Below are 72089 nucleotides of genomic sequence, written 5' to 3'. Positions count from 1 at the left end.
TTGACGCGAGCCTGCATCCTGGCAACAGGAACCACAGCGAACATTTACACCGACAGCCAGTATGCCTTCGGGGTGGTTCACCATTTTGGGCTCCTTTGGAGGGAGAGAGGATTCTTGACCTCACACGGCACACCCATTTTGCACGGGGATCTAGTCTCCGCCTTAATCGAAGCTGTCCTCCTCCCCAACAAACTTGCCGTTATCAAATGCCAGGCACACAAGAAAGTGACAGACATTATTGGACAGGGAAATGCACTAGCCGACATCACCGCCCGAACGACAGCTGAAAATAGAACGACAACACGTATGTACGTGACCAGGTCACAAGCAGAAAACTGGACTAACGCTAAGGACACAATTAGAGACATACAAACGGCTAGCACACAACACGAATTGACTGAATGGACACGGGTGGGATTGAAAGACGATGAAGGCTGCTGGCGGACAAAAGACACGAACAAATGGTTGCTACCTGATTCATACTTGATTCCCATATTGACCATGGCACACTCCCCTGCCCACATAGGATCAGCCCCCATGATCGAACTTGTCTCCAGGGTTTGGCACAATGACAAGATCCCAGATTCCGCCAAACGCCTGGTCCAACAATGCTTAATATGCCTGCAACACAACCCCGGGAAAGGGACTGTAGTACCCCGGGGGGGATTTGGGGTCCCAAACCACCCATTCGAAGTCCTGCAGATGGACTACATACAGCTAGACAGATGCCAAGGCCTGAAATATGTACTTGTTGTGGTGTGCGCATTTAGCAAGTGGGTGGAAGCATATCCAACCCGTGACAACACCGCTATGGCCACTGCAAAAGTTCTGTTAAAGGATTTTTTTCCCCGTTATGGCCTCTGTCGTGTTTTATGGAGTGATAATGGCCCCCACTTCATAGCCCAAGTTATCCAGCTCATCCTAAATGGGTTGGGTATTAAACAGAAATTCCACGCAGTCTTCCACCCCCAATCTGCTGGGCTTGTCGAACGACACAATGCCACACTAAAACTTAAACTAGCCAAAATAGTGGCTACCACGAGCCTGAAATGGCCAGACGCCCTCCCACTGGCATTGCTATCGATGCGGGATGAGTGGAGGGGAAGAAGCACTGGCTGCACGCCCATCACTGCAAAAAGGTCTCCCCAGCCCTGGCCACGACAGACACAGTCAACACCCAAGAAGAGCTCCTGAACCAGGACCGACCATCGTTGAATTGCTATCCTGACACAAAGACACTTGAACTTTCAAAACATCCTGACCCCACTGTACCATCTCGAGAAGGGTATTTCCTGCGTCGAAAGGAGGGAGCTTCGGCTAAGTAGGCCACGGACTAGGTTAAAGGATCTCAGAACGGTGACCCAAACTATCAAAGGTTACCTGAAGAGAAGCTAAACTAAGTCTGTGGTCCTGCCCACTACCGAGCACCTTGAAAACGAAGATGATGGAAGCGCCAGATAAGAAGATGATGGAAGCGCCAAACAAGAAGCCGACGGAGACAGCAGGAAATACCCACTACAGAAATCCAAGAACAGACAGACTTCATCGCTCAAAGACAATTGCACTCTTCATCACAATCCTCTTCTGTTTTCTCCTCATGACCACGCTCTGGATTTTGGAAGAACATGCACCTGCTCACGAAACATTCCTAACCACTGCTCAGCCTACCACCATGAAGGAACATTATCTAATTTCGCTCTCTCCTCAACTAAGAGAGAGGCGAAAGGAGTTTTGGAACAACTCCTTCGTGCAGCTACTTCACCAGCACAATCTTGCCACCAATACCACCAACTGCTGGATCTGTGGGTTGCTGCCCCATGCCACTGGACATTCAATACCATTCATCCCTTCACCCTTCTCTGTCCACGGATCCTGCCTTGCTTGGCTGATCCTCCTGCAAGAGAGCTATACGGGCAATGCCACCTCCAGCAGAACTGCAGCACATTCTTCTCACGGGGCCGGGCGAAACAAGACAAAGACACACTTCTGCCCGCTGACCCCCAGCGACTCGGGCCAAATGGACATCCCGGCTAAAGAACGAATCGAAATGCAGGTGTTCAACAATCCAACCAGACCCACCTTCTCCTATCTGCGGAAACGAACGGCTGCCACTCTGACTGTGGCCCTGTCGGTCATCAACGTCACAGGCCACATGTGTGTAGAAGGACTTGGAACGCAGCTGGTGGGCCGTAGCGCTTGCCGTTTTACCAGAACTTTGGATTCCACGGACCCACCTTCCTTTGTGTCGTCCCCAAACATGTATTTTGTCTGTGGCACAAAAGCCTACACCTGGCTCCCCAAAGGCTGGGGGGGCACTTGTTTCATCTCCTTCGTCCTTCCCCCGACTTATGTGGCACCAGCGAATCACCATAGACAAAAACGAGCCAAAGACATTGAGCAAGCCGACTCAACGGGAGCGCAGTTCCTCGATGCTATGAAAGGACTCGTCCCCCTCTGGGGCCCGATGGCAAACAGCCGTGCCATCCGACATCTGACTCAGGCAGTTGAGACAACCATGAACATCACAGCTGGTATCTTTGCTAACAACACTGCCGAGCTCCAAGCGGTCCGTCTGGTGGCTCTTCAGAACCGCCTTGTTCTCGATGTGGTTCTGGCGGACCGTGGAGGAGCATGCCGCATTATTGGGTCCAGCTGTTGTACATACATACCGGACAACTCACCCTCAGTGTACAAAGCCATCGAGCATCTTCACAGACTCTCTTCAGAAGTTCACCAAGAACAAGAAGAATGGTCGCTTGGTGGTTGGTTCTGGGACACCATCAAAAGCTGGGGCTGGAGACTGCTCACCATTATCCTGATTCCCGTAGTTGTAATATGTGGCCTATGCTTAGGAATTCAATGTCTGCCACCTCTGTGTTCTTTATGTGCGAGTTGTATTTTTTCCAAAACTGTGGACTTTGGAGGCGAACACATGAGAGCATTGTATGATACCGAAGTTAGGAATTTGATGAAAATTGACATTGAGTAAGCAAGCTGGCTAGATATGTTGAAAAGGGAGGACTGTTGAAAGTTAGGCTGAAACCGTCAACATTATCGGCGCCCTCTTGCTCTCCTTGAACCTTTTGTGCGCGTAAAACAGCCGCCATTTTTGAACACCATGGTTTCCCTGCTCTCGCCGAGAGCCAGCGCGCCCCTCCCCCCCTCCTAGCTTCGCTGGCATCCCCCGTATGCTGACAACCTCCCTGCCTGCACCTGCCTTGAATCATAAACCCCCCTTCAGCGCTGCTCTGTCCCAGGCCCTCGTCCTGTTCCCAGCGCAACACCTCCCTTCTTCCCATTCATGATCCCCGACCCTTTGATGCAAACCCCTTTCTTCCGAGTGCCCGTTTGTCTTCCTCGTTCCCAGGCCGACACCCGGCTCTGCCAATACTGTTCCTTGCCCCTCCCCGTACAATAAAAAGCTTCCTCCATCAAGGGATCCCCGGGTTGATCAAAGCCCCCGCCCCATGAGATCCGATCGAGTCCCACACGTTCCGTGAATCGGCGGAATATCCAGCTGCGCGATGATCATCACCTGCTGTGACCGGGGTGGGGACTACATGTGTGGGAACGGGCCTGAAAGGGAGGTTGCGGGGATGTCTTTCCGTACATCAAAGTATTGACGAGAATGTGTAACATGCAATAAAGAGATAAACTCGTGTATAAGAGGCCAGGCCTCAGAGATGCGGGTAGAGCACCTCAGAACGATACCTTCTGTCCGTTTCGTTGTGTTCTCCTCCGGAGAGAATAAAAACCTTGTTTCCTGCCTTCCAGTCTCCAGCGCCTGCCTCTTCAATAGTTTAACTTCTTTGTGGGTTCAAGAGGCGACACCGCCGGGCAATACTAAAGGGATCTTATATTCTGGTTGGTAGTGTCACCCTTTTTAACAATAGGAGACTTCTTTAAGGGTTTCCTACCGTTTTGGGGCCCTATGGTCAATAGCAGGAACCTGAGGCAGTTAACTCGTGTAGTAGAATCAACTGCCAACATAACTGCAAGTGCCCTTGGTAATTTGACAGCCGAGCTTCAGGCGGATAGACTGATGACGTTACAGAACCGTATGGTTCTAGACGTTGTTCTAGCAGATAGAGGTGGTGTGTGTAAGGTCATCCATTCGAGCTGCTGCATATTCATACCTGATAACGCTCCAACGGTTTATCAAGCCATCTCTAAGTTGCACAAAATTTCGGAGTCCATACACGTGGACGAAGGAAATTGGACGCTTCTGGGATGGTTTTGGGGCCTGATATCGACTTGGGGTTGGAAGATTCTGATGATCATAGGGGTTGTTGTGACGTTTCTATTCACATGTTGTCTTTGTGTGCAATGTGGTCCTGCCTTATGTGGCCTTTGTGCTACAACGTGTATAAGACAGCCAGTTGTCACCAAAGAGGCATTGATGGATAGAATAATGTATCAGCAGCATCTAAATGATCTGATGAATATCGAAATCGATTATGATTCCGACTAGTGCTTGCCTACATGAGGGCAAAAGGAGCGTCTGAGGTTCCGTAAAAATTATTACGACGTTTTGGGCATTACCGAATATGGACGAGTTTGGTATCTACGAACCGTAAATGGTGAGTTCGATAAGTGTACGCATTTTCGCTACACTACCTGATAGGGTTCGCCTAATATTACGTGTTCTTCATCTGAACCCTCGGGTTCCATTTTAGATACGGCACCCATTTTGTTTCTTGCCCTCACGTAGTCAGCGAGCAGGTAACTATTCGCCTCCTGACCTTCTGTTTCCCAAGCCTTGCGAAAGACGCATATTCCTTTCATGCGTCTTTATGGCCGGAGGAATGACACAGCGAAGGCAGATGGCTCAGCTTGAGGGTAATCTGGTCGTGCCGGTCTATTGTGACAGCCGTACAGGCGATAGGATTCAACTCTTTGATCCTACGATCATGCTTCCGATATTACCCTCACACTCTTTTCTCTACACGTGTCTGACTTCCTTGCAGCTGCTCTTGTCTCTTCTTCTTGGTCATTTACAACTCTAATGGGTGTGCCTAATGGTGGGAAGATGTGCTTTTACAGTTGGGAACCGGCATTGCTACTGTAATTATGTTCCGGGATTCTGAGAACATGAAAGCGACCCTTTTGAAGTTTACTGTGGGAACTGGATTGTAATCTTTTGTTCGCATGTTGTGCAAAGGCAACATTTTGTATAAAAGAGAGCGACCTACATATGCAATTTGAAGCAGACTCGCAGAACCTACATGCCGATGTACTTCTAATGACTCTTGTTTCCCTGCAGTGAATAAACGCTGATCTTTGACGCCAAAGGAAGTGTCCCGTGTCTCTGTCACTTGTGCGCCGAAACAGGTATCCCATGAAGGTTATAGGTGTTGTTCCCTGGCACCGCTGGTTCTTTTAAAAGTCCAGTCCTTCACAACATGGCTGCCTCTGACCCCTACTACTGCAGCGTGGTCTTGTTAGATGCACTCTAGTAGCCAGGAGCTGGCTGGAACCCCTAAACATTGTTGCGACACCAGCCTACCTTCCCTGCCCATAGCTAGAGTGAGGAAGCTCCTGGAACCTTCCGGAATAGGGGAGTGGTCACCAACTGCCATCTCAGAGAGTGGTCACCTGACCGGGGACTATAAAAGAAAAGGGAGGGAAACTTTCCAGTCAGTTGGGGCATCACTGACCTGGGTGACCCTACGCAGGAGACTTAGGCGGTAGGGCCTAGTCAGAAACCTATACCACTGGGGGTGACAGGGTTTAGGCGCTGCCCACCAAGCTGTGTGAGGAACACTGAACTAGCCCACTGATCTGGCCCGGCGGGAGGGGAACCCAGGGACCACCTGAAGTGACCTGCTGAGGAAACTTGCCAAGCCTTCATCTCAACCCCCCCCTCTCTTCAAGTAACTACCTACCAAGGGCGCAGGAACCATCTAGCGCCGAAAGAACCTACCTACCCATACTAACCAGGACCACTGGGGATCAACCAGGTACTGGGCTGTGTCATCCCTGTCCCCTCGGTCTGCTCCACCTGGGCCCCTGCTCGGTCCTGCCTGAATGGTGAACCTGTCTGTTAAGCGCTCTCATTGCCTGGCGCTGGCCACCTGAACTGCCTGTTCACTGAGAGAGAGATTGCCTGCAGTACCCCCCCAGCGCTCTACTCCTGTGCCCTTGAGCAGCGCTGCATCTGCCGACCTGCTGACTGCCTGAGGCGCTACCTCTGCCCCGAGCGCCGGACTGTGGGAGCCTGTCCCCGCTCTCAGCGCTGTGCCTTCGGTGCACTGTGGTTCCCCCCTGTGAGCGCTACTGTCCAATTTCACCGCTGCGGCCTGTGGGAGCGCTGGCGCTGCATCACGCCACCTAGGAGCCTCCTGACCCTACCTTCGTGGCCGCGGCCCCAGCGCCGCCTGTGGAGACCTTCTCGGGCCGCTGCATCACCCCGGCGGCCCCCGGAGCCAGGAGAGGGCTGCCGCTGCTCCCGCCAAGGCCGCGAGGCTGGGAATATCCGCCGCCACATCCTTTCTGCAGCACGACACCGCGGCGGGCCCGAGGCCTGAGGAGAGCGCCTGTGAGTTCCCAAAGGCCGCGCTAGGCCTTAGAAGTAAGATCACTCGCCTCACGTGCACAAGCTTCCTGATTGGTTCCCGGTCCTTAGACATCATCGCAGGTCCGGAAACAGGAAGAGACACTGCCAGAGGGCTCCGAGGAGAGTAGGTGCCCTCCCCTCTGACCGGAAACCTTCGCAAGGGCTCCCCAGGGAGGTGGGCGGAAGGCCGGAGAAGGCCTCGGGGTTCGCCCCTCCCCTGGGGAAACTGTTGCTGGGCCCCGTTGGCCCTAATTAACGGCGAAGAGTCAGCAAACCCCCAGGGAGGAGGGCGGAAGGCCCCGGGAGGCCCTGAGTTCGCCCCTCCCTGGGGAAAACTGGTGACTGGGCCCCGTTGGCCCCCATTAGCCCCATACAAGGCTTAGAACTGGGCAGAACCCCCGGTAGCCCCTGTAGTGGGGATAGTAGAATGCACCCCTGGCTAGGGGTCTGTTACTGTGTTTTTAAAGGTTGCCTGATTCCTAGCATGTTTTACTCCTAATACAGGGAAGGGGTTACTCACGCTAAATGCCAGCTAATGTAGGCCCTGATGTCTGGGTTATTTGTGGTTTGATGAAGTACTTTTGCCTGATGACATGTTCATTCTGGAGCACTGAAATGTCGCCTAAATGCTTACAGTGATATGCTTGTATGGTTGCTTTACCCAATGAAACGGTTAACCTTGGTTGATAAAATGCCTATTCTTGCCCTACTGAAATTCTCCACATATGGTAAATGAAACGTTTATTCCAGCCTGTCCTTTAATGAAATGTTTTACCCTCATGTAATGACCTGCTGATTCCTGCCGCTAGGAAATTTTGATGGCTGAGTAATGCAGCGTTTATTCTTCTAATGAAATTAGTTATTGCTACTATGACTCTTGAGTTGCTCTAAATGATTTACAGAACGAGATCTAGATAAAGCTACTTGATTTGATTCAAATGTACTGGTGTGGTCTCAGTCTGTGCGTGCATTTAATGTCTTAGTGGATGTGTGTGCTGTGTAGTCACTTAACACCTAAGCTTTCGGGTGCCTACCTGCTCATTCCCCCTGGGAACTGGTGACCCTAGTTCCTACATTGGTGGCGAGCGGTGGAATCAGGACCTGTGACTATACAGCACCCTCCAGTGGGACAGAGTGTGCTGCATTTAGACTGGATACCTATCGTGCATGCAAGCCTAATTAATTGACCCTCCACTGTCTAGCCTGAGTGTATAGAGACCTGTTTTGACCTAATCCTGCTACCTACGTCCTAGTATCTTTCCTTTATTTATCTGGGTCCCCACCTGTCAAAATGGAGTTCCAGCTGGCCAGCCTTGAAGAGTATACGGTGGTGCAGTTAAGGGAATTTTGTCAGGGGATGGGGGTGCTGGTTGGGCGGAGAGCCGCAAAGGAGGAACTCTGTACTGCCTTGAGGGCATGGGTAAGGGCCCACCCAGAGGGGAGAGTGGATGGGGGACAGGAGGGGCAGGGTGCACCAGGGGAGGTGGGCACTCCAGAAGACCAAGGCCTACTCAACATTGATGTGCCTGACAATGTGTTGCCAGGAAGACGTTCCGGAGCAGGGACTAGTGTATCTAGGGGGAGTGCGTCGTCGCAGGAGTATGAGGACAGGAGGGAGGAGAGGCAATTGAAGTGGGAGCTTGCCAAGCTAGAGCACGAGAGGAAGAGAGAAAGGGAAGATAAAAAGCCAGCAATGGAAGAAAAGAAGTTAGCAATGGAGGAGAGGAAGTTGGCGTACAAGCTTCAGCTTAAGGAGTTGGAGCTGAGAGCCCTGCAATTGAGTGCGCCAGGAAGTCCCAATGGTGGCAGTGTGCAAGGGGCTCAACACAAGCCTAGATTTTGGTTACCCAAAGAGGTGATAGCAAGCTTCACTCGGGGGACGACATCGCCAAGTGTTTGGAGGCATATGAAGTGGCGTTGACAGCCCATGGGGTGCCTGAGAAACACTGGGGAGGTGGCCTGTACCGATAAATACCCCCCAATGTCAGGGACACCCTCCTGTACCTAGATAAGGCAGATCAGTTCAGATATCCCCCCATGAAGGAGGCACTACTTAAAAAGTTTGGCCTCAACCCCGAAAGGTATCGCCAGAAGTTCCGTGGCAGCCATAAGCTGTCCACGCAGAATTGGGTGGATTTTTTTGAATATGCCCGTAAGGCTCTGGATTGTTGGGTGCGTGGCAGCGAGGTGCAAGATTACGAGGGCCTGTACAATCTTTTTTTGAGAGAGCACCTCTTGGATAAGTGTTTTCCGGAGGTGCGCCAGCATCTGCTGGACCGCAAGCTAACTGATCCCCGTGAGCTTGCGGAGGAGGCGGATACTTGGGTTAGTACCCGGGTGTCACACAAGGGCCCCGAGGGAGATGGTCCGAAAGGTGGACAGGGCGTCCCCCAGAAGAAAGAGGGGGGAGATAAAAAGAAGGAGTTCTCACGAGGCCCACAAACTAGACAGTTTGGGAGAGGAGTAGGTACCCCACCTCATTCCAGTTCCCCAAAGCCCATTTACCCTGACAAGAGTCAGCAGCCAAAAGTTGTCCGGTGCTACGAATGCGGGGAGGTTGGACACTACAAGGGAGATGCCCAGTGTCGCAAACGACCCCCAGCCCCCACAGGAGGCAAGAGTCCCAGGGTGGCTAGTGTAGCGCTTGGGATGGAGCTCCCCCTAGATAGGGAAGGGGAGTGGACAGGCCTGACCCTGGTTTCACTTGGGGATAGAGAGATGGTCCCAGAGACGCCCTTACCATCTAACACTGCTAAGTACCAGCAGAGGGTGAAGGTCAATGGGGAGGAGGTGGACGCTCTGAGGGACACAGGTGCCAGCATGACCACCGTAGTGAGGCGGCTGGTGTCCCCTGAGCAGGTGATCCCTGACGTATTCCATCTGGCCTTGTTGGCTGACGACAGTCTAAGCTACTATCCCGTGGCTCAGGTTCCCTTTGAGTGGGGAGGAGTGAGAGGCCCGTTGAAAGTTGCGATAAACCCTGCCTTGCCTGTGGACTGTCTGCTAGGAAACGACCTGGTACATACTGCCTGGAAGGAAATGGAGTTTAAGCCCACACTGAGATGCTGGGGTTACCAGGGTGGACTTGCGTGGTCACGCGGTCCATGGCTGCCCGGCAAGAAACTCAACCCGGGTTGGAGCCTGAGACAACGGCCCAACCCAATGATGGTCGTGAAGAGGAGAACACACACCGTGTGATGGATGGGGAGCCCGCGGAGGTAACCCCGGAGTCCGTGGAGGTGGATGTTGTTCCCGTGGGGGACTTGCCGACCCTTGCTGAGTGGCATGTGGAAGGAGGGCCTACCCGGGAGGAATTCTGTCGGGTGCAGAAAGAGTGCCCCACGCTTGAAGGCATGCGGCGGCAGGCCGAAGCCCAAGCGGTCAACCAAGAGACCGGCAGTTATCACGTGTATTGGGAGGATGGCCTCCTCTACAGTGAGCTTAAGGTTCCGGTGCATGGATCTTCAAGGGCCTTAGTGGTCCCCCAATGCTACCGGGCCTTCCGATTGAAATTGGCGCATGAAATACCTTTGGTTGGACACCTGGGCCAGGACAAGACCTTTGCGCGGCTAGTCACGCATTTTTATTGGCCCAGGATGAGAGTTGCCTCTGACACCTACTGCCAGACCTGCAAGACTTGCCAGGCAAGTGGCAAGACTGGGACTAAAGTGAAGGTCCCTTTGGAATCGCTCCTGGTGGTCGGGACCCCTTTTGAGCGGGTCGGAATTGACATAGTTGGGCCGTTGGACCCTCCGACCTCTTCGGGACACCGGTTTATCTTGGTGTTAGTGGACCACGCCACTCGGTACCCGGAGGCTATTCCTCTGAGGACCGTCACTGTACCTGTGGTGGCACGGGCCCTGATGAGGATATTTACCAGAGTGGGATTCCCCAAGGTCGTGGTGTCAGACAGGGGCGCAAACTTCATGTCGGCCTACATGCAGGCCATGTGAAAGGAGTGCAGAGTGACCTATCGGTTCTCCACTCCTTACCACCCCCGACTAACGGGCTCGTAGAGCGCTTCAACAAGACCTTGAAGGGGATGTTCCGGAGCCTGCCAGAGGACTTGAGGCGGAAGTGGGACGTCCTCCTTCCTTGCCTGCTGTTTTCATACCGCGAGGTACCACAGAAGGGAGTCGGGTTCAGCCCCTTTGAGCTGCTCTATGGCCATCCCGTTAGGGGGCCCCTAAGCCTTGTCAAGGAGGTGTGGGAAAAGACTTCGAAGAAGCTTTCCTGTGATGTCGTCAGCTACATGCTGGCATTCCGCAGCCAGATGCCCAAGCTGTGGAAGGAAGCCTCAGACAACTTGGAGGCTAGCCAAGCCGTCATGAAGGAGTGGTATGACTGCAACGCTCGGACGGTGGAGTTGGACGCTGGACAGAAGGTGTGGGTCATGGAGCCTGGGGAGCTTAGTGCCCTCCAGGACCGGTGGACTGGTCCGTACGAGATTGTGGAGCGTCGAGGCCAGACCGCCTATGTCGTTGATTTGAAGACCCCCGACAGCCCCATCGGGTGCTCCATGTCAACCGCCTGAAGTCTCACAATGAGCGATCTGGGCTTGCTCTTCTCATGGTGATGGATGGGAGCGAGGAGGAGGAGAGTGAGCCTCTTCCTAACCTTCTGGCGGCCCAGGAGAAGGATGGATCGGTAGAGGGAGTGGTCCTCTCCCCATCCTTGACCCCAGAGCAACAGAGGGACTGCCGCCAGGTGTTGGAGCAGTACGCCTCGTTGTTCTCCCTCACGCCTGGAATGACACATCTGTGTACCCATGATGTGGACACAGGGGACAGTCCGCCTGTAAAAACCAAGTCTTACCGGCTGTCCGATAAAGTAAAGAACAGCATCCAGGTTGATGTGGCCAAAATGCTGGAGCTGGGGGTGATCAAACCTTCCAGCAGCCCTTGGGCTAGTCCGATTGTGTTGGTGCTGAAAGCGGCCCCACCGGGCACCACACCAGAACTTCGGTTCTGTGTGGATTATCAGGGATTGAACTCTGTCACCAAGACAGACGCTCACCCGATCCCATGGGCGGATGAGCTGATTGACCGGCTGGGAGCAGCCAAGTACCTCAGCACCATCAACTTGACATCAGGGTACTGGTAGATTGCCATGGCCGATGGAGCAAAGGAGAAGACAGCGTTCTCCACCCCGAGGTTCACTTTCATATTAGAGTGATGCCCTTCGGGCTCAAGAATGCTCCGGCCACCTTCCAGCGGTTGGTGAACCAGGTGCTATCTGGCCTGGAGTCCTTCTCAGCGGCGTACCTGGATGACATAGCTGTCTTCAGTAGCACCTGGGAGGACCATCTGCAGCATCTCCAGGAGGTGCTGCGGGCTTTGCAACGTGCTGGCCTGACCATCAAGGCTAGCAAGTGCCAGATTGGACAGGGATCTGTCGTCTACCTGGGACACCTGGTGGGCGGGGGTGAGGTGCAACCCCTCCAGGCCAAAATTGAGACCATCTTGGCCTGGCAGCCCCCAACCCAGACTGAGGTCCGAGCTTTCCTCGGCCTCACTGGCTATTACCGCCGCTTTGTGGAAAAGTAAATTTTGCCATGTTCTGTGTCCCTACGCCCCATCTATCATATGTTATGTGTGCATGATCAATATGCATATGTTATTCCCCATTTCTGATTAAAGACGCAATTACAGTTGTGTCCACCTCTGGTGTGCTATTTTCCAGTCCTCGTGAATACTACGAATATCAGGCCTATGTAAGTGATGTTGCCACGTTTCTCAGTGTGCACGTTATTCAATTATAAAGTCCCCGTTTCCAGGCCTCAAAAGGGCCCGGACCACAGATTCAGCTCCTGTCTCCTGAAAGCCTCGCTGAGGAGCGATACAGCCCCCACCTGTATCCTCGACCTTCCACTTACTTCCTGCCTTGCAGTGCCCGGTGCACCCCGGCTCTGCCTCTGAGTCTGCCAAAAGTATGTTATAGTTCCTGCTATCAGTTCAGTCCTCCTCCTCTGCAATACTAAGCTACTGAACTGCATCGATAGTTTCCGTCATTGTCTAGCATTCTCGTCTCCACGATAGAGAAATATTGTATTTAATGGTCATTTTATATTCTTCACGCACTACATGTAGAATAATGCATGGTCCAGTCTTAGAATCAAGTTAGCTTTTCCCCTCATGACTTCTAGTTTATATCAACATGTTCCCTAAACATTAGATACCAGATAGGATTAGGTACATGTCGCTCCGACCCTCCAGACTTTAGTCTCTGCTCCTAGCACAGAGTTCGTAGCCCCCAGCTTCTCCTAGTAACAAGTCATTGCTAGTTTTCGCGCACCATTAGGTTAGAGGTCCCGGCTCCTTAGGTAGCCCCCTCCTATGTTTCCACCCATTCATGACATATTCTGTTACGTTTCGCATCACATGTCTATGTACACTCCCAGTTACACCTACTTTCACCCTTATCTTTCGCGACTGCTACGCGTTACGCCTTCTACTCCACCCACTGTTACGCCTACTGCAATGTAATGCTATGTGTTCGCGCTATGTATATATGTTCCTGCATTATTATTGAATGTTAGCGCGCTCATCCCAGACCTAGCCCCAGCAGCTGCTGGGCATCTTTTTCCCCTACTGGGTCCCAGTTGTCCTGCTGGGCCCTGTCATTCTGCTCATCCTATGCAGGTTGTCCTGATCCTGTCCTTATGCTGTAATAAACCTGCAGAAACTCCTACTACCTCGAATCTTGACTCTTATTTTATTGAGCTATCTGTTATTCATTCAAGCATTCAAAAATAGGGTATTATTTATTTATTTACCACATAATGGCGCCCGAACAGGGACTTGCCCTTTCCCCACGCGTCGGTGAAGCCACGCCGACCCCCTGACCCCCTGCAGTCGTGACGGAACTCTTCTGGCCAAGTGCAGATATTTCTGCTTCAAGTATCCCTCAGGCCCACGGAGGAGACGGAGGAGGCGGTCCAGCATCCGAACGAGACGGTGGAGGAACGCGGCGAGTCCCGACCAGAGCCCAAGCCGAGAGTCCAAGGTCCGAGGTATCCGGAGGTCCACCCGTAACTGAAGTCCGAAGTCCGAAGTTCGTCGTCGTAGTCCAGTCCCGTCCGAGGCATTCCGTTCCGTGCTGCCCGGTGAGTACCATTGCTGGGGTAGTGTCTAGACAGGGTCAGTCTAAATTGACTCTGGTCCGTGGGTTGGTGGTACCCAAGCCCGCAAACGAAGTGTTCACCTAGGTGGATGCGGGTCTTGATGTGTTCCTTTATGGGACCGGTATGCTCCGTACTGTTACAGCAGTGCATCCAGTAACTCTAGTCTGTTCCGTTCTCGAGAATTCTGTTCTGTTTCTGTTTTTAGTATTTTTCAGGTAGTATTCTGTTCGAACTGTTATTTATGATGTTGTTTAATGTATTTTCAATGTCGTGGTATGCCTGAATTGTTTTCCCAATTGTTATTGTTTTCCGTGTATTGTATTGTGTTCCGATTCAAGTTTAGAATGCCGCTCTTTTCAAAGTTACGTCAGTTAAAAACTAGAAAGGGTCTGCTGGAAGCAGCAGTTCCTGTTCCGCCTAGGGACAGTCCAGGTCACTTTATGTATCAGAAACATGGCATAAGCGCCATATTGTATCTAGATTTATGGGTAGAGTATACCAAACAGTTAGAAGAAAAGTATAGATGGCCCGTATCGGGTACATGGGATGCCGAATGTATCATGCGAGTAGAAGAAGCATTATGGAAAAAGAAAGCCAGACAGTCACAGAAAGATGCCATCGAGTTATGGCGTAAGGAAGCGCATAGAAGAACGGAAAAGGAAGTCAGAAAGTCAGAGTTAAGTAGAGAATCCCAAGAACGAGCCCAAGAAAGAGAATTAATCGAGATAGGTGAACAAGTCAAAGTTGAACAGTCAGACAGACAGAGGCATGCCCTTATTAAGGGTATGTATCCTCTTCTTGCCGAAGGTGTGCCAAAAGCGACCCCGGAGGCATCCAGTAATTTCCCGCCACCATTAGTTCCGACCAAGCTACGTCACAAACCGACCGCAGCTGATATTTTCATTTCGTCCTATTTGGATGACACAGTCCCAGAATATGCAAATCCAGTTCGCGCTCCACCTGTCCCTGTAAATCAGGCACTTCCCGTTCCTCCAGACACCGGAGTACCTGTTACGGTACCCCCGGGTCAGCCAGCCATACAAGTTCAGCCCACGTCACAATTACCGACCCTGCAAGCACGAAGAATGTCAGTCGACGATTCTAGTCTAGGGGCAGCAGGAGGAGGTCCTCCTCAAACCCCGCCGCCACACAAGCGTTTATCAGCACTCGAATTACATGCTCAAGCATCACAGCGTACTCCCAAGAGTAATAAGTCTGTCGCAGAAATCAGGCAAGCCCTTAACGAATGTAGTTATGATCCAGTTCCAGGCGAAAATACTATGGTTTTATATTCCTTGCGTGTAAGAAGGGTGACCGAGTATCTAGTCACCTTACCGAATATGAAAGAAGATCTAGACAGAATATATCGTTTCATCCGTACAGGGGATGATCCAGAAAGTATAGGCGAGATTATGTCCCAAAGAAAAGCCGAGATTCAGCTCATGATATTAAAGTTCCTGATCAATTGTCTAATAAGAGAACAAGATTACTCGTCTAAAGATCCCGCCGAAATGAGAATCCTAACAAGGTGGAGTGATAATATAGCCGAGGGTAAGCACAAGACCGTCGGTGCCATGGAAAGTATGTACAAGAAAATTCGTAAAGAAATAATAAGGTTACACGAACAGCGTAAAGCAGCACAAGTAAGCGAGAAAGAAAGTGCCTCTGATCCTGAGGAAGAAGACGAGAATCCCGTCAGAATAGCGTATGTAGGAAAATCCAGATTTCCAGATCGCCATTTACGTCCAGAACCCAAGTCTGTTTTTCATCACCCAGCACCAGAACGAGAGCCTTGTTCCCTAGAACAAGTATTTCAAGCTACCGATCACATTCTGAAATCACGAGTCGGTTATAGCGAACTAAGTACTATTCACGAACAAGAACTAGCCCGATCAGCAGTCCGATGGATTACTGATTCTACCACTTTTCCAGACGAAATAGTGGCACAAATGTTTCTGAAACTGCCCCCAGCCGAGCAACGACTGGTGGGTACGTATATGATCCAGCACCTCATTACCCTGTATGAGGGTCAACATTCTGATCCAGGCCCGTTACATGATATCCTGAACGAGTTACTCCAGTACAGATGGAGAGGTCTAGGTACCGATTTAATTAGTGTCATTCTAGAACAGCGCCACAAGTATAGAACGTTCCTGAACCCGCATTTTGTTCATGTCCCACCCCCAGAAAGTAAACCATTCTACATAGACAGACAGAATCCGTTACGAGAAGTCCACCCAGTCCAAGGGGCGGGTGGCGATATGCAACGAGTGTTTGTATACACTCCGATTTCAAAGATGGAACTTCTCGAAATGAAGAAGTTAATTCCCTGTCATGACAAAGATCCAGCAGGGTTCCATCGAGAATTAAAAGACATGCTCCGTATGGGAGAATACACGTACCCAGATATCATTAAAATGTTAAAGGTTCTGCTACCCGCAGGGGTGTATGAAAAGTTAAAAGAAAAAGAATGGGAGGTGGGAGAGAAAAAGATCGATTGGACAGCTCTGGAAGCTGAAGACAAGGCACGAGTACCAGGTACCGGTCTTGGAGATAAATGTAAAGAATTACCAGAATTATTGATTCAAGTTTTACCCAGATTATTGATAACTAGGAAAGAAGACTGGGATGCAATCTCAGCCTGTAAACAGAAACAAGATGAAGACATTAGTGATTTTTATTCTAGATTCGAGAAATGTTTCAGTATTAACAGTGGTCTCAAGACAAGTAGTGAGTCATACCCTCATCTTTTCGTTACCAAATTAGTCGAGAATTCAAGTCCACAGATTAAAAACCGAGTTTTGAAAGTCGAAAGCACCTGGCAAGCAAACAGTCCGTCCCAGATGCTCCAGATGCTCCAGTACCACCAGAATAGAATCAGAGAAGAGCAAGAACACGAGAGAAAACGTATGAAAGACACGAAAATGAAAGTGCTAGTTGCACAATCTATTCCTCAAAACAGTCAGAAGAGGGGTCCGATTCAAGCCAGTCATCCCGCAGCTCCCGTTAAAGGGAACTGCAATTATTGTAAACAGCCAGGTCATTTTATAAACGAGTGTGCAGTTCTGAAACATAATATAGCTACTGGTAAGACAAAAGAAAGACCACGTCCGCCTAGACAAGAACAAGTTTCACAGACTCCTCAGTCACAGAATGCACAACAGACAGTTACAGTACCGCAGCCTATTGCTGCAACACAGCACGTCACATCGCAGATGTACCAGTATGCACAGTCCGAGTATCCAGAATACCAGTCATATTCATGAAACAGCCTAGAGAGGGAGGTAGGCTTGCCTCTCATCGAGATACCTGTAGACCAAGAAGGTCCCTATGTTCATAGTCAAGTATTAGGGAAAGACAGAAAATTTCTGATCGATACAGGGGCAAGTAGGACCACAATTAGTCATGCCGAAGTTCCAGGGGCTCCGCTCTCAGGCTCAAGAAATGTTTCCCTTGGATTTTCAGGAAAACCCATCGTTAATGAGATTTCAAAGCCAGTTACTCTAGAAGTAGGTCCATTGTCCCGTACTACTGATCTGTTACTTACTAAGTCATGTCCAGAGAATCTGTTAGGTATTAAGACACTGAAGGAGTTAGGTGCAGTTATTTGCTGTTCCCCAGAGGGAATACGTCTGTTCCTACGTGACTTTAAGGGTCACTATGTATTACGAGATTTTGATTCAAGATTGTCAAATGTTCCGCAGCATTTATGGGCGCAAGGTCCAACTGATGTAGGTTACATGCAAATCACACCCTATCGTGTGACTCTCAAGCCAGGTGTAGTGTTACCCCGAATCAGACAGTACAGATTGCCACCTGAGGCTGTAGCAGCCTTATCCAAAATTATTGACGAGCTCATGGCTCAAGGAGTAGTTGTAGAAACTGACTCCAATGTATGCAATTCCCCGATCATTCCAGTCATGAAACGTACTGATCCAAATGCACCCCCAGTATATCGATTAGTGATTGATTTACGAGAGCTTAATAAATGTATAATTCCTCAGTACCCAGTTGTCCCAGACATCTCTTCCCTGTTAACAGCCATTGATTCCGAAGCCATGTTTTTCACTGTTATTGACCTCAAGAATGCATTTTTTAGTGTTCCAATTCATCCAGACAGCCAGTTTCTTTTCGGATTTTGTTTAAATGGAAGGAGCTATATGTTTACACGCGCTCCTCAAGGGTTCACAGAAAGCCCTAGTATTTACAGCCAAGCACTCAAGAGACAACTAGACAACATTCACATGCCAACTGACACTGCCCTGCTCCAGTATGTCGATGATCTACTGATCACAGCCCGTTCTGAACGTGCCTGCGAGCGAGCATCACTTACAGTTCTGTATTTTCTGGCCGAGATGGGGCACAAAGTGTCACCTTCGAAGCTTCAATTCTGTGTCCAGCAAGTGGTATACTTAGGACACTTGCTGTCCAAGAGGGGTAGGCAGTTGACACCCGACCGTATCCAGTTAATAGCGAGTCTTCCCCAGCCCAGAACCCAGAAGGAGGTACGTGCCTTTATCGGCCTTACTTCTTATTGTAGACAATGGATTCCCCAGTATGCATTTCTAGCCAAGCCACTGATACAGTTAACGACACAGGAGGCAGCCGTATCGACTGTCCTCCCTTGGACGTCTGACCATACACTTAGTTTCAACGAGTTAAAGAAAGCCCTATGTCAAGCTCCAGTTCTAGCTACACCGAACTACAGTAAGCCTTTTACACTTTTCGTTACAGAACGCGAAGGTACAGCATTATCTGTTCTCACACAAGATCAAGCAGGACAATACAAGCCCTGTGCTTATTTTTCGAGCACACTAGATCCAGTCGCCCAGGCGTTGCCTGCGTGCCTCAAGTCAGTTGCAGCCACAGCACTAGCTATCAGACAAAGTGATTCCATAGTTTTAGGACATTCCCTGACAGTACAAGTTCCACATTCAGTAGAAGTTCTTTTAAACCGAACACAGACTCAGCACTTGACAATTGCACGTTTAACAGGTTATGAATTGACACTGTTCCAGCCACACATAGAAATTAGACGCTGCAACGTCCTGAATCCTGCTACACTGTTACCATCAGTTAGTTCAAATCCAGACACACATGATTGTGTGGAAGTAGTTAACATTACGACAAAGCCAAGACAAGATCTGACAGACATTCCGTTACTAGATCCTGACCTGACACTTTATGTGGATGGTTCATGTATGAGAACTAGTACAGGAGAACTAGTCGCCGCGTATGCAGTGACTACTGACACTGAAGTTATTGAAACACACCGTATTGATACTCTGTCCGCTCAAGCAGCAGAGCTAGTCGCTCTGACACAAGCCTGTATACATGCCAGGAACCTGAAAGTTAATGTTTACACAGATTCACGTTACGCATTCGGAGTTGTACACGACTTCGGAGTGCTCTGGCAGGAGAGAGGTTTTATGACTTCTCATGGAACCAAGATTCAGCATGGTCTCCTTATTCAAGCCCTGTTAGATGCCATACATTTACCGACATCTATTGCTATCATGAAGTGCAAAGCACATACGAAAGTCACAGACATTATTTCCCAAGGTAATGATCTAGCAGACCGCACAGCCAAGCTTACAGCACAGACACCAGACATTCCAGTTAATCAGACACAGACACATACTCCAGATCTGATTACATGCATGACAGTTAAGGACCCTACTCAAGACGTCATAGATATCCAGTTACATGCTACTCCCGATGAAATCAAGAAATGGTCTGTACAAGGAGGGGTCCAGACAGATCAAGGATGGTTAACGAAGTCCAGCACATTTAGGAGAAAAAGCTATGTTAGACAGTATCCAGAACATTTGGTTCAACAAGCATTTACGAGCTGCGGCCAAGCAGAAAGTCCGTACCTGTATGATATGTTGTCAGTTTAATCCAGGTAAAAGTGTCCCGGTGGAACAAGGTGGTTTCCAGCCCCCTGACCACCCTTTTGAGGTCCTCCAGATGGATTATATTCAAATGGAGCGATGTCGAGGTTTCAAGTATGTCCTTGTAGTAGTATGCGCTTTGTCCAGATGGACAGAAGCATATCCAGTCCCAGATTACACAGCCCCGACCACTGCCAAGCAGCTGGTTCGTGAATTTTTCCCTAGATATGGACTCCCTAGAGTCGTATATTCTGATAACGGTCAGCCATTTTCATCAGAACTCATGAAGCACGTTTCCCTGTTGTTAGGGTACCAGTGGAAATTTCATTGTGTACGCCATCCAGAAGCAGCTGGACTAGTAGAAAGACATAATCAGACTCTGAAAATCCGTATAGCAAAAGTCTGTAAAGATAAGGGTGTAGACTGGTTAGTAGCTTTGCCAGTCGCTCTGTTTTACATGCGCATGGTCGCACATTCCAGATCAGGTCTGTCCCCGTATGAGGTCGTTTTCGGCCGCCCCCCTAACATGTGGGGTACTCCTAGACCCCGAAGTATTACCGATGTTTCATGTAATATGCTGGCAGATTACCTAGCTTCCTTGATGTCTGCCCTCAACTCATGTCGTTCACAGGTTGCCGCCGCATTTCCAGACAATACCGAGGTGGCACCGCACGAGATCGTTCCAGGATCGATGGTCCTCGTCCGCAACTTTGACAGATCAAGTCCGCTGGAACCACGTTGGAAAGAGCCACGTCAAGTCCTCTTGACCACCCGAACTGCCGTCAAGTTAGAAGGCAGGAAGGGGTGGGTCCACCTTTCTCATGTAAAACTTTTTAAAGGACCGAGACCAGATTTTAAAGACATTGCCAAGAACATTTCCCAGGATTCGAAGGATTGCCAGAACATTGTTTTAAAGGACTGTCCCGCACCAGACTTTGTTACAACCCCTCCCTTGTTAGAGAAAACTCCGCAACAGGAGTATAAGTTAAAGCTCAGGTCTAATAAGTCAGCCAGTTTGATTGTATAAGTCCTCCCCTAGGTGAAACGGTTAGACTGTTTCTGACATGTATAAAATAGACCCCCATAGTGAGAGAGTCAGTCGCAGTTCACTTCATTGCATCGTTTTTCTGAGTTTCATATTATTTCTCAGCCTAATGATTTCCTGCACCAGCTACGCATTTTTTCTGTATTTACCAGTTCCTCATGTAAATATGTCTGCTAATGCTACAGTAGAGCACACGTTTAGTGATCTGCCTCCTCACGAATATGCATACCGCCTTGCCATGCGTAATAACACATTTATCCGTATGTTACATTATTCACACCAGACCAGCAATGCCACTAATTGTTGGGTGTGTGGTCGACTCCCCCCTTTCCAGACATCGAAGGGAGTTCTGCCACTCTTTCCTTATCCATTCTCACACAATGGTTCGTGTGGAGCATGGTCCACGTTAACGTCATCCTCAACAGATATGTCTTTTCTTAACAGTACATGTTTTCCAGACAAGCAAGGTTTCCCCCATAGAACAGGTTTAGATTTAGAAAATGAGGTATATAATTTAGGAAATTATTCGTCGAATTTCATGGTCCTGAATGTTCAGTCTGATACTACTCCAGACTCACCTGCTATTTCAGTACTACCAGTTAAAGGCGAATTATGTGTCCGTAGTTATGGTTCTGTACATATAGGTTATAGTGAATGTACTACTGTTATCCAGTATAGTGACAGTAGGAAATTTATTTTTAAAGCTTCACGTCATTCTTATTTTGTTTGTGGTCAAACTGCATATGTCCGTCTGCCCCTCGATTGGGAGGGAACCTGTTACATTGCCTTCCTACTGCCACCTGTTTTCCTAGCCCCACCTGATTATCATAGGAATTCTTTCTTAGTACACACTAGACCTAGAAGGGAGTCCCCAATTGTCGATCAAACTGAAACTACTCTAGAACAGTATACAGATTTCAATAAAGGTTTCTTCTTCTTCATAGGACCTGTCCAGAATAGTAAACTGATCCGTAGGTTAACAAGAACCCTCGAAACTGTAGTAAATGAGACTGCCTCTGCTCTAGGTAACTTAACCGAAGAACAATCTGCTATGAGATTTGTCGTTTTACAGAATCGTCTCGTCCTTGACGTCATACTGGCCGATAGGGGCGGGGCCTGTAGAATTCTCGGATCTAGTTGTTGCATTTTCATTCCAAATAACGCGCCGTCTGTTTATTCAGCTATAACCAGACTCCATAAAATTGCCCATCTGTTACACCAAGATCCAGGCACCTGGACATGGTCCGGTTGGTTCTGGAATATAATTTCCGCATGGGGATGGAAAGTCCTGTCCTTCCTAGGTATTGCAGTAGCGATCATATTTAGCTGCTGCCTCTGTATACAATGTGGCCCTGCGATTTGCAGCATGTGTGCTACCTCTTGTATCCCCCGTCCCAAGCCCCGTTCTAAATCCCGTTCCAAGACAATTCGAGACGAGCAAATGGTACTGTATGAAATGATAGATGGTATCATGAATATTGATGTTTCCTGATGGAAACGTAGTGACAAGGAGGGAATGTGGAAAAGTAAATTTTGCCATGTTCTGTGTCCCTACGCCCCATCTATCATATGTTATGTGTGCATGATCAATATGCATATGTTATTCCCCATTTCTGATTAAAGACGCAATTACAGTTGTGTCCACCTCTGGTGTGCTATTTTCCAGTCCTCGTGAATACTACGAATATCAGGCCTATGTAAGTGATGTTGCCACGTTTCTCAGTGTGCACGTTATTCAATTATAAAGTCCCCGTTTCCAGGCCTCAAAAGGGCCCGGACCACAGATTCAGCTCCTGTCTCCTGAAAGCCTCGCTGAGGAGCGATACAGCCCCCACCTGTATCCTCGACCTTCCACTTACTTCCTGCCTTGCAGTGCCCGGTGCACCCCGGCTCTGCCTCTGAGTCTGCCAAAAGTATGTTATAGTTCCTGCTATCAGTTCAGTCCTCCTCCTCTGCAATACTAAGCTACTGAACTGCATCGATAGTTTCCGTCATTGTCTAGCATTCTCGTCTCCACGATAGAGAAATATTGTATTTAATGGTCATTTTATATTCTTCACGCACTACATGTAGAATAATGCATGGTCCAGTCTTAGAATCAAGTTAGCTTTTCCCCTCATGACTTCTAGTTTATATCAACATGTTCCCTAAACATTAGATACCAGATAGGATTAGGTACATGTCGCTCCGACCCTCCAGACTTTAGTCTCTGCTCCTAGCACAGAGTTCGTAGCCCCCAGCTTCTCCTAGTAACAAGTCATTGCTAGTTTTCGCGCACCATTAGGTTAGAGGTCCCGGCTCCTTAGGTAGCCCCCTCCTATGTTTCCACCCATTCATGACATATTCTGTTACGTTTCGCATCACATGTCTATGTACACTCCCAGTTACACCTACTTTCACCCTTATCTTTCGCGACTGCTACGCGTTACGCCTTCTACTCCACCCACTGTTACGCCTACTGCAATGTAATGCTATGTGTTCGCGCTATGTATATATGTTCCTGCATTATTATTGAATGTTAGCGCGCTCATCCCAGACCTAGCCCCAGCAGCTGCTGGGCATCTTTTTCCCCTACTGGGTCCCAGTTGTCCTGCTGGGCCCTGTCATTCTGCTCATCCTATGCAGGTTGTCCTGATCCTGTCCTTATGCTGTAATAAACCTGCAGAAACTCCTACTACCTCGAATCTTGACTCTTATTTTATTGAGCTATCTGTTATTCATTCAAGCATTCAAAAATAGGGTATTATTTATTTATTTACCACAGCTTCGTCAAGGGATATGGCACCATCGTGGCCCCCTTGACCGAGTTGACCTCCAAGAAGCAGCCACGAAAATTGATCTGGACGGCTGCTTGCCAAGAGGCATTTGAAACACTGAAGCGCGCGATGTGCACCTCTCCGGTGCTGGCCACTCCGGACTTCAAGAAAGAATTCATCGTGCAGACGGACGCCTCTGAGCACGGCGTAGGCACTGTGCTATCGCAACTCAACAATGACGGAAAAGTCCAACCTGTGGCCTTTATCTCCAGAAGACTCCTCCCTCGGGAACAGCGATGGAGTACCATCGAGCGAGAAGCCTTCGCTGTGGTCTGGGCCTTGAAGAAGTTGAGGCCATACCATTGTGGCTCTCACTTCCTGATTCAAACCGACCACCGACCCCTTCGCTGGCTCATGCAGATGAGAGGCGAAAATCCCAAGTTGCTAAGGTGGTCCATTTCCCTACAAGGGATGGACTTTAGGGTGGAACATCGGCCCGGAGCTGACCACGCCAATGCTGACGGTATCTCCCGGTTTTTCCGCCTTAATGACGAGAACTCCCTAGAGGTTGGGTAGCTCTCCCCTCTTTTGGCTGGGGGGACGCATGTTAGACCTGTCAGTCCTAGGGTGGTCTTTCCCTATTTTTTTTCGCCTTTGCCTCATTGTTCCCACCTCTTTTTTTTGTTGGCCTTGGGTCTCCGGGCACGTTCCCATTGCTAACCAATGCTAAGGTGCAGGTGCTCTCTTCCCCTAACATGGCTGCCACTGGCCCCTGCTACTGCAGCGTGGTCTTGTTAGACGCACTCTAGTAGCCAGGAATTGGCTGGAAACCCTAAACATTGTTGCGACACCAGCCTACCTTCCCTGCCCATAGCTAGAGTGAGGAAGCTCCTGGAACCTTCCGGAATAGGGGAGTGGTCACCAACTGCCATCTCAGAGAGTGGTCACCTGACCGGGGACTATAAAAGAAAAGGGAGGGAAACTTTCCAGTCAGTTGGGGCATCACTGACCTGGGGGACCCTACGCAGGAGACTTAGGCAGTAGGGCCTAGTCAGGAACCCATACCACTGGGGGTGACAGGGTTTAGGCGCTGCCCACCAAGCTGTGTGAGGAACACTGAACTAGCCCACCGATCTGGCCCAGCGGGAGGGGAACCCAGGGACCACACTACATTTAATGAAGTTTTATACCGGCTGCACCCGAGAGGTTTTCACTAAGTAACGCTAGAGATCTAAGCTAGCTCAAGGCGCTACATTAAATGAAGTTTTAGACCGGTCAGTTTCTAGGCTGAACAACACACAGCTGTTGAGGTCAGTGCATTAACACTGTGGTTACTACACTTGGTGGCTTTGCTCTGTACTGATGTTTCACCAATGACACAGAGGCAGAGGTATTCCAGTGAGCGTCCTGCGTCCACTGAGCCCCTGACAGCAGGAGGGGTTTCACGAGTGCAATAACCCGTTCTGGAAAAGGACGTGCGAGAGAGGCTGGCATCAGAGAGCTTGCGGGCGCTGCAATACTGGTTTGTTCGCACATACCTACTTAAGGGTTCTCTCTGCCTGAAGGACTTATTGACCTCAGGTACACGATGTGCTGGTGCTTGGAGGGAAGCACGATGAACACATCGGAGAAGAAGCTGTCAGCCTGCCTCAGTAATGCTGAGCCACCACAGACCGGTAAGCACCTGGCCCATCTACAAGGGGTTTCAGCCAGCCCAGCACGCCAAGCATGCTGGGGCTTGTATGCCCATACTGTTATTGGGGAAAAGTGACACTACGGGCCCGATTCACAGAATGAACTTAAGGCTCAATCTTAAACTTACTACTATTTTGGTATTCACAGAATGCACTTACTACTTTTGGGATTTACAGAGTGAACTTACTACTTCCGGGATTCACAGAATGAACTTAAGACTCAATCTTAAACTTACTACTATTTTGGTATTCACAGAATGCACTTACTACTTTTGGCATTCACAGAATGAACTTACTACTTTTGGTATTCACAGAAGTTAGGATTTTGACTTAAGTTTGTCTTAAGACAAACTTAAGACACACTTAAGACAGACTTAAGACAAACTTAAGACAAAATCCTAACTTCTGTGAATACCAAAAGTAGTAAGTTTAAGATTGAGTCTTAAGTTCATTCTGTGAATCGGGCCCCACAAGCCCAAGTATGCTTTGTGCCTTTGGCTAAGTTACCAAGCCTGGCTGATTACCGCCCTGTCGACGTGTTAGCAGCTGATAGCCAATCTCACTGCTTTGGTGTTTGAGGGGTGCTATTGTGTATTTGACGCACATCATATCTCATGGATATTTCGTAGGTTAAGCGTCTGCTTGGCATGTGAGGAGTATACTTGCATGGATGTATGCTGAGAGGGTGAAAACAAAAAGTTCAGTGACAGGTGGGAGGATGCTAACAGCTTATTGCAGAGGGTGATTCAGGGATAAGAGGCGAGATTGAGTGTACCGCTGCCGAGAGGGTGTATTCCCATGGAGCAAGAGTGATGTTGGAAGTGTAGGTATGCCCTGACGTGAAGTCAGAGAACATCGTGCACCTCACATCTAATAAACTAGCTGTAAATCACGACTGTGCTACTCAAAACAATGACAGAGGGTAAAAACAATGCAACCGCCATGTGAATGTCTTCATTTAACAAGCATTGGCATAGCCAATAGGTCTCGCCTTTGGAACCTTATAAGTGTTTAGCCATGCAACAGTTGATGTTGTTGCACCAAGGTGCGGCATAACTAAACCCTTATAAGGTCCCAAAGCCGAGACCTTGCTCTCTGTATTCTCTCGTTTCTCTCCTCCTCGTCCCTGTGTGTTTTCCTTCTTTCCGCCTTCTAACTCCTCACCCTTGTACATCTCTCTCTCACCCCTTTTTCAATGTGAACATAAAAGTCCTGTGTCCGGTCGTGCCCCATGGCGGGTGAAGCGTCTCTCGTGTTTCTTTAGACTCCTTCCACGAGCTCCAGAAGCCACCTGTGTCTACCTTGGAGATCGAGCGGAACACTTCTCTAGATAAAGAATGTCGGCCCATATTACCAAGATGTGCGTTAAAAAACGCACATCGCACATTTCCCTATCGCCGGCTATCGCCAGATTTAATTGCCGTGTTAGCACGTCATTATCAACGCGCAACACGTAGGCGATATTAAATCCGGCAATAGGGAACATTAGCATGTGAAACCAAGCGTTGTTGTCACGCGCTAATGTGTTCCTTGTTAATATGGGGGGTGGATTCAGAATTATGATCCACACCCCCATGTTATCAATGCCCTATCACCTGGTCAGAGCAGGCGTTGGGAGACCTGCGATAAACGAGTTTATCGCAGGTCTTCTTCTCCCAACGCCTGCCTTGGTAATAGGGATGTTACCACCTCCAACCACATTTCACATGTGGTTGGACGTGGGAACGCCCACTTTGCATGTCATTAGCGATGTTTCTCGCCGACATGCAAAGTGGGCTTGAGGCAGGCGTTAGCATGCCCTTGTTAATAGGGCGCTGGAAGTATTGCCGCTTTCTCGGCACAATTCCCCAAAAAAGCTGCGATACTTCACCTTGGTAATATGGCCCGTCGTTCGTTGCAAAACTGATAACTTTTAAGCAAACATTATCCGATTGCGTCGAAGCTCTTCAAATGCTCATTGCTAAGAGTGTTCACTCTGTGCCAAACCAAACTGTTACAGTCCGACACCCCCTCACAACCCCCACCCACCTTCCTTGAAGACAGCGTCGCTGTCATTTCTGAGCTTTCAAATACCTGCAGAGCCCGGCAGTGCTTATTTTGAGCCGGTGTGGACCACCGACACTCATTTTGGGGACTAATTCTTTACCTCGATCAAGAGATAGAAAAACACAAAAGGGGAAAGAAGGAGGAATACAAAGATGGAAAAACAGAGACAAAGAAGGAAATCAGAGATGAAAACCAACCTGCGGGGGTGAGGCAGAGGGGGGAGGGGGGTCTGGGGTGGGTGAGGAGGCAGGAGGTGGAATCAAGGACGGGCAGCCTCAGTGTGGCGGACCTGCCATGGCTGCAGCCACGGGCTCGGGGCAACACTTTGGGCACTGCCACTTACTGCAGGGGGTAACGCAGGCCTGCGGCTCCGGGGCCCCAACCCTTCAAGGGGGCCCAATGTCAATGACTATCTGTGAGCTAGGGGAGACCTAAGGGCCCCTTGTCACACTCTGCAGGGGGCCCCATCCTTTTGCGTTGCACCACTGGCTTCTTGCTTTCCCAATGAAGCCCTGGTCAGGTGCCCAACCTTTGAGCCCCAACTGAGGACAGGCTAGTAGCTCGTAGGCCCGTCTCTGAGGGTTTTAAGGCGCCTGCAGCCCTGAAGCCATGCGAGTGGCTACTCTGATTGAGGCTGTGCATGCGGGCGGACATACCATGGGCTCCTGGGCAGGTGCCTGGGAGCCTGCCTGGTACAGGCCGTATATTTTTTAATTCACGTTTTTTAAATCAAGAAGAAAGGGAGAGGCACCTGACAATCAAAATAATCAAAATAACGAGTGAGGTTTGCATGAATTGAAGTGTATTTTACATCTATTGTATCAGGACACCTGGGGCCATAGAATGGATGCGGCGCATTTTCCTGGATAGCGCTGTGGGTGCCTTTTAAAATGTGCGCCCAGCGCGATCCAGGAAAATGCACCGCATTAGGGTGAATGCGCTGCCCTCAGGGCAGCCGTGTACTCGCACTGCCCCCAGGGCAGCGCATTCATAAGTAAAACAGAGCGGCTGCTTTGAAGCCTCTCCGTGTTTTCACAGTGCAGACGGCGACCCACCTCCAGTTTTAAAGGGGAGAGATATCCCCATACAGGCGGGTGCAGTGAGTGACTGCACCCACATACAAGGGGATGTCTGGAGGGTCCATGATTTTAGATTACACCTGGACGAAACTCTGATACTGAATCCTGGAACTTCGATGCTCTACTCAAGACTAGAGGACGGAAGAATCGCCCTTGGGGTCAAGGAGTGACTCCGCTGTTCAAACAGGCACCAACGAAGCATCTTGCTGGTCTGCATTCTCAAAGCTCCTGCCGGACTCTGAAGTATTTGCAACACAGGACATGGACCTCCAGACTTCTCAGAGGCCGACATGAGATCCCATCAACGCTGAGACCCGCAGCCTTCACGAGTGACGTGGAACCGGAACCTCTGGACAATGTGCACATTTGCAAGTGCGTCAACTTCCCGAGCTTTCCTGAAGTTGTGCATTGGGCTACTTGTAGTACAAGCCCCGAGCACCATCTGCACTGAAGATTGTGGAACTACACTCCACGAGTGTTCCGTGGGCACGCTTCTTGCATTTCTACTCGAGGCTCCTTTGCGATCACTGGTCCGTCGACTGGTGGGTCCCCATGAAGGTAACTCTTCTATTTCTTGGGTTTTTCTGGTTGCCCCAGACGTGCCCTGACTCCCCTCCAAAAGGTGAGTCCCTCAGACCTTGCTGGTCTGCACTGAGCCCAATCTTTGCTTTCTGCGTGGGTTGCTGTTGCCAAGGCTTGTTGGGTCCAATCCGGAAACCGACACCGCAGCACTCGACTTTGTGGTGCAGCTTGAATCCAGCTTCTCATTGTCGTTGACGCCTCCTGGTCCTCGTGGCTGAAGAGTCAAGCTTCACCTTCTCCTGAAATCACCCGACATTGGTTGGCATCTGCTCATCGCCTTCCGGGTCACTGGCTAGTGACCCAAACTCAGTCCCCTCTGCTTTCAGGTTCTTCAGATCTCTGATCCATCCTTGGATCAACCCAGACACTTTCCACTCGGTCGGCTGCAGCTCTTTTCAGCAGCTCACCATTGAAAACAACGAGAAAACCCGACACCAAAAGACACCTATGCACCCGGCTTCCGTGGGTATTGACTCTAGAACCCCCTAATTCTAAAAGGGTTTGCTCCAAGTCCTCTCCTAAGTGTCCTTAATCTGTAATTTTCCAACCGCGACTTTCCCTATAGAAGTTAATGGTGATTTGCGGCTGTGTATAGACACTGCACGCGTCCCCCGTGGGTTCCCTGTGCCCCTACCTTGGGTGGTTTCTGGTGGCCCCAGTGGTTCTAAAGGCTCTAGACCTTGACTCTATGTCTGTAGTGGTTCTCATACCTGTTTCTTAATATATGATTTGGTACACCCCTAGGGCTCAATGTATATTGTGCTAATTTACTGTGTGCTAAATAAGTTTACTGAATGTACTTTTGCCTCTAGCCTCATAAAGAGACTAGAGGGATGTGTTTTGAATAAATACATATATTTTATATATATACCTGGTGTGGTTCTCCTTTCATTTGATCATTCAAGAGATTATTGACTGGTAAAACAAGCTGCTTTACATTCCTCCAAGACTTAGCCTGAAGGCTGCTCTCCACAGCTACCACTAGGATAGCTTTCTATATAGGTTGCCTTTAAATCTACCATCAATAAGGGTCGTTTGGACTGGGGCAAGGTGCCCACCAGAATAGTGGACATCATATGCCAGGCCAACTTCTCACATTGGTGTGCAGCGTGTGGGATTCTAGCTTGCCATTGTTTACCAGATAATCTCAAGTGATTGATTATTTGAAAACCATTAAAGGTACCAGAGGTACATATAATACAAGCTTAAATACAGTAAGTTCTACTGAACTTAGAGTTGTGTGTTACGGGTTCAGCACACCCTTTCTACACCTCAAGAGAGTCCAGTAGGTATACAACTAGAGTAGGTAGTGCATACACCACACCTCACTAGTGATGTCTTCAAGGCCACGAACCAGTGGATCCCTGCAAGATGTCAGTAGCTTACAGACATCCAAGTATGACACATTCCTTTTTCAAGAGTTAAGGGCTCTGTGTACCAAGAGGAAATTGAAGACACCAAAAAAGGCAACCACCCAACATCTGAGAGAGGTGTTAATGCTTGATGACCAGAGAAAGGCTTCGGAGCCTGAGAGGGTAGGCAGTGGGGTGGAAGCAATAGAAGGGGGAGAGGCCAGTGGTTCCAATCCACAGAGCTCAGATTTTGATGTTGACCAGGGAGGTGACAATGACCTAGACCCAGAGAATCCAGCTCCAACTAAAGATGAAGAAGGCCAGCAGGGCCCTATCTTTGTCCCCCCAGGAAGAGTTGAGGGTGTGCACATGGTAAACATCAAAACATAAATATACCTTTTATGTATGCCCAACTACCAAATAAACAAAGCAGCACACACCACAAACTCTTAAACCACATTAAACATAAAACAAATAACTACTACTCCCCCAAAAATAATCATAGCTGTTGTATGAGCAAGCCATGATTAAAACTATTTAAAAAATGCACCTCCACACTGGACTGTGAACCAAAATGGGCCCTGGCAAAGAGCTCGGCCGGCTCCCCTAGCGGCCCACTGGGGAAAATGCCTGGGGCCCGCTACAGCCAGTCCGGCCCTGCTGCAAACAGCCAATCTGCCCTTGAAATAATGAAAAAGGATCGCACCAGCCTACGTCTCATTCACAGAGTTAGCCAACCACTACACTTTACTCATAGAAAGCCCTTTTCTAAAAGTACAACAAAGACAAACTAAGTCCCCATATAGATTATTTCGCAGGCCCTTGGGTTTGCAGACTTCATCGGTCAGGACACAGACGCCAACCCAAATTCCAAATACCATGGTGGAATGTCTATGAACGCACCTTGGCACCGGAGGCCAAAACAAACAACGGAATGGAAGGATGGCACAATGCCTTCCAATCCAGCTAGGCAGAACCCAACCCACAGTCTAAACATTTATAAGAAGCAGTTTGAAAACAGCAAAGCTATCAAGAATTACGTAAAGCATAATCTGTAGGCCAAATTAAACTCTTCATAAACAAAGGAGTAGATTGCTTGGAAATATTAATAGCCAAAAGCATCTTATAAAATAAATAGTAACCTACAAAAGAACAAAAAAAATGGTTACAAAATCTAAACCAAGATGACAAATAATTCTTGATATAAATAATAAACAAAATATTTTATTACATAAGTATAAATATTAACTAAAACTATAATATTAAGCAAGACTGAGATAATACAATAATATATGTAAAATAAAAATGTAAACCTGACCAACCAGAAAGTTCAAAGTTCAAAGAACAAACACAATCCATCATGTAAAATAAATACAACACATAAACCATACATCACCAAATAACAATCACATAATTTCACACAAAAAAATAAAATATAACATTTCCCACCACTACAAAATAAAATAAATATAACTTACTTGTAGGGAACTGGGTACTTGTTGCAGTCCACCCCCCAACACCCCAACTTTTTGCCATGTTTTTGATGCATCTTTGACTGAGGTGTACTGGGTCCCTGCTAACCAGCAGGCTGAATATTATGGCGGTCGGACGAGCATCCGACTGCCATCCTGTTGGGAACGGGACTGGTTGACTGGGAGTCAGTGGTCCCGCCAGGGAAATTAGAATCCGACCGGCATGGAGGTGGTCGGAAACATTCCTGTAAGTATTGAGACCTGTGCTGCGGCCCGAAAAAGAGCTGCAGCATAAACCTCACTGCTAACAGGCATGTTTGTGAATATCCCTGCACCCTGGGGTGCCTGTCACATGGCGCAGGGATGTTTAGGGGGGCACCATAGATGCCCCCCACACCCTATACCAGGCCGCCAAAGTCACTTTCTGCCTGCCTTTTCAGGGCGGGTTAACCACCATAAAATGGCCAGCAGAAAGTGACATTGTAATCAGGGACCACCATTGTTGTAGGGTTTGCAGTCCCTCTGATGGTCCGATGGGCTCCTTGAGCCTGTCAGATGTGTGGTGGTCGATCTCTCCGCCATCGCTCCATCCGACTGCCATCGTAATGCGGTAGGCGTTCCTGTAGGGTCCGATGGCGGCGGGACTACCACGACAGCCTGATGGTGGCGTTCCCACCTCCATCGTAATCATGCCCCAGGCTACCAGTACCTGTGTTCTTTCCTTAAAACTGTACCATAATTGGCACAACTTCAGCATCCCCTGTAAGTCCCTTGTAAATGGTACCCCTGGCACCGAGGGCATTGGGACTGACGAGTGCCCACTAGGCTGCAGCACAGATTGTGCCACCCTAGGGAGCCCTCACCAAGACCATGCACGCTGCCATTGCAGTCTATGTGTCTTGGTGCAGAGAAAGCGGAACTTGATTCTATGAAAAAGATGATGGTTAGGATGCTGTTGTCATGGATTGGAATAGAACTGCGGCAGGGAAGCGGGTGGGAATGTTGGGTACAGACGTGATGACGGCACCAGACAATTACAGATTCATGTCATGGAATGTAAGGGGATGCAAACAATGACACAACGCTATAAAGTATTGTCCTACCTGAATAGGTGGGGGGGGGGGGCTCCATGTCGCTCTCCTGCAAGGAATGCACCTCGCGGCCAAAGAGGGGGCAGCGCTGCACAGGCATTGGAGTGGGCAGGCTTATTACACCTCCTACTCAGCCTACGCATGAGGCAGCCTGACCTGGATAAGAGCGGGGGTCCCTTTCCAGCTTATGGGAGACCTCATCGATCCTGAGGGTAGATATGTAGTGGTGACGAGCCACCTGGGAACATGAGATGTACCACAAATTAACACATATGGCCCAAACGTGGACCAGTGAGCCTTTCTGGTGAGGTTGTCGGGCCTACTGGCCCCCTACCGGGTCCACACCTCTATCATATGAGGCCTCAGTGGAGAGGTGTGTCTCACTGGTTAGAGGCGGCAGACCTGTAAGCAGAGAACGGCCTGGGACCAGGGTTCAATTCCTGACGCGGCAGGGTCTTGGACCAGGGTCAACGGACTCGATAATTCTCGCCTCAGTGCCTACTCTAACCATGGAACACACTCGTTAACTCTGGGCATTAAGCTCTACAACGGCCCCCCGCAGACGCCGGGGATGCCTGGTTTCACCCTGGAGATACCCAGAAAGGGACCATCTCACAGGGAAAACCAGGACGGGTTCCCCAGCGGTCTATAGGGCCAGGACACTCGGGTAGAGTAACAGTGCGCTTTACAAGTATCCCACATTTACTGTGTAGCAGATCCCCAGACCCATCGTTCGCATCCCCCGCTGCGCAGAGATAAATACCCACTTCATGCGATACTGTACAGGGCTATACCAGCGAGTGTTAACTATCACGATGAGGGCACAGCTCTCGCCTTCCTAGTGCCGTTGACTCTCACAACCTTAATGAGGGAAGAGGTGGAGGAACTGGGAGTGGAAACAACTGTTCAGGAGATAAAGGCAGTGATGAAGGGGCTGGCATGAGAGAAGACACCAGGGACTGACGGGCTTCCAGTTGAATTTGATATGACATTATCTGTTGAATTAGGCCCTAAACTGGTGGACCGCTGCTTGGTGGCAAAAGATCTGGGCACCTCGCCAAATTCCTCACAGGAAGCGCTAGTGGCACCCTTCCTGAAACCAGGGAAGCCAGCCCATGACTGCAGCGCCTAGAGACCCCGATCGATGCTTAGTCTGGACTATAAGATCCTCCCTCTTGTACTCAAGCTCGTGCACCCTGATCAGACGGGGTTCATCCCCGGCTACAACACAGCACTGAGCATCCGCAGGCTTCTGGCGCTGATGGACGACGCTTACTATGATGGGGCTGAAGCAGCAGTGTTTGTAGTGGACATAGAAAAGACCTTTGATAGCCTAAGGTGGGAATCCCTGTGTGAAGTCATGATCCGCATGGGGATCGGAAGAGGTTTTATATCATGGGTCTGAGTGTTATATACAAACCCATAGTTCTCCTCTTTCTAGAGAATCACCTCCGACAAAGCTAAATTGCAACTCAGAATGGATGAAATGGCAATGAGATTCTCCAAAAGAGGATACCCTGAACACATTATTGAGGAATCAATGAAACGAGTAAACTCAATAGAAAGAGGAGAACTATTGAAACCCAGAAAAAAGGCTCAAGAAACCAGACTGGTGGCTGTTTCAAAATTCTCAACGTTGAGTGAACGATTCAAAAAAACTATTAACAAAAACTGGTCTGTTATAAACCTTGAACCAGACTTCAATGGAATTTTTGAAAAAGCACCATTACTTGCCTACACAAGAGCCCAAAACATAGGAGAAATGTTGAAAGACAAATCCACAAGGGAGGAGGTATTCAAAGGAACAAAACCTTGCTTAAATTGTGGAAACTGCAACAATATTATCAAGGGAAATAAGATCAATCACCCTATGAAAGGACATGAAATCAAACTCAAGACAAACGCAACATGTGACACAGCTAATGTTATCTACGCTTTGAAATGCCCATGCGGAAAACTGTATATCGGAAAGACAGAGAGACGTATGAAAACCAGATTGATTGAACACAAATCGAACATATGGACAAAGAATATGAAATCAACAGTTGCCGCACATTTTGTGGAGGCACAACACAACGTATCATAGTTAAAATTCATCATACTTGAGACTGCGAACAAGAAGGAAGGGAGAGACAAAACGAAACACCTCTTACAAAGAGAGAACTTTTGGATTCAGAAACTGTGTACACACAAGCCCAACGGGCTCAATGACCGTATAGAACTATCATGCTATCTATGAAAGCATTAAGTTGCCTTGGTGCTAAAAACTGATTCTTGCGTAATTCATCAATACTGTAAATTGTTTTTGTTTTAACATATGTACGATCTATTTCAGTAGTTGAAACAGTTTAGTATTCATATTTTATGCACCTGAAATCTCGCATTCATGTTAGCTCCATCCCCTAAGCATTCCCAGAGTTCTTTTTTGACACTGTGGGGTTCAATCCCCAAGGTCGTCTTATCACCCATATTTATTTTTATTTTTATTTTTTAATTTCGTGATCACCATTGTAAGTTTCAGCGCGCAATACACATTGTAACATATTAGGATTTTACGAGTGTTTAGTGCTTACACCCATGGTTTAAGACAGCATAGTGAGTAGTTTTTCCATTTCTATACCATGTGATCGGAACATTGACCAATGAGCGGTACTATGGATAAAATCAAGATGGCTCCCATAGCATTTTGATAAGAGTTTGGTCTACACTCGAAAAAGCGTTTGACAAGCGACATTATACCAGGTTAGTGTTTGGACATAGAGGATTAACACGGAATAGATGTTTTGTGGAAAACGAAGTTTTTGGACATCAGAGCTTTATTGCTAACGTTTCGTTCATTGCTTTTGCTTTGGATAGCTTTTGATTACTTGATGATACGTTACACGGCTGAACCGGCATGTGAGTGGGCTTCATGGCCAATCGATGAATTTACACGGGATATAAGGTCAGATAAGGTGGCAAGTATAAGGCACGGAAATGGTATACTAGAAGGCGCGACACACACAGTTTCTAGCATTCATAACTAACACATTGGTTTCAGGTGATACCATAAGATTCACAACAGTAGCACATAGTGTAAGGAACATTTAGATCGTACAATGTTTGTGATTCCTTTTTGTTTACTTTTTCTATGTAGTATTGTTCCCTGATGAAGGGCAGTGTGTAAATGCCCGAAATGCATTGGATCAAAAATAATGCCGCATTTCAAAAATAAACTGAATGGATTACAATTGATTGATAACCAAAAGTGATTAAAAAACAGTTAAAAAGAAAGTTAAAAAGAAAACATGTGAATAAAACATGGAAAATTTACAATACTAACATGATGTCAAGAACCCTCTTTTCGTACTGAGGGGTGTAAGGTGTGCCCACGGGGATGCTTCTAATGCCCCATTAGAAGCACGCTCATTTCTTCATTCAGTACAAGCGCCTTAGGACGTCAGACGCCTCCTGCGGAGCACCCAAAGATTCAAAACATTTCTAAAACAGGATAAAACACAGCGGTGCACTTGCCTCAAATATCCACTAGGTATGGCAGACAGCGGGGCTCCCACTGTAGGTCTCCTTGCTCCTCTGGCGGGGCACAGTTGGCGCTCAATTGGGCCAATTCACAGAGCTAACTTAAGACAAAATCCTAACTTAAGTCTGTCTTAAGTCTGTCTTAAGTCTGTCTTAAGTCTGTCTTAAGTCTGTCTTAAGTTTGGCTTAAGTCTGTCATAAGTCTGTCTTAAGACAAACTTAAGACAAAATCCTAACTTCTGTGAATACCAAAAGTAGTAAGTTCAGAATTTTGTCTTAAGTTAATTCTGTGAATCGGGCCCATTGGCAATAAACATGCTTTCTACCAGTTGCAGGCCTGACAACGCTCCAAACTCCACCAGTATACCTCTTGCTCCCTCCAGGTCTGAGGTCTTATTCTGGAGAAATATAAGGAGGTCGTCTGCGCACAGGGTGATGCGATGTTGAGAAGCACCAATCTGGAGCCCTGAAGTCTGTTCCCAGTCCTTGCCAGGCAGGCCCATGGTTCCATGGCAAGGGGAAATTGCAGGGACAACAAGGGGCAACCTTGCCGCACCCCTCTTTGCCGCGCCCCTCTTTGCCGCGCCCCTCGGATGCCATTCCTAGTGGCCAGAATCTACCATGACAGTTAGGACACATTAGATGAAAACGCGGGCCAGGCTCTCAGGTCCTGTCGGGCTTGCACTGAGTTTTCGTGAACGCCCCAGCTCTCGCGTTCGGGCGCGTGGCAGGGCAGAAAGAAAACCGCACGCCAATATAGAATTTAATACTTTCATATATACACCCGTTTTTCTCTTTTCTATACACCTTTTTGAGATTTACTCCATATGATTGTTCGCTCTTGAACAGAGTTCTACCCGTTTACAAGAAATTGTCTAAAATAATTGACGAGCTGAAAGAAATCAATTAGCAAGCATATCTTCCACCTTGCTCCCAAATGTTATCTTAAAATAAACTATCTCACCCAGGGGCATATTAACAGATACTTCCATATGGAACAAATTGCCTCTCCATGCTGTGGGGAAGTTGGTGCAGAGATTAAACATGTGCTGTGGGATTGCCGTCGGTGGGGGGCGTACTTGGAGGGGGTTAAAACGTTGGTGGCTGACACTATTGCCAAAGAGATTCCCTGCACACACTGGGGCATTGTCTATTGGGCTGGTTCCCCTATACCTCCAAGGTGAATATCACCAGCAGATTCCAGGACCCTGCATTTGTTTTGGCAAAGACGGAAATGACACCATTAGAAGGCACCGGGGGCACCCTGCATGGTGGCTTGGCCCAGAGAACTCAAACAATGGGCTGGTTATGAGGGTGAAGTAATTCTCCGAGAGGCCAGAAGGGGGCCGCGCTCATTGGAAGTTGCACGAGCCTGGGAGGCCCTGGTGGACTGCTTCAAAGAACTGGAGGCACAATCTCAGCGGTCATCGCTGGCCCCAACTCCTTAATGTCAGAGAGGGGTTTTTTGACAGTGACTGACTTGACTGAGCCGCCTGCTCACGCTTGTCCCCTCCCCTGCATGTTCAACACATTTTTGCCATTCTTCCTGTACTGACACTGTGACTGTTATAAATGGGATTTCCGGTTGGCTAGGGCTTGCGCCAAAGCCAAGCAGAGACCCCACTCTAGTCAGGGCAAGGAAGTTACACGCCAAAGATAACCCCTGCTCACCCTCTAGGTAGCTTGGCACGAGCAGTCAGGCTTATCCCGGAGGCCATGTGTAAAGCGGGTGTGCAACATGCGCACAGAAACAAAATACCAGGCACACACAAGGTTATATCAAAAATAGCCTTTGTATTATCATAACACATTACAATATTTTACAAGAAAAGTTGTTGGAAATGGTTTCCTTTCTGCTCATATGTATTTTCTTTGCTAATTAGATGAGTTTTGCTATTTAAATATATTTTTGTCATATTTTCGGTTTATTTTTTTTTGTGGATTCATGAGAAGGTATGAGAGATTTTGTGGTTTAAATAGTTAAGATATATAATGCTATGAGATATGGTAGATGATATATGAGCTGTTTATACATTCTTAAAGTATATATTGAACACTATATTTTTTAATGATGAATGTAGTCAATTTGATATCTATTCAGATGTCCCTGTGTTTATCGTATCATATGCCCTCAGCTGTGTTATGATGTCTTACATTTGGTGTAAATGAAGAGTTGTCTAAGATTTCTTTAAACTTGACCCCTTTAGGGTCAAACACCTTCACCCTATCGGTATAGATTGGGTGGGAATAGTATATGTCACCCTGTAGTTTTTTTTGTAAATAGATTTTATAGAAAATGTTGGCAGTTAATACGATAGGTCGCTGTGTCAGTACAGGAAGCATGATAATAACGTGTTGAACACGTTCTGGAGGGGGCCCGCCTCTCTGACATTAAGGAGTTGGGGCCAGCGTTGACCGCAGATCATATAATATACATTGTGCCACCTGGCACTAGGTAATATCCACAGGAGATTATATACACCTGACAGGGCCAGTTCGACCACTGTCAGAACCATCACTCAGTGAACATAGTAACTGTAGAACATAAAATACACTCAGAACACAACCAGTAACTACTGGAAAAATAATTTACTTAGCAACCTCTCCTGCAACATAAAACCTATTATGCAAGCAGCATCACATTTAGGCGTGAAATACATTCTGTGCCAACCTCCCCAGCATAAACACATTATGCAATCATCCCATAAGTCTAAACGCATCGGACAATAACCTCCCCAGCATAAACACATTAGGAAGTAGCACATAAACAGGCCTCTCAGATTAGAGAATAACCTCCTAAACACAACTCATAGAATGCAAAGTACCTCATAAACATAAACAACATTAGAGGCTTAAATCACTGTGCATAACTCTCAGGACATGAATCACATTTCCTAGCACCACATGAATCACATTAGGGCCTGGCGCCCTACGAACCGAACAGCCCCCCTGGCCAACTGGCCTTCTCAAAGGGGCTCAAATGCCCTATGTCCCGAATGTCAGAGCGGCTGCCAATGCAGCAGAATCCACATGTGCAATGGTGCCGGGGCAGAGGAGTGTATCTCACTCATATCTCCTACAAAACTGCCCCCGAAGAACTGTTGGCCTAAATGTAGCAGCTGACGCTAATTGCCGTGCAGCTGTGAATCCAATAAGGCCTGGCATTCACTGTGCCCTCTCAACAGTATGCCCAGAATGTTGCAGCTGCCCGCACTTGTGCGGCACAGCTGGGAATAAGCAAAAAGGCCCTGGCACAACTGTGCCCTCGGGGCCTCACTGGGGCTCTCTTGTTTTATAGCGTTTTAGGACCCGAGTGAAATGTTCCCGATTCATGCCCTTATAGAGGTGCAATTCACCTTGCCCTTATATAGGCATAGAAATCATAACCATATTTAGACATAGCCCATGCAGTCCAAATATAGGCATGGATACTTCCACTAGTTCCGAAAAGCCACAACGATTTCTTGGAAAACTCGGCTCAGCAGTCAGGGACATCCCCTTGCTTGAATATTGATTTGTTCAAGAACTCATGGAGTTTTCAAAGAACTGCCATTCCCTTGGGGTTCTTTGCTGACGTTATTGTGTCCAACTTTACGTCAAACCAGGCACCTTCAAGGTATAAATATGCCTTCACTTGCCCTAGCAAACACACAGTGGTTTGGAGCAGCTCGACTATCTACTTGCCCGACGCAGCTCACTACAGCAGGTGCCGCGGAAGCCGACCCTCCAGCAGACGCACTGAGAGAGAGGCTGCCTTTCTCTCGCTGAGAATCCAGCTTCAGTGTTTCCAAGCTCCCCTTCCGGGATGTTGGGAAATCGAGTTCTGAGAAAGAGATACCAGACCTCCTTCATTCTAAAACCAAGGTACAGAGCTGATTAGACCCTAAAAGAAATCTTGGATAGATTCTTGGCAAAAAATACTAAACTTATGCTACACCACACTGACTTCCTCCCGCGTACTAGACTTAGGTTAAGTACATTGGGGTAGGCATATTTTAGAAGCACCAGTTGAGTACTTTTAGCTTTTGTTATTTATGTATCTATTTTTTGGCTTAGAAACCATACAATGCTTTTACAGTAGCATTTTATAATATTCTTCTCACTGTACGTATTATACTTTGCAGCCTGTATTACAATTGTAGCAGTTCACTTTACTTGCATGAGAAAGAAGACTGTTCAATAAATACTTTTATTGAAAACGCCCGTCTCTCTATTTCTCTGCAACTCTGGTGAAACGAAGCATGCACGATTGACTCAGTAAAATATATATCTATTATTTCCACAACTCTGAAGATACGTTTAGTCTTGGAAAACAAAGCTGTCATGTTTATGCAGTTGCCAGAAACTAATCCCTTCTTGTTTATTCGAGAAAGTTTCTAGTGACCTCTGAGCTAGCTGGCACTCACTATTAAGTTTAATATATTCGATAGAGACCTAGTTGACCTCAGTCCTACGTCAATTCTATATGATATATTATTCCAATGCGCAGAGCCTATTGGGAATATAGGAACTACACTACACTCTAAATACATTTGCCCCCATCGTTGCAGTTGCCCACTGTCAAGGGGGGCAACTGTAAAGATATATAGCCAACACTGGGAAAAGCACGTCCCCCTCTGGGCCCCCAAACAATAAATATGCCCCTCGTTGGAGCGGCCCACAACGGCGGGTCCGCTCATGGAAAATAGGCACTGTGGCTTCACTGGCACCAACCAACTGTGCCAAGAAATGTAGGGGTAGGCTCCCGCTAGCAGGCTAAATGCGGGGTGGGCTCCCGCTTCCAGCAGCATCACGGGGTAATCCCTCATGTCGGGATTCCCTCCAAAAGGACAGGCAGCAGCGCTGCGTAGCCCACGCTCTTCCCTTCTGGGGAAATAAAAATAAAGCATAGCTCTCATGAGGCGCTAGATGCAGCAAAGATCCTGCATTAAAAGAATAAGTCCATCAAAAGTTCCTCCAGGACCAGTGGCACAGCTGGGCCCAGGGAGGCCAGCACACAGGGCCCGCCAGCAGGGAAGTAAGCCCCCTTGGTGGTTCCTCCTGGGCCCCAGCAGCAGCACGCCCCCTAGTCAGGAACAGCAACAAAGTACAGAACACTTTCATGGGGTCACAGCCCCTATATTTATACCACACAATCTTTTTGCTGTAGTGCAGGGCATGGGGGAACCAGATGCAACTGGTTCAGGGGGGAATGAAGCACTCTGTTTTCCAAGCTCATCTTCCCCTTTGTCAGGTGGGGGCTGGGTGATCAGACACACCATAGGGGGCGGAGCCAGCACAGTCCTATTCAGAGTTAGGAGATTACTTCTCCCACTACTCCCAGCACAGATGTCCCATTCAGCCTAGTGCTGACTCACCCTGCCCCTCCTGGAACCACACACACCGTCGAGCCCCTGTCACTCACAAGCCAGACGTGCAATTCACATCAGGCCGGCAGACACATAGCACACAGGAATGCCAACTTCTAAAAGTGGCATTTCTCCCATAGTCATAATAAATCTGTGCACACCATTGCACAGCATTTATTCTCACAATTTCATACATACAAGACTTTACCACGCTGCTCCTCCCATTTCAGGCAGTAACACTGACACACACTGATCAGGGAATCCCCAATGCATTCCTATGGGAGGGCAGGCCAACCTTACTTAATGTGCACAGAGAGTGCATGCACTTTACACTGTACCACAGGGCTAAAGTGCCCAGAGGCCTAAAACCACCAACACCAGTTTACAGAAAAAGGCTAGGAGAATGCAAAAAGTTTAGGGGTGAACCTGCCAGAAGGGCCAAGTCCAACAGTGACCTTTCGGGAGGAAGTTCGTACGGATTCATAGTGGGATAGACTCGAATGGGATGGGAGGGGAGGAGGGTGGAGAGTAGCAGTGTGTTCTAGAATGTTCAATTGATTGATTTATACTACAATGCAGATGTTTGTTATGTGCGACTATTGCAAACACTTGAGTCCACGACTGAACTGTTTTGTATCCTAATTATTTCAGCCATACACTCTCTCACTCCCTCTCATGCCGAAATCACTGAAATATATTTAAAAAAGAAAACTCATCTAATGATCAAAGTAAATACATATGTGCAGAAAGGAAACAATTTCCAACAGCTTTTCTGTACAATATTTCAGCAAAAATAATTATCATTTAAATTTTTACAAAGTGGCTAAAGAATAATGTATTTTTTCTACGCGCGTTTCGACATAATGCCTTCTTCAGGAAGCCACAAGATGTATACCATCCGTTGTATCTGTGGACACAACAAACCCTTGTTATAATTATAAGTGCCCTCAAAGTACATACTTATTAAGAACTCTATTAAAAATGGTTCAACATTAACTATTCCCACTCCACTCTGTACCAATTTGGGGAAGGTGTTGGACAGTAAGGGGCATATTTGCTACTTCTACTACAATTCAAAACATTATATTCAAGATGCTACAAACTAAAAATGTCATATACAGAATCATTACTCCATACTAACATAACATTTAGGATACATAAAATAAACTAAACTGTTCTTTAACTCCATCGCCGCTGGGCTAATTCCCCCACGGCGCGGGGGTAGGGGGGCGCACGCGACGCAGCGGTGCTGCTGACGAGCTCGGCTCGTCATGCAGCATGGTGGCCATGTGCTGGTGAAGAGCTGAGGTCGTCATGGCCATGCCCGCTCAATGGAACGCCCAGCACAGCGGGGTAATGATCCCCGCGTGGGCGTTCCGCAGCTGCCATGACGAACTCAGCTCGTCACCAGCACACGGCCACCGCGCTGCATGACGAGCTGAGCTCGTCAGCAGCATGCAAGGGGTTAAAAAACACACTGTCCAAAACTAAAAACCTATATATTCATATTTAAACATTAAAACACAACATATTTTTTATACTATTAATAATTAATGTTTTTTAAAAAATTATTACCTACCATTCCTAAACTTGGAACCATAAAATAAAAAACAAAATCATAATCCAAAATGAAGAATTATAAAACAAAATTAAAAATAACAGAATTTGTTTAACAATGACATTATAATTTTCAACATAAAAAAATAAAAATATTTTATTGTAATCTTTTTTATAAAATAATAAAACAAATGTTTTGTATTCCATTTCTTTTCAAGATAATCTACTTTTTTAAATGTAATTTTTGTATACTTTTTAAATGTCATTTTATTTAAATATTTATTTTATTATTTACAATAAAATAAATGTGTTACACTTATTGAAATGAATATATTTTAATAAATTATACATTATTTTTAAAAAATATTATTGTAACAAAATAAATGTATAAATTAAACCATATGAGTTTGCATATCATTAGCATAATTAACATTACATATAGTTTGAAATATAAACTTTTTAAAAATCTCCCCACTCTTATCCCCTAAAATTCCAGTATCCCACTGCCAAAATTATACATATATAAATTATCTTACAAAAACAAAAAATTAAAAAAAGAATAAACATATAGAATAAAATACACTACAATAAATTACATAAAAAAATAACACTTATAAACGACATTACACACAACAATATTTACTAAATATTTTTTTTACAATAAAATTCACAGCAACATTTTTATCTTTGTTATTCCTATGGGCAACATTTTTTACATACCAATATTCTTGACACACATTTTTGTATCCCAATATCTTTTTCAATATTTTGTCCAAACTCCATTATATAGAGACTGCAGAAAACGAAACATTACTATTACTATTGAAATGATCAGACAGAACAAGGAACGATTGTCTAGGAGGCGTTTCCTTTCTTCTCATTCCATTGACAATGACGAGGACACTTCCTCCTCCACCCTTATTCCCTTGAGTGACTGCCCAAAGGACGGGGGTAAATTATGATCTACGTCTGTTGGCCCTTGTTGGACACAGCCCTTCTTAGGGGGATTTCCTTAAAACATTTTTCGTTTTGTCCTCCTGGTTTTTGCCAACTCTCTTTGCATGACTATAGGGCTCTGGGCACTTTCCCACTGTACTGCAGCAGGAAAGTGTGCGCGCCCTTCCTACACATGCCAGGATAGGGTGCTTACTTGATTAGTTTTGTTGTCGCACCTGTGAGTGCCCTGTAAAAAGTCTCACCACATACGCCGGGCGGGTACTGCACTGGCTGGTAGTGGAAGGCAGCACTGATTGTGCCACCCACCAGACTAGCCGGTCAATCATGTCTCATGCTCAGGTTGTCCTGTCTCACTCAGTAGCCAACCCTGAGGGGGCCTTTCACTACCACCAAATAGGGGTAGCAGGGGTAGAAGAGTGGCCGGGTAGGTACACCTGCGTGTGCACTTCCTGGGAAGGGACGAACCCCCATGTGGGCTTTCCATACCTAGGGGTTCGTCACTCCTCGTGGTGGCTGATTCTCTTGTTGTGGCCTTAGGGCCTGAGGCACTTTCCCACTCTAAGTGCAGTGTGAAAGTGTGAGTGGCTTTCCTGCACAGGTTAGGAAGCGGTGCTTCCCTGAGGTTTCTACACATATGTCAGGTCAGCCATTGCAGGTCTGGGTGTGCGCACTCTCACCTATGGTAGCTGTAAACTGGTGGCCAGTCTACGTTTGCAGGCTGGAGTGCGTATTTGCACCAATGGTGTTTCTAAACATGTCTTCTGCCTGCCATTGCAGGTCTTTGTGCACAATTGCCCATCACTAGCCGTTCACTACCACTAGCACACCAGGGTACATCTTAAGGGGCAAAGTGAGTGAAAGGTGAAAGGCAGGGCAGGTACACATATGTGTGCCCTGCACAGGTAGTGAGGACTGCCCATGCATGCATGTTTTCACTGCCTGTGAGGGTTGCTCTTCCCATTGGCTATCATGGGGAAATGGTTGAAATCACTTCAGGCTGCAATAGTGGGTCGCAGTGGAGCGGCCTCATGATGTTTCCTATCATTGGACTCGCAGTGACAGCCCCTCGCCCGTGGTAAAGACGGTTTTCTCATAATTCACGTTGAAATACCACTACTCAAAAGTGGGCATTTCTGTGCTCTAAACTCTTTGTGTGCAGTTGTGCCTGGCTCCAATCCACGCTGGAGGTTGAGGGAGCACATCTGGGCATTCCCTAGTGACAGCTATAAAACACAGGGCCTGCAACTGGGACGACAGACCTCTGCCATTTGGGGCCGGCTGGAGGGATTAGAGGAAGAGATTTTGACCCTTGGCCTCTGGAGCCAGAGAATGGCCACATTAAAATTTAAGATCTGCATTCCACAGCCCATGGCAGACAGGACTTAAATTTTGGGGAGAGATCAGTGGTTCACATGGAGACCCTCTGAACCAACCCCAACTTCAAAGGCACACTACAGCACAACTGCTGGTGCCATACTTCAGCAGGGGAGAGATGCACTTGTGGTGGAGAGCCTGGAACTGTGTTGTTAACACTGCCAGAGGAATCTGATGTGCACAAGGAGGATTGCTGCCATTGAAAGGGACCGCGTGCCCTTCCTGAATAGTGGCTGGTCTGGACCGACTGCCTGCTGGTGTGTGGCACCCTGAAGTGTGCTCTACAGAAGCTTGTTGACTTGCCACCTGTCCTTCCGGAAGTCTCAGGGACATCAAATATTTCCTAAGAGGGATTCACACCATGTACCTGTGATACCTGGAGAGCAGCGCCCTCTCAAGTGCCCACATCGTCTGCTGAATCCTAACTGGAAGTGCAGCGCCAGCGTCAAACTAAGAATCATGCCTGGAGACCGGATTGGCTGGTGAGAGCCCCAAAGTATTGTCTGCATCTAATGCATGTGGCCCCCGCATTGTGGGGATCTTGGCACACTTGAGTGTCTTGTGGTGGTGAGCAGATTCACCAGTAGCGGGATCCAGAGTGGCCCGCTTCGTCGGTCATGCCGCATATCTCTCATGCGACACGCTGACTGCATGCTCTCATTGCATGCTGTGTTCAATTCACAGATTGCCACCCTCGGAGGTGGGGGTGTGAATTTAGTAGTGCCTCATTCTACTGCGCGAGGAATTACTGAACTTGTGTCTGTGTGTGACGGGAACTGTAGTGCGACCAATATCACTGTGCACCGGACGTTGTGCCTCATTTCCAGGGAGGTATGGAAATTGCAGTTCTTCATTGTGTGTGACTGGAGCTGTCGGATGCGACTAATATCACTGTGCACCAGACGTTGTTCCTCATTTCCAGGGAGGTATGGAAATTGTAACTCTTCGTTGTGTGTGACCGGAATGATCTGGTGTGACTGGTATAATTGTGCACCAGATGTTGTGCCGGATTGTCTGGGTGCAACTGTGAACAATGTGTACCTAATGGGGGCTCTCCTTCCCAAAGGCTCCCCAGCTTTCTTCTCCATTCATTGATTGTTCCCTTTTTGGCCCTCAGTGCTGCAGACCACCTGCCCTCTCCCACCTGGTCTTTCCCAACCGCAGCATGTTGCCAGGTAGTATTGCCCAGCGTGGGTTTGGGTGGTGGGAGTGATTGACTGGCTGGAGGAATGCTTCCAAGAACGATGGGAAGCGCGTCAAGCGACTGCGTGACCCTTTTGTGCTTTGCAGAACTCGGCGGTCCCAGACACACGAGAGAAGCATGGCGTACTCACCGAAGCTTCTTTTTACGGGGATGGTGCTGTATTAACTTGGTCTTGCCTTCTCGAGGCATATTGAAACTGGAAAAGGGATAGAAACATGGCTTATAATACCAGGAGAGAGACTCACCATCAAGATTTAAATTGCATTACCTTACTCATAAGAGCATCCAATAGAAGAAATGTCCTCAGCGCGGACATATCTTAAGACCCAATGGGTCAGAATTATCACCAGTTGTAAGGTCCACAATTCATTCCACTCCGTTACAGCCCTGAAGAAGTCAAGGGTTTCACTCCCCATTGACGAAACACGTGTTGGCTGGATCGCAATTCAAAACACCATTAAAATATCAACATTTCAAGAGAGAACACCTTTGTCCTTCATCCTTGTTAAATGATAGTGTTTCTGTATTGTTTTTCCACTCATGCGTGTGCACGCACTTGTTGTTCCTTTTAGACGGGTCTTGCTCCAGAATTGAGAGTTTAGGGGTTTTTCTCTCACCTGTAGCACCACATTCATTGTCCTCATTTGCGCTAACTCGACGCTACTGGGCAAGTATCACTCCATACCCTGTGATAATTTAACACCCCCGTTTTGTTTTCTGAACTTTCGGGTGGCTGCCAAACCCCCTTTGTCGACTGCCTCCTAATTAGTCCTGCTACCTAACCCCACCTGCTTTTCTGGGACCCTGACTAAGAGTAACTTCGGCTGCGTACGGCCTAGTCCCCGGGGGTAGCATGGCTTATCTCTAATAGGGGTGTGTAGGATCGTTGGAGTGAATTGGAGGTTGGGTGAGGCTTGGGGACACAGAGTCTGCGGTGTTATCAAATGACCTGCTGGGTATCAGTGCAGCACCTTATGGTGCTGAGTAAGTAAGTGTGCGAGCGTGTTCTGTACGGACCTGACTGGTAGCTGCTGCACTGCGTATTGGTGCGGAGTGAGTGTGTATGTGTTTATAGGAGTGAGTGTGTGTGTGTGACAGCTTGCAGACCGCATATGATTCACAAAACTGGCTGGCGGTGTTGCCTTAAACGTTGATTTTTTGACAGCTCGCACGCAAGCTTTTAGGAGGGCTCTTAAGACCTGGCTATTTGCCAAAACCTACCCTTAGCTCTGGATTGTGCCTTTTTATGATTCCCTTTTTTGTTAGGCGCCTTGATGCCTTCGGGCTTAGTAGCGCGTTATAAGTTGCATTTTCATTTCATTGCATTTCACATAAGAGCATTACATTTGACACTGGTTTTACCCCTGCGGCCTTGGCCCGCGGTGCTGCTAAAAAGAGGTATAATTCTGCGTATGCACATATTTCTAATATCGTTGTGACCCGGGGTGCACCCTCGAACTGTGTGGTATTGAATTGTAAGAATTAGTAGGGTGGCGATGGGGTTGACAACGTGTTGCACTTCTCCGCATAAGGGTGCTGGGAGGGAATGGGGGGTAGAATGTAGATTTTCCACAGCCTTGGTGGGTTGGATTTTATGAAGGACACGGAGGCTAAAATTATGCAATAAATGCTTTATTGCCACCACTCACAGCATGTATAAAGGTTCTTGGAATAGAGAATACAGAACCTTGAACAACATTCCAAAAACAGTAAAACCCCTCATCAGCTGTCCTCGTCCTTCTTTACATTGCGTGCGAAAAGAGAGGAACATCGAACATCGAACAAATAAACTCTTTCAGTCTTTCAGTCTCTAATGAATCCAAACAAAGTGAGAAGGCTTCATGTTTCAAGTAACGTAGAGATGAGATATGTTCGAATCCAACAAGCCCCAGTCAGCTTAATGTTGACCGGCATTGATAACAAAGCGGAAACAACATCAGGGTTGGGAAAAAAGAAACATGGGAGGGATAATATTAGCCTCCGTGTCCTTAATAAAATCCAGATTTTCAGCCCACCAAGGCGGTGGAAAATCTCCATTTTATGGCACGACACAGAGGCCAACATTATGCGAGTTCAAAGCATATTAATCAGACATTTAGCTGCACTTTCAATGGGTTTAAAGTAAAAAATGTCTAAAAATGGGATCAGTGGACCAATCCGCACATCGTAGAATGTCTCGCAGGCTACCACGCAAGACACACGCTTTAGAAGGAGCTGCACCCCTCACTGAATGCGCACCAAACATACTTATATCAATACCTGCCCTCGTCAGTAAATCTTTCACCCATCTTGCCAAAGTGGGTGAAGAAACAGCATTATAAGGATACCTAAAGAAATGAGCAATTGATCCACCCCAACAGGTCTTAATGAGCTCGTTCTGCGTTCATATTCCTTCACACAACGCACCACGCAAAGTTTCTCCTTTTCAACAAGAATGGGTAAAAAATAGGAGAAGAATTAGTTTTTGTTCTCTGTTTAACGTAAAAACAAATACCCTCAGGAGTAAAACATCTACTTGTGATTTCTAAAGCACGAAGATTAGAAACTCTTCTGAATGAAAGAAGGCAGAACAACATCGTAAGTTTGTAGGATAAGTCCTTTAGATTTAATTCCATATTGTCATTCCATGATTCAAGAAAAAGCAAAACGTGTGACACATCCCAAAGAGAAGTATATTTTGGGCCAGGGGGTTTAGCCAGCCTGATGCTTCTTAATAATCTTTTAACCATAATATCCTGACCGACAGTAATACCATTCACCAGAACGTGACCTGCCGAAACAGCAGACCCATGAAGGTTCACTGACCTATAAGCTAATCCCCTAGAAAACAAATCAGTTAAGAAATTCAACCCATGAACTACATGTGCTGAAACGGGATCCAGGTCCCTTTCCACACACCAACCATTCCACTTATTCCAGGATGACTTACGTGCCTTCCTAGTCCCATGTGCCCAGGATTCCTCAATGAGTTTCGAAGCCTCGGATGAAAGTCCTGGCCTTCTCCAGACTCTCCTGAAAGTCTCCGAACCACAAGCTGGAATTGCCCTGATTCTACCAGACCGTGAACTTCTCCCAGAGGATCTCGTAAGATTCCCTGAAACATCGGCAGAAAGAATGGGAAGTCCACACTCATCTCCAACAACATAGGGTACCGAACTCCAAAACGGTGTGATCACCACCACCGTTTCCCTCCATTTACGAATCATCCCTGCTACTCTAGCGATCATAGAAAAAGGAGGGAAAGCATATGGCCCGAGACCTCTCCAGTCTTGATAAAAAGCATCTATCCACAGAGCCTCTGGGTCTGGATGCCAGCTGAAAAACTGCCCTAGCTGGGTGTTTATTCTGTGTGAGAAGTTGGCCTGGTATATGCTGTCCACTAGTTATAGTGGGCACCTCGAACTAGTCCAATCGACCCTTATTGATGATAGGTTTACAACAACCTTTATTGAAAGCTATCCTAGTGGTATCTATGGAGAGCAGCCTTCAGGATAAGTCTCAAAGGAATGTAAAGCAGCTTGATTTACCAGATTATAACCTCTTAAATGTCTAAATGAAAGGAGAACCACAGAAGGTATATGTAAAATATATGTATTTATTACTAAACACTCTCTACTAACCACTTTATGAGATTAGAGAACAAGGCACACAATATTACAGTACTAGAACGACAGTAAATAGCACAATACACAGCGGGCTCCAGGGGGAGACCGGACCATATATTAAGAAAGTGGTATAACAACCACGACTTGACTAGACACAGTGCCTAGAGCACGTAGAATCACTGGGACCACAAGGAACCACCCAAGGTAGTGACACAGGGGACCCACGGGGGACATGTGCAGTGTGAAGACACAGACACGATCTCCGTACAACTCTATGGGAAAGTCGCGGTTGGAATTTTAAAGAATAAGGACACTTAGGAGAGGACTTTGAGCGAAACCTTTCTTACTTAGAAGGTTCTAAGGCCAGCACCCATGAGAGCACCGGAGTACTTGTGTTACCAAACCCAGGGAAGTCGGATGCATAGGTGTCAAATGGTGTGGGGAATCTTCCTCGTTTCTATGGTGAGATGCTGCAAAGTGCTGCTGCCGTGAAGAGGAAAAGTGTCCGGTGGAATCCAAGCCTGGATCAGAGCTGAGAAGAACCTGAAATCATTGGGGACAGTGTCTGGGTCTCTTGCCAGTGACCAGGGGCGCGACAGACAAATGCCCACAGATGTCGGGTGCTTCAGGTGAGTGAGGTGAAGCTTGACTCTGCAGCCACGGGGACAAGGAGATGTTGATGATGACCAGAGTCTGCAGGCGAGCTGTCGCACAAAGGATGTCGAGTGCTGGGGGGTCAGTGTCCAGATTGAACACCAACAAACCTAGGCAACTGCAACCCACACGGTGAAAGAAAAGATGCTTCCGTGAGGACCAGCAAGGTCCTGGGGACTCCCCAAGCAATGGAGAGTCAGAGCACATCTGGAACAACCAGGAAAGCCCTTTGGAAGTTACAGTTGCCTTCACAGGGACCCACAGGCCAACGGACCAGGGATCGCAAAGGGATCTCAAGAGGAATCACCAAACACCAACACACGGAAAACTCGTGGAGTGTAGGCTGGTAATCTTCAAGGGAATCACTGCTCGGGGTCTGGACTACAAGCAGCTCAAAGTACAGCTTCAGGGGTCTCCGGAAAGCACATGCTTCTGCAAATGGGTTGGGGTTGCACGGTTCCCACGAGGGATACGGGTCTCAGGATTGCTGAGCACGCTAGTCAACCTTGGGGATGCTTGGAAACCCACCTCCTGTGTTGCAAAAGTCTTCGGAGTCTGTAGGAGCTTCAGAGTTACAAACCAGTCAGATGCGTCTTTGGTGCCGGCTTAGCATGGGAGTAACTCCTTTACTCCAAGGGAGATTCTTCAGTCATCTAGCGCAGTGCAGATTGTCAAAGCACTTGGTTTCTGTAGCAGAGTTTTGTCCAGATAAATCTAAAGTCCTGTACCCAGGGGTTCCTACTTTATACCCAAGGAAGGGGTGGACAAACTCTGGGGACCCACCTATGGGTGGGTCAGGACAGAGGGGTGGCTACACCCATATCCTTTGTCCAGTTGTGCGCCAGAGCAGGAGCCAACGGCTCCTGCAACCGATTTGAGCTGGACTATGCACAGGGACACCAAATGTGCCCCCCGGTGCAGACATCAAAGCACTCTTGGAGTGCACCCACCCAGCCCCAATACACTAAAGCCTGTCTTGGAGGTGGTCACACCTCCCTGTGACAGGAAACTGATTGACCAGCCGTCCCATGCTGGAGTTTCATCCAGCAGCAGAAGGGCAGGCTCGTGTCTGTGTCTGGCAGCATCCATCTTGTGATGTCCAGGTCAAGAAAGCTGGTACCGGGTGTACCGGTGTTGTCATATTTCTCCCTCTAGGAGGGTGGAATCATACCTCCCACACCAGTTACTGGCGGGGAGGTATGATTCCAAGGTGTTTGATCCCAAACACGACATGTTTCTGTGCAGCCGTTTTAAAGTTAGCATTTACCGAGAGGTTACAATGCACTTAAGAGTATATGGTCTAGGCTGCATCACTAACAACCCCAGAGGATAGATTCCAAAGGCTGCAGAGGGGTTCTGCTCATGCATGGGCACTCTCTCACATAAAACCCAGCACCCTGCCTTCAGGATTGTTAAGGCCTGCAATAGTGTGACTGATAGGTTTATGTGTGTGGTGATAGGGTTAGATGTAGTGAACCTATATGTAAGTAAGGGGTGCATACACCACCTTACCCCGGCTGCAGTAGCAGGCCTGTAGTGTCAGTTTGAATGGTCTCCCAGGGGTGGCATAATACATGCTGCAGCCCCTGGGAGACCTCTGGGGTACCTATGCCCTGGGTACATAGTCTACCATATACTAGGGACATATAGGGGTACCCCAGAATCCAATCTGGAGTGTACTTAAAGTACATGAACAACCAATTTAGGGAGAAAGCAGATATACTGGGGTCCTGATTAGCAGGATCCCAGTCAAACTAATTAAAAAATTAAACATTAAAAAAAACAGCAAAACAGCAGGAAAAAAGTGGGGGTAACCATGCAGTCAGATTCCACCTTCCTACATTCTGTTTGCAAAAAGGTCTACCTGAAAAGGTGCCCAAAGATGGTTCAACCTCGTAAAAACTATCCTGTCTAAGGTCCAGTCGCTGGAACCGTGAAAATTCCTCGAGTCCCAAACTGCCACTGAATTGGTATTGCCTGGGATATGTTCTGCTCGGACATAATGTTACTCTCCAAAGAATACTCCCAAAAAATCCTCGCTAAGGGCCAGATGCAGGAGCCCAAATACCGGTCGGTAACGGCCGATTTCGGCCATTACCGACCGGTATTTAGGAATTGGCATGTAGGGGCCATTATTTTACAGAATCGGTAAATTTACCGATTCGGTAAATTTACCGATTCTGTAAAATACCGAATCAGTAATTTTACCGATTCTGTAAATCCAAATGTAGGTGACACTCCTGAGAGTGTCACAGGCCCTTAAGAGTCGGTATTTTACCACACAATCCTATTGTGTGTTAAAATACCGAATCCAGGTGTGCATGCACATCTGTGCATGCACACTGTGCAATGTGACACACAGACATGCCCTAAGGGCATGTATGTGTGCCACATGTCACACATGCCTTTACTTCGGGTGCTAGAGGGTGTCAAAGTGACACCCCCTGCACCCTTGCAACATTCGGTATTTACCGATTCGGTATTTCCCATTGATTCCTATAGGCTTCACAACACCCATAGGAATCAATAGGAAATACCGATTCGGTATTTACCGAATCGGTAAATACCGAATGTTACCGATTCTGTATTTCTATTTTAAAAAATACCTACATCTCCCACCTTCATATTTACGATTCATAAATACCAAATCGGTAAAATTTGGTATTTATGAGTCGGTAAATGTCTGGCCCTAAATCTGCTAGACCTTTCGATTGAGGACCTCCCATCCTGTTCACATTTTTTTTTTTTTGTTGCAGAGTTTTATATAGCGCGAACTAGACCCGAACCGAATCAGGTATCAGAGGGCTTTACATATTTTCCAGTTACGTTACACGAGGACACACTTTCATTTTAGGCACGGGGAGATTAAGTGATTTTCCCAGAATCACAGGAGGTTTTGACGTCGTTACCGAGACTCGAACCCAGATCCCCAGGTCCGAGGTCGAGCGCCCTAGCCGTTAGGCCAACTCCTCTCCCCTCTCACATCAGAAACATTGTCCATCCTTAAGATAACGAACATCTGGAAGTCTGTTCCCCAAAACATTTTATTGCAAAAGAGCCAGCAAAAAATTCTAAACAATTTATATGCAGCTTCCTTTCCTGACTTGCCCTTCGACCCCCAGTACTTAGCGATCTGCATCTTGCACCCCAACCTTCCAAACTTGCATCTGACTCCACAATCAGATTTGCATTTTCTCCAAACATTGCTTGCCCATTCCAAGTTTCCATATTCTTCAACCACCATATCAATTCCTGTCTTGCCTCATGGCCTGGGAAAATAGCCTGAATTGTAGATGAAATAAGTCCAGCAATGCGTGCTAACATTCTTAAAGAGACACAGTTCAAATGGAGAATATTTTTCAATTCCTTTCGAATTCTCTTCAGTTTTTCTTTTGGAGGCTTCAGAACAGCCTCCACCGTATCTACTACAAAACCCAAAAATTGTGTTTGTTGACTTGGAAAACATTGTGATTTCATTCTGTTTACCACAAAACTCAGCGACTCTAGCAACTCTACAGATAACTTTGAGTGAGAAAGAAGAGTCTTTTTGTCTGGATCCATAATCAAAATGCCGTCCAAATAGATTATTAGACGAACACCCCTCTCGCTCAGAAATGCCGCCACTGGTCGTAACACCTTCGTGAAACACCACGGCGCTGACGACAGGCCAAATGGCAAACAAACAAACTTCCACATTTGGCCATTCCACACAAACCTCTGAATTCTTTGGTGTTCTTTGCAAATTGGAATTGTAAGATATGCATCTTTCAAATCCAACCGGGTCATCCAATCTCCTTTCAACAACACATCCTTCAGCAGATGTATCCCCTCCATTTTGAAGTGGTGATAAACCACTCAATCGTTCAACTCTCGCAAATTTATCACTGGACGCATACCACCCTTGTCCTTCATCTCTACTAAATAGATGTTGCTGATAAAACCTTCTACATGGTCTCTCTCTCTTTCTATCGCTCCTTTCTTTAATAATTCTTGTACCTCCAAGTCTATCAATTTCATTTGGTTCTTTTGAAATGTCATTCGTTTTGGTATAACCCTATGAATTGGATGGGCAGTAAACTCTATCCAGAAACCTTGAACGGTTTCTAAAACCCAAGGGTCCCTTGTTATCGACCACCAAACTTGAAAACATTGGGCAAGTCTGCCGCAAATTTCAAGGGGATAACAGAAGGGACTAGACTCACCAGTCGATCCTCTGCCTCGTCTTTCACCTCTGTTGTATCTTCCCCTTGAACGTTGTCACTGGGGGTAAAATCCACCCCGCAGAAATACTGTATACTCTATATCCTAAGCCACGCGAAAAGGTGCCTCTCGTGATGCCCTGGCCTCGGCCGGGGAACCGCCTCCGCGTTCTCCCGGCCGACCCAAAAACACGATCACTGAAAGCCTTTTTAATCTGTCTCTGAGACTTTTGAAGAGAGCTGAATGCACTTACGTATCTCGACAAGTCCTTAATAAATGCCTCTCCAAAAAGAAGTTCCTCAGCCGAAGGCCCTTCCTCCTTCGGTGCTAGGTCAACCAACTTAGGGTCTACAAACGCTGTGGCTGGCTGGAGGCGTCACAAGTGATGGGGTTACTTTTTGGAGGTGAGCAGAACAGTGGCTTACCTGTCATGACTTAATGGTGCTGCACGCGCTGCCGTAAATGTTATGTATAATTTCAGCTCTTTGCAGACTTTGAATCCTGTGTCATGACGTTTTCATCTCCTGTTACAAGAAAAAAAAGACAGTTGTGCGGTCCATTGCAGTTTTCAGATCCAAAGGATATTAGAACATTGGAATGTTGTGAGCTCCATTGAAAACAATGGAGCGCTCCGGGCTTATAATGGCTGGTATAAGCCCAGAGCTCCAATATTCCAATGTTTCTTTGTTCACAGCTCTGGCTGTCAACAGAGGCTTCAGGGAGCCGGAGGGGATTCCAATCCCCTCACACTCCCATAAGGCTTTGTTCTTTTTTGTTCTGCCCTCTAGTGGCAGAATGTTCTAATAGCCTTATAGACCTTCGTAGCTGGGCTATACCGGCTATTAAAGTCCCTCTCCCTTGTTAAAGGGCCTCGCCTTCGGCTCGGGGCCTTTAATAGCCGGTATAGCCCTCTACGGCGGGCTATAAGGCGATAGTACAGAATCAGGTAAATACATAAATATTATTACTTAGATCTCAGAATGTGTAACATCTTTCATTTGGAGTCCCTGCTTATGAATGATGCTCTCTGTGGGACGGGGCCAGGTCTTTGTCAGGTAAGTCTATGGCTGTGGGGCAGATTTACAAGCCCCGTGCGCCACATTTGCGCTACTTTTCCCATGTTAAAAGTGGCGCAAGGGGCTTGTAAATCTTCCCCTGTGTGTCTGACCGCTCGGGCTCGCCCTTCCTCACATGAGCAGCCATGTGTCGCTTGCCAGTCTTGTCATCACATGAGCCCACCCCGACTCTTCCCCTTACAATCCAGAGCTTCGGGAGGAATGCTGCTGGCTCAATGTCTTTTCTAGACTCTAATATTGTACAAGAGGTGGTCACAATCTTAAATTAACCACATTATGTGAACATGGCTGCTTTGCTTAACCCAAGATAGAGTGTCACGCAAGAAGCATCGACAACTCACACATGACCCCCTTGAAAGTGTGGAAATGTTACTCATAACCAGACTCAAAACATGCCATCTGTGCACTCTGCAGACCCTCTTTGAACTCAGTGGTGTTTCCCCTCATTTTAGAGAATTCTTTCTTAATACTCATTAAATCAGAGGGGGCTGTTGGAGCGGGCACTTTCTGGTTGGCTGAGGCGATGCCCCATTTTTTATTTATTTTTTATTTGCATGTTTATACCGCGCTAGGATCACCTCCCAAAGGAGTATCTCCGCGCCTTTGGCAGCTAAGAAAACAACTAGCGGATCTTGGCCATAGGTATGGATCAATTTTGAAAAAGGAAGGTTTTCAAGTGTTTCCTAAAAGGAAAGTGGTCCTTGCACAGTCTCAAAAACAGTGGGAGGCTGTTCCACAAGGTTGGACCAGCAACAGCGAGAGCTCTTCCCCCTTGTCTTACTTTTTTAAATCTTGGGACCTGTAGCAAGGCCTGCTCACTGGATCTCAAGGAGCGTGTCGGTATATACCGGGAGAATTTATTGGTCAGATATGCTGGACCCTTCCCCTGTAGACACTTATGCATTATACAGCAGATCTTAAACTTCACCCTCTGTTTGATGGACAGCCAGTGCAGCTTTTTCAGAAGGGGTTTAGAGGGGGTGCGAGAGGGCTGGGTCAAAACCAGACGGGCAGCGGTATTCTGGACCACCTGGAGCCCGGAGATTACTGCTTCATTTGTTGACAGCAGCAATCCATTGCAGTAGTCCAAGCGACTCAATACTAGGGCCTGCACCAATGTTCTCCTAGTAGAGTCTGGTAGTAGGGGAAATACCTTTCGTAGCATCCCGATGATATGAAAGCAGGAGCCCACCACTTGATTACCATGGTGTTTTAAGGAAAGCTCCTGATCTAGTCGGACGCCGAGGTTTTTCACTACCTGCTTAGGCTCTGGAGCCGGGCCAAGATCTTGAGGCCACCAGTCTGGAGTCCACAGAAGTTTGGCCTCACCGAACAGCATCACCTCCGTCTTTGCAACATTGCACTGCAGGAAGTTAGATGCCATCCAGTGTGCCACCGCCTTCATCCCCTGAGCAAAGGAGTTCCTGACCTCCACCGTAAGGGTTTCAAAAGGAAAGAGGAGTTGGGTGTCATCTGCATATGACACAGGAATAAATCCATACGATCTCATGATGTTAGCTAGGGGGGCCACATAGATGTTAAAAAGAGTAGGGCTCAGACAAGAGCCCTGTGGCACCCCCTTAGAGATCTCCAACTCCTCTGACAGGTAAGCCCCCAGAGTAACCCTTTGGGTGCGACCTGTCACCCATCCAGGTAGAACCTACCACTCCCGTCGGGGAGGGGGGGGGATGATTACACTCACTGTATAACCTCCGCCCGCCCTTGGGTAGCTGTGTACTGAGCGGTCAGGCTAACCAAAGAGGCAATGTGTAAAGCATTGGCACATACATTTTGTTTTCAGCACACATAAAAATCAACACAGCTAGAACATCATGTACTTCTGGATATGAATCCCACCTGCAATTATTACTAGCAGTACCCGGCCCGACTGTGTTCGATGACATCAGTAATACGCACACTTGGGACAGACAATTTTATGGCACGAAACGGAGGCCAACATTACGCAATAAATCCTTTATTGCCACCACTCAGCAGCCTGTATAAAGGTTCTTAGAATAGAGAATAAAGAACCTTGAACAACATTCCAAAAACAATAAAACCCCTCATCAGCTGGCCCTCTTTATTCTTTTATTGCTGCTGCTCAAAGAGAAATATATCTAATTGTATTCTATAAGAATGATTAGTATAGCTAGTGTGTTGAATATATCAATAAGTATTTGTTAAACTAGGTGTTTGTGACATGATTTGGTTAATTATTTATGTAAAAGAAGTTTAAATCCAGATTAAACCCAGATCTGTAAATGGGGGTGAGTGTTTTGATTTGTTCTGCATTCCATCCATCAATTGTGTGTCTTTAACTTCTTATTCTGTCATTCGATGCAGATAGTCATCAACCGACTCTTAACATTCAGTGACAATCTCTGCACCGAGGCCGCGCCCAGAGGTTCTGTACAGGGCTGTAGTGCCGCAGTGCGCATGTGTTACAGATCTGGGTTTAATCCATCATCATTCTTTAGCTCACTCCGCCACCCCAGTTCAGACATGGCCATATGCAAATCAGCCTGACCCTGTGCCTCAGGGGAACAGTCCAACCAGAACTGCCAGGCCAGATCCTCCGCAATGCTGGCTCCACCTCCTGTGGGGCGTCTGACGTCTCTGCCCTGCACTGTGAAAGGAAAGAAGGAGATAAGTAAACAGAGTGCTTCAGAACTGACCAGAACTGGTTTGGACTAGACAAAGGACTCTCTGCCTTCAGAGAACAAAGAGAAACTGTGTATAAAAGAGGGGACCCAGACCCCAGAACTTTAGATCACTTTTGGGAAACAATAAGAAACCTCTGCTGAGGAGAGGAACCAGAGAGACTGAGGAGAGGCTATCCCTAAGCTGAGTGCTGCTTGAGGGATTGGCCTGCAGTGGTTGCCTGACTGCCAAAGAGAGGAGACAGGACTATTGTGCTACTTTCATTCAACTTGCGAAGTATCTCAAGGGCTTAAGATAGAGCTTGCCTCCTGCTGAAGTCTCAGGGACAACAGACTTCAACCACCAGCTCCCCAAGAGTTCTTTTGGAAGTGCCTGCAGTTGTGTTGGGCTTTCTGAAGGACTGCGTGTCGCAAGGAGCTGTAAGTGCGACTCACTAAGAAGAAGCGTGTTGTCGAACTGTCGCCGGAGAAGAGGATCGACGTTGCACCAGACGCCGCCGCATCATCGAAGAAGCATGTCGCCGCTGCTGTCGTCGCATTGCTGGGAAAGCGTGTCGCCGCTGCAGCTGTCGCATCGTTGCCGAAGCGCCTCGCATCAGCAGAGAAGAGGATTGTCGTTGCATCAGACGCCGCCCCATCACCGGGAAGCGTGTCGAACTGTCGCCAGAGAAGAGGATCGACATTGCACCAGACGCCGCCGCATCATCGGAGAAGCATGTCGCCGCTGCAGTTGTCGCATTGCTGGAAAAGCGTGTCGCCGCTGCAGCTGTCGCATCGTTGCCGAAGCGCCTCGCATCAGCGGAGAAGAGGATTGTCGTTGCATCAGACGCCGCCCCATCACCGGGAAGCGTGTCGCTGGGCCTGTCGTGGCTCCGAAGAATTGTTGTTGAGTTGCTGCATGCATCGTGTCGCATCAAAGAGAAGACACCAATTTTGTTCATTCCACCAGATCTTCATCGCATCACGGCGCTGCTGGTTGCATTGCCACGGAAACACAGTAAGAAACCGACGCATCACCTCCCCACGCCGAGAAGAACCGACGCATCCCCTACGCATCAGTAGGGACCTGACGCATCACCTTTCTGGCATGTGAGGAACGGACGCATCACCTTCCCTGCAACACTTTCGTTGTATAGTGTTACGCATCCAAAGGTACATTGAACTCAAAGTGTTGCATTTTGCATCTTAAAAGAACTAAGCTAATTCTACCATTTTTGAAGTACAGTATTGTGGATTTTTGTCGTTTGTGGTCTTGTGTTAAGTCTATATAAATATACTTATTTTTATACTACAACTTATGTGGTGTCCATCTGTAGTGTTGTCACTGGGTTACTGTATGTGTTCACAAATGCTTTATACACTGCCTCTGAGATAAGCCTGTCTGCTCGTGCCCAGCTACCAAGGGGGTGAACAGGGGTTATTTTAGGAGTGTGCCCCCTAACCCTGACTAGATGTAAAGGTCTCAATTTGGACAAAGGTACCTCTGCCAACTAGAGACCCCCAAATCTAACAGCCTGTAATGTTCAAAACAAGTTCACTTTATCATTTGCTGTAGGAACTCCGAGTACTGTGTCTCTTAGTCTTGGAGTGTGGATAAGAGCGCTCTTCAATGCGGGTCAAGTTCTCCCAGCCCCTTCCTGTCCATGACATGGTATACAAACTTCTGACCCTGTGGAGCCATCGAACCTTTCCAGGTTCATGATCATTCATTTCTTCTACAGAAAACATGCTCATCACTGGTACCGCACTCGTGTTTGTACTTGTGTACGGTACCAGGCATGAATGCTTGCTTTATAAATGCAGATGTTAGTGTCCGCATTTAAAAATGACCTCATTAATCACTGCTCCTAAAGCAACACTTTCTGCTCTTTCAAAATTCAACACATACAGAGACAATGAATCATACGTGTGTAAATCAGAGGACAGAACATGTTATATGAGACAAAGGGGACAACAAGGTGTGGGATTCAACAGCCTGATTCATGTACGGGCCGTTTTGCGTGGCCCTAATAGCGAATCATAGCGACTCGCTATTGAGGACACGCAAAACGGCATTCATGTAGGAATTGCTAAATAAATAGCGATTCCTAAATGATCTCTATTTGCGAGTAGAAAATTGCTACTCGCAAAAAAAGGAATAACTCCCCATTCATTCCTATGGGCCAAAAGGCCCATAGGAATGAATGGGGAGTATCCCTCATTTGCGAGTAGCAATTTGCTACTCGCAAATCAGATAGCGATTTTAAGGGTGCCAGGAGTGTCCAAAGGACACCCTGTAGCACCCCTAAAATGCACATTTGAACAGGTGTTGCGCACACACATGTCCAAAGGACATGTGTGTGTGCAACATGCAACTTAGAAAAATGCTTTTAAAAGCATTTTTCTGAGTTTTTGCTATTTACCGAGAGGTCTGACCTCTCGGTAAATAGCGGCCCAAAAGTGCAAAATCGCAATTTTTTTTTGTGTCATGAATAGCATTTGAGGAATCTCTATTAGAGATTCCTTAAATGCCATTCCTCGCAAATATGCGAATTCTTACATAGCGATTTTTGCATTTGGGATTGTGAATACCAAATGCAAAAATCGCACTCGCAAAGGGCCAGATTCTCAGAATCTGGCCCTTTTGCGAGCGCTTTTGGCTACATGAATCAGGCTGCAAATGTCTTCCCCTTTTTAAGACTCTGGATTCAGAACATACAGTGCTTAGGGTTGACTTTAATAATAATAATTTATTGCTACCCAAGCAAACCTTTATTAGCAACAGCAGGACAGAAAGATTGGAAAAAACACAACTTTCCAACCTCTACCATGAAGCTTAAAGGCAATTCTTAGATGGCAGTCCACAACACACTGTGCTAGAGGGCGAATGTAAGTTATGAACTGCACAGCGACACCAGAAACTCTCTGACAAAAGCAGTAACCCACTGAGTTATCCACATAAAATATTGTTCTTTGATATGCATGGTACATGTTCTTTGCAGCAGGCATATTAACCCTTTGCACTTCCTTAGATAAGTAAAAACTGCCATTAGACAAAACTATCTCTCTCCAGCAGGTACATTAATCACTAGAGTTAACTTGACACTTGTATTGTTGCTTGAAAACTTATGAAAATGCAAAAAACTTTTCAGTGCTTTTAAAACTGCTCCACTGCTACAAAACCGTCCCCCACTACATGAAAACCTGCCACGCCCTTTCAGCCTCCCGGGAAATGCCCCTCCAATGCCCGGTAAGGTCAGTCCTTACCGGGCATTAGACAGGCGTTTCCCAGGAGGCCTTGGTGGTGTTCAAAAACAGACAATGTCTTGTTGGCCGGTCCACCAGATCTGACCGACGTGCACATGCTGTGGCTACACGGATAAAGTGTTCAACATAAAAACAATGGCAATTAACGTGTTATTCACATTACCTAAATGATGGCAAGACCCCAAGAACGGTTGAACCTGAAATGTGTGCTCTTTAACAATTATTTATGAACTTTTGCGGGACATTTGAAAATCTTGTGTCAACTCCAAAAACAGATATTCTTATCTTACTTTACTTGTTGCTTGTATTGGAGGTTTGCTCAGGGCCCGTAGCTCATAGAAGTCCCAACGACCAGCACCAGCACAAGGGGCGTCGGGGAGTCGAGACCTTGGTCGAGTCAATGTGACGACTCAGTCAGTCTCACTCTCCCAGTACCTGCCTGCGGCTCGCCCGAGGTTCACTGGTCCAACCGTCCAACTCAGTCAGAGGATGACAATTAAGTGAAGGAAGTCACTCACGGCCTGGTCAGAACTGTGAGTCTGTTCCTGAACTTGTCTCAAGTCAGTCACTCTAGAGACTAGTGACACCCAGCAACCACGCAGCAGGCACGAGTCCGACTTGAATCTGACTCCGAGGCCGCGCCGTTAGCGCAGCTTTTTTACCGCCACAGGGGCTGGCCAATAATTTTTGACAGGGTCATCATCATTAGTAGCGCTTTCGGGCTACCAGATTGACGGCCCTGGGACCCGAAACATGGTGGTACACAATACCGCACCATGCACCACGTGATGTCCTCAGCTAGCAGCATGTGTATTTAATCTCTGTCCAATCACACCCAGCCATGCGGCGTGCTTCGTGCTCATTCGCTCAGCTTATATTACGGGACACTGACGGCGGGATACATTCATCACCATTGGCTACTACACCAGGTCCAGGCCCGCTGCAGATACATACAATGTATCAAATCAAGGATTGCGCCGGCCAGCCCAGCCCGGGGCCACGGGGAACAGCCTTTACAACTTCCCTACTGTAACGTGGGCTGGAGCTGGAATAGAAAATTAAACTATTCCACTATCCAGCACTTACAGCACAAGTCGTTGTAACGACTCGTGTTGTAAAAACAGCGTTGTACTGGCACGCGTGGTAATAGCCCGCATTGTACTGTCATACAACCGGGGCCACCATAGCAATGAGGAGTGAGACGAGTTCTTTCCCCCACCCAGGCCCAGCTTGTAGGCCCCCATGATGTCTGTGGAGGCAGAGCGTCGGCACAGCAGTGCAATCAAACGCTGCTCGCACTGGCTGACTTTCAGCCACCAGAGCACTTGCCAAGGCTGACAAACACCCATGGGTTGCAATGGGTGGCTTAGGGACCTTCGCGACCCCTGGCGACCCCTAATTGACGTCAATGGTAGAATCAAAACTAATGTTATTAAAATTGCATAACATGAATGGTTTTATCCCAGTAGATGTGAAGGGCCCTCTGAACATTGTTTTATTAATGGTAAGTGTACTGCCAGTCTCATCAACATGGGCACCAGTCGATTAGCGTTGAAACCCTCAGAATTCCTTGCTTTAACTCTCTCAGACATGTCCATAGACGCAGTTGGTATTTCTGACCATTGAGTTCCACATTATATTACTGATCCTATATCTATTTCTGTAGTACCCATTAGCATTAAACATTCCTTTTTGCTCAGCCCAACTTCCCAACCAAACCTGTTAGGAAGCCACAATCTTTGAAGCTCAATTTCTCTGTATTGTGTGTTCTTAAATATTCTCAGTCAACAAGAAACCAAGAGGCATATTAACAAGGTGGCCATAAATACATTATTGCCGCTTTAGTGTCCGTTTTCGGATGCTAAGCGGCGATAATTTTATCGCCGTATCAACAAGGCCACCTAGCGTTGGTTTTCAGCGCTTAGCGACCGGATTCATTATCGCCTCGCATCGCTAATGAGATGCAAGGTAGGCGTGTCTGGGAATACCTCAGGGAAATCTATCGCTAACGGGGCTTCGCGATATTAACAACGAGGCCCCGTTAGCGTTTCGATTTATATCACTAACAGGGGCTTCACTCAGGAATTTAACGTCTGCTAAATTCCTTACTTAAGCATACCTGTAATGGGGGGCGGATTATGTGGCTGAAACCACAGGCGCTATCAACAAGGTTATCGCCATTTTCAATGGAATATCGCTGGAAAACCAGCGATATTCATTTGAAAACGGCGATAGACCCCGCTATCGCTGGGATTTTTTATCTCCATGGCGCTAAGCATTGTTAACACAACGCTAACATGGAGATTATCGCCGGCAATAGCCGGCGATAGATTTCCTCACGCTAACAGCGGTCAGCGATACTTATCGCTTGTGGAAAAGTAAATTTTGCCATGTTCTGTGTCCCTACGCCCCATCCATCATATGTTATGTGTGCATGATCAATATGCATATGTTATTCCCCATTTCTAATCAAAGACGCAATTACAGTTGTGTCCACCTCTGGTATGCCAGTTTCCAGTCCTCGTGAATACTACGAATATCAGGCCTATGTAAGTAATGTTGCCACGTTTCTCAGTGTGCACGTTATTCAATTATAAAGTCCCCGTTTCTAGGCCTCAAAAGGGCCCGGACCACAGATTCAGCTCCTGTCTCCTGAAAGCCTCGTTGAGGAGCGATACAGCCCCCACCTGTATCCTCGACCTTTCACTTACTTCCTGCCTCGCAGTGCCCGGTGCAGCCCGGCTCTGCCTCTGAGTCTGCCAAAAGTATGTTATAGTTCCTGCTATCAGTTCAGTCCTCCTCTTCTGCATTCCTAAGCTACTGAACTGCATCAATAGTTTCCGTCATTGTCTAGCCTTCTCGTCTCCACGTTAGAGAAATACTGTATTTAATGGTCATTTAATATTCTTCACGCACTACATGTAGAATAATGCATGGTCCAGTCTTAGAGTCAAGTTAGCTTTTCCCCTCATGACTTCTAGTTTATATCAACATGTTCCCTAAACATTAGATACCAGATAGGATTAGGTACATGTCGCTCCGACCCTCCAGACTTTAGTCTCTGCTCCTAGCACAGAGTTCGTAGCCCCCAGCTTCTCCTAGTAATACGTCATCGCTAGTTTCCGCGCACCATTAGGTTAGAGGTCCCGGCTCCTTAGGTAGCCCCCTCCTATGTGTCCGCCCATTCATGACATATTCTGTTACGTTTGCATCACATGTCTATGTATACTCCCAGTTACACCCACTTTTACTGTTATCTTTCGCGACTGTTACACGTCACGCCTTCTACTCCACCCACTGTTACGCCTACTGCAATGTAATGCTATGTGTTTGCGCTATGTATATATGCCTGTGTTTTATTATTGAATGTTAGCGCGCTCATTCCAAGCTCATCCCAGACCTAGCCCCAGCAGCTGCTGGGCATCTTTTTCCCCTACTGGGTCCCAGTTGTCCTGCTGGGCCCTGTCATTCTGCTCACCCTATGCCTGTTGTCCTGATCCTGTCCTTATGCTGTAATAAACCTGCAGAAACTCCTACTACCTCGAATCTTGACTCTTATTTATTGAGCTATCTGTTATTCATTCAAGCATTCAAAAATAGGGTATTATTTATTTATTTACCACATAATGGCGCCCGAATAGGGACTTGCCCTTTCCCCACGCGTCGGTGAAGCCACGCCGACCCCCTGACCCTCTACAGTCGTGACGGAACTCTTCTGCGCAGTGGCAGATATTTCTGCTCAAGTATCCCTCAGGCCCACGGAGGAGACGGAGGAGGCGGTCCAGCATCCGAACGAGACGGTGGAGGAACGCGGCGAGTCCCGACCAGAGCCCAAGCCGAGAGTCCAAGGTCCGAGGTATCCGGAGGTCCACCCGTAATTGAAGTCCGAAGTCCGAAGTTCGTCGTCGTAGTCCAGTCCCGTCCGAGGCCTTCCGTTCCGTGCTGCCCGGTGAGTACCATTGCTGGGGTAGTGTCTCGACAGGGTCAGTCTAAATTGACTCTGGTCCGTGGGTTGGTGGTACCCAAGCCCGCAAACGAAGTGTTCACCTAGGTGGATGCGGGTCTTGATGTGTTCCTTTATGGGACCGGTATGTTCCGTACTGTTACAGCAGTGCATCCAGTAACTCTAGTCTGTTCCGTTCTCGAGAATTCTGCTCTGTTTCTGTTTTCAGTATTTTCCAGGTAGTATTCTGTTCGAACTGTTATTTATAATGTTGTTCAATGTATTTTCAATGTCGTGGTATGCCTGAATTGTTTTCCCAATTGTTATTGTTTTTCGTGTATTGTATTGTGTTTCGATTCAAGTTTAGAATGCCGCTCTTTTCAAAGTTACGTCAGTTGAAAACTAGAAAGGGTCTGCTGGAAGCAGCAGTTCCTGTTCCGCCTAGGGACAGTCCAGGTCACTTTATGTATCAGAAACATGGCATAAGCGCCATATTGTATCTAGATTTATGGGTAGAGTATACCAAACAGTTAGAAGAAAAGTATAGATGGCCCGTATCGGGTACATGGGATGCCGAATGTATCATGCGAGTAGAAGAAGTATTATGGAAAAAGAAAGCCAGACAGTCACAGAAAGATGCCATCGAGTTATGGCGTAAGGAAGCGCATAGAAGAACGGAAAAGGAAGTCAGAAAGTCAGAGTTAAGTAGAGAATCCCAAGAACGAGCCCAAGAAAGAGAATTAATCGAGATAGGTCAACAAGTTAAGACCGAACAGTCAGACAGACAGAGGCATGCCCTTATTAAGGGTATGTATCCTCTCCTTGCCGAAGGCTTGCCAAAAGCGACCCCGGAGGCATCCAGTAATTTCCCGCCACCATTAGTTCCGACCAAGCTACGTCACAAACCGACCGCAGCTGATATTTTTATTTCGTCCTATCTGGATGACACAGTCCCTGCATATGCAAATCCAGTTCGCGCTCCACCTGTCCCTGTAAATCAGGCACTTCCCGTTCCTCCAGACACCGGAGTACCTGTTACGGTACCCCCGGGTCAGCCAGCCATACAAGTTCAGCCCACGTTACAATTACCGACCCTGCAAGCACGAAGAATGTCAGTCGACGATTCTAGTTTAGGGGCCGCAGGAGGAGGTCCTCCTCAAACCCCGCCGCCACACAAGCGTTTATCAGCACTCGAATTACATGCTCAAGCATCACAGCGTACTCCTAAAAGTAATAAGTCTGTTACAGAAATCAGGCAAGCCCTTGCCGAATGTAGTTATGATCCAGTTCCAGGCGAAAATACTATGGTTTTATATTCCTTACGTGTAAGAAGGGTGACCGAGTATCTAGTCACCTTACCGAATATGAAAGAAGATCTAGACAGAATATATCGTTTCATCCGTACAGGGGATGATCCAGAAAGTATTGGCGAGATTATGTCTCAAAGAAAAGCCGAGATTCAGCTCATGATATTAAAGTTCCTGATCAATTGTCTAATAAGAGAACAAGATTACCCGACTAAAGATCCCGCCGACATGAGAATCCTAACAAGGTGGAGTGATAATATAGCCGAGGGTAAGCACAAGACCATTAGTGCCATGGAAAGTATGTACAAGAAAATTCGTAAAGAAATAATAAAGTTACACGAACAGCGTAAAGCAGCACAAGTAAGCGAGAAAGAAAGTGCCTCTGATCCTGAAGAGGAAGACGAGACTCCCGTCAGAATAGCGTATGTAGGAAAATCCAGATTTCCAGATCGCCATTTACGTCCAGAACCTAAGTCTATTTTTCATCATCCAGAACGAGAGCCGCGCTCTCTAGAACAAGTATTTCAAGCTACCGATCATATTCTGAAATCACGAGTCGGTTATAGCGAACTAAGTACTATGCACGAACAAGAACTAGCCCGATCAGCAGTCCGATGGATTACTGATTCTACCACTTTTCCAGACGAAATAGTGGCACAAATGTTTCTGAAACTGCCCCCAGCCGAGCAACGCCTGGTGGGTATGTATATGATCCAGCACCTCATTACTCTGTATGAGGGTCAACATTCTGATCCAGGTCCGTTGCATGACATCCTGAACGAGTTACTCCAGTATAGATGGAGAGGTCTAGGTACCGACTTAATTAGTGTTATTCTAGAACAGCGCCACAAGTATAGAACGTTCCTGAACCCGCATTTTGTTCATGTCTCACCCCCAGAAAGTAAACCATTCTATATAGACAGACAGAATCCGTTACGAGAAGTCCACCCAGTCCAGGGGGCGGGTGGCGACATGCAACGAGTGTTTGTATACACTCCGATATCAAAGATGGAACTCCTTGAAATGAAGAAATTAATTCCCTGTCATGACAAAGATCCAGCAGGGTTCCATAGAGAATTAAAAGACATGCTCCGTATGGGAGAATACACTTACCCAGATATCATTAAAATGTTAAAGGTTCTGCTACCCGCAGGGGTGTATGAAAAGTTAAAGGAAAAAGAATGGGAGGTGGGAGAGAAAAAGATCGATTGGACAGCTCTAGAAGCTGAAGACAAGGCACGAGTACCAGGTACCGGTCTTGGAGATAAATGTAAAGAATTACCAGAATTATTGATTCAAGTTTTACCCAGATTATTGACAACTAGGAAAGAAGACTGGGATGCAATCTCAGCCTGTAAACAGAAACAAGAAGAAGATATTAGTGATTTTTATTCTAGATTCGAGAAATGTTTCAGTATTAACAGTGGTCTCAAGACAAGTAGTGAGTCATACCCTCATCTTTTCGTTACCAAATTGGTCGAGAATTCAAGTCCACAGATTAAAAACCGAGTTTTGAAAGTCGAAAGCACCTGGCAAGCAAATAGTCCGTCCCAGATGCTCCAGATGCTCCAGTATCACCAGAATAGAATCAGAGAAGAGCAAGAACACGAAAGAAAACGTATGAAAGACACGAAAATGAAGGTGCTAGTTGCACAATCTATTCCCCAAGACAGTCAGAAGAGGGGTCCGAATCAAGCCAGTCATCCTGCGGCTCCCGTTAAAGGGAACTGCAATTATTGTAAACAGCCAGGTCATTTTATAAACGAGTGTGCAGTTCTGAAGCACAACATAGCTACTGGTAAGACTAAAGAAAGACCACGTCCGCCGAGACAAGAACAAGTTTCACAGATTCCTCAGTCACAGAATGCACCACAGACAGTTACAGTACCGCAGCCTATCGCTGCAACACAGCACGTTACATCGCAGATGTACCAGTATGCACAGTCCGAGTATCCAGAGTACCAGTCATATTCATGAAACAGCCTAGAGAGGGAGGTAGGCTTGCCTCTCATCGAGATTCCTGTAGACCAAGAAGGTCCCTATGTTCATAGTCAAGTATTAGGGAAAGACAGAAAATTTTTGATCGATACAGGGGCAAGTAGGACCACAATTAGTCATGCCGAAGTTCCAGGGGCTCCGCTCTCAGGCTCAAGAAATGTTTCCCTTGGATTTTCAGGAAAACCCGTAGTTAATGAAATATCTCAGCCAGTTACTTTAGAAGTAGGTCCATTGTCCCGTACTACTGATCTGTTACTTACTAAGTCATGTCCAGAAAATCTGTTAGGTATTAAAACACTGAAAGAGTTAGGTGCAGTTATTTGTTGTTCCCCAGAGGGAATACGTCTGTTCCTACGTGACTTTAAGGGTCACTATGTATTACGAGATTTTGATTCAAGATTGTCTAATGTTCCGCAGCATTTGTGGGCGCAAGGTCCAACTGATGTAGGTTACATGCAAATCACACCCTATCGTGTGACTCTCAAACCAGGTGTAGTGTTACCCCGAATCAGACAGTACAGATTGCCACCTGAGACTGTAGCAGCCTTATCCAAAATTATTGACGAGCTCATGGCTCAGGGAGTAGTTGTAGAAACTGACTCCAATGTATGCAATTCTCCGATCATTCCTGTTATGAAACGTACTGATCCGAATGCACCCCCAGTATATCGATTAGTGATTGATTTACGAGAGCTTAATAAATGTATTATTCCCCAGTATCCAGTTGTTCCAGACATTTCTTCCCTGTTAACAGCCATTGATTCCGAAGCCATGTTTTTCACTGTTATTGATCTCAAGAATGCATTTTTTAGTGTTCCAATTCATCCAGACAGCCAGTTTCTTTTCGGATTTTGTTTAAATGGAAGGAGCTATATGTTTACACGCGCTCCTCAAGGTTTCACAGAAAGCCCTAGTATTTACAGTCAAGCACTTAAGAGACAACTAGACAACATTCACATGCCAACTGACACTGCCCTGCTCCAGTATGTCGATGATCTACTGATCACAGCCCGTTCTGAACGTGCTTGCGAGCGAGCATCACTTACAGTTCTGTATTTTCTAGCCGAGATGGGGCACAAGGTGTCACCTTCGAAGCTTCAATTCTGTGTCCAGCAAGTGGTATACTTAGGACACTTGCTGTCCAAGAGGGGTAGGCAGTTGACACCCGACCGTATCCAGTTAATAGCGAGTCTTCCCCAGCCCAGAACCCAGAAGGAGGTACGTGCTTTTATCGGCCTTACTTCTTATTGTAGACAATGGATTCCCCAGTATGCATTCCTAGCCAAGCCACTGATACAGTTAACGACACAGGAGGCAGCCGTATCGACTGTCCTCCCTTGGACATCTGACCATACACTTAGTTTCAATGAGTTAAAGAAAGCCCTATGCCAAGCTCCAGTTCTAGCTACACCGAACTACAGTAAGCCTTTTACACTTTTCGTTACAGAACGCGAAGGTACAGCATTATCTGTTCTCACACAAGATCAAGCTGGTCAATACAAGCCCTGTGCTTATTTTTCGAGCACATTAGATCCAGTCGCCCAGGCGTTGCCTGCGTGTCTCAAGTCAGTTGCAGCCACAGCACTAGCTATCAGACAAAGTGATTCCATAGTTTTAGGTCATTCCCTGACAGTACAAGTTCCACATTCAGTAGAAGTTCTTTTAAACCGAACACAGACTCAACACTTGACAATTGCACGTTTAACAGGTTATGAATTGACACTGTTCCAGCCACACATAGAAATTAGACGCTGCAACGTCCTGAATCCTGCTACACTGTTACCATCAGTTAGTTCAAATCCAGACACACATGATTGTGTGGAAGTAGTTAACATTACGACAAAGCCAAGACAAGACCTGACAGACATTCCGTTACCAGATCCTGACCTGACAGTTTATGTGGATGGTTCATGTATGAGAACTAGTACAGGAGAACTAGTCGCCGCGTATGCAGTGACTACTGACACTGAAGTTATTGAAACACACCGTATTGATACTCTGTCCGCTCAAGCAGCAGAGCTAGTTGCTCTGACACAAGCCTGTATACATGCCAGGAACCTGAAAGTTAATGTTTACACAGATTCACGTTACGCATTCGGAGTTGTACACGACTTCGGAGTGCTCTGGCAGGAGAGAGGTTTTATGACTTCTCATGGAACCAAGATTCAGCATGGTCTCCTTATTCAAGCCCTGTTAGATGCCATACATTTACCGACATCTATTGCTATCATGAAGTGCAAAGCACACACGAAAGTTACTGACATTATTTCCCAAGGTAATGATCTAGCAGACCGCACAGCCAAGCATACAGCACAAACTCCAGACATTCCAGTTAATCAGACACATATTCCAGATCTGATTACATGCATGACAGTTAAGGACCCTACTCAAGATGTCATAGATATCCAGTTACATGCTACTCCCGATGAAATCAAGAAATGGTCTGTACAAGGAGGGGTCCATACAGATCAAGGATGGTTAACGAAGGGTAGAGCCACATGGTTTCTCCCCGATTCTATGGTTCAAGTCATTATCAATACCGCACATAGTCCAGCACATTTAGGAGAAAAAGCTATGTTAGACAGTATCCAGAACATTTGGTTCAACAAGCATTTACGAGCTGCAGCCAAGCAGAAAGTCCGTACCTGTATGATATGTTGTCAGTTTAATCCAGGTAAAAGTGTCCCGGTGGAACAAGGTGGTTTCCAGCCCCCTGACCACCCTTTTGAGGTCCTCCAGATGGATTATATT

Source organism: Lissotriton helveticus, chromosome 8 (assembly GCF_964261635.1).
Source record: "Lissotriton helveticus chromosome 8, aLisHel1.1, whole genome shotgun sequence".
Taxonomy (NCBI): Eukaryota; Metazoa; Chordata; class Amphibia; order Caudata; family Salamandridae; genus Lissotriton; species Lissotriton helveticus.
Note: the sequence above shows the minus strand (reverse complement) of the source record.